This window comes from Dendronephthya gigantea, unplaced genomic scaffold (assembly GCF_004324835.1).
Source record: "Dendronephthya gigantea isolate DGI-Jeju-01 unplaced genomic scaffold, DenGig_1.0 000018F, whole genome shotgun sequence".
Classification (NCBI taxonomy): domain Eukaryota; kingdom Metazoa; phylum Cnidaria; class Anthozoa; order Malacalcyonacea; family Nephtheidae; genus Dendronephthya; species Dendronephthya gigantea.
The window spans coordinates 725001-782294 of record NW_021163028.1 but is presented as its reverse complement, the minus strand read 5'-3'; the positions used below and the strand labels follow the sequence as shown (position 1 = coordinate 782294).

At 36.0% G+C, this 57294-nt stretch overlaps 3 protein-coding genes across 4 annotated transcripts; all 3 read right to left on the bottom strand.

Moving 5' to 3' along the window:
• Positions 1–1085: 1085 nt before the first annotated feature.
• Positions 1086–19105, bottom strand: LOC114520844 (adhesion G-protein coupled receptor D1-like). The gene is made up of 19 exons (XM_028541188.1): positions 18198–19105; positions 11756–12272; positions 9504–10018; positions 8677–8741; positions 8126–8188; positions 7807–7924; positions 7535–7657; positions 6897–7057; positions 6647–6696; positions 6194–6323; positions 5814–5920; positions 5481–5583; positions 5242–5398; positions 4765–4831; positions 4283–4349; positions 3985–4064; positions 3241–3367; positions 2901–2942; positions 1086–2497 (listed from the first exon to the last, which is right to left on the bottom strand). The coding sequence occupies exons 1-19, from the start codon at positions 18292–18294 to the stop codon at positions 2198–2200; spliced, it is 2889 nt and encodes a 962-aa protein (XP_028396989.1). The 5' UTR covers positions 18295–19105; the 3' UTR covers positions 1086–2197.
• A 703-nt stretch (positions 19106–19808) lies between these two features.
• LOC114520845 (adhesion G-protein coupled receptor D1-like) lies at positions 19809–39302 on the bottom strand. 2 transcript variants are annotated; one of them, XM_028541189.1, is made up of 19 exons: positions 38849–39302; positions 36533–37043; positions 35564–35910; positions 34811–34875; positions 33932–33994; positions 33624–33741; positions 33153–33275; positions 32373–32533; positions 32127–32176; positions 31790–31919; positions 31406–31512; positions 31051–31153; positions 30811–30967; positions 29746–29812; positions 29276–29342; positions 28965–29044; positions 28228–28354; positions 21110–21151; positions 19809–20958 (listed from the first exon to the last, which is right to left on the bottom strand). In XM_028541189.1, exons 1-19 carry the CDS (start codon positions 38943–38945, stop codon positions 20647–20649), a joined length of 2727 nt encoding a protein of 908 aa, XP_028396990.1. In that variant the 5' UTR covers positions 38946–39302; the 3' UTR covers positions 19809–20646. The 2 variants fall into 2 exon arrangements, with proteins under 2 accessions (XP_028396990.1, XP_028396991.1); XM_028541190.1 differs by lacking the exons at positions 19809–20958; positions 21110–21151 and adding exons at positions 26369–27729; positions 27891–27932.
• Positions 39303–41349: 2047 nt separating this feature from the next.
• LOC114520848 (adhesion G-protein coupled receptor D1-like) lies at positions 41350–54707 on the bottom strand. The gene is made up of 20 exons (XM_028541192.1): positions 54636–54707; positions 53945–54521; positions 51071–51527; positions 50009–50376; positions 49031–49095; positions 48287–48349; positions 47814–47931; positions 47408–47530; positions 46927–47087; positions 46234–46283; positions 45953–46082; positions 45510–45616; positions 45317–45419; positions 45077–45233; positions 44454–44520; positions 44216–44282; positions 43911–43990; positions 43155–43281; positions 42789–42830; positions 41350–42637 (listed from the first exon to the last, which is right to left on the bottom strand). Exons 2-20 carry the CDS (start codon positions 54018–54020, stop codon positions 42326–42328), a joined length of 2673 nt encoding a protein of 890 aa, XP_028396993.1. The 5' UTR covers positions 54021–54521; positions 54636–54707; the 3' UTR covers positions 41350–42325.
• Between the last annotated feature and the right edge of the window lie 2587 nt (positions 54708–57294).

Here is a 57294-nt window from a genome sequence, read left to right as displayed (position 1 = left end):
TTTGGAGTTTTCAAAAAATTCTCATGTAAGTTCATGCAAACTTTGTTTACCGATTAACTTGCAGCAACTCGTTTGAGCAGGGCTTTAACATAATAAAAAGCGTCTTATGACACTGTTTGTCCTTTCACAATATAAGCAGTCTCTTATGACATTGTCATTAAATTTCAGCAGTATGTCCTGACAATGGGATCACGCGAACAGATCCCTTTAATCTTTAAGCATGCACGCACTTAAATCTTCAAATTATTTTTCCGAAAGATTTGACCTATATGATCACACTATACGAAACATTAAATTCTGTTGATTTATGCGAAAAACAGTAGGGAGCCTAAAGGCGGATTTCCACTTACAGCGAAATCGTTCGCCAGCGAAATGTTTGCATGTTTTCTTTTGAAGTTTAACAGCATAAATAAATTAGTTCGACTTGACTGTTCTCAATTCAAAAGAAAACATGAAAATATTTCGCTAGCGAACAATTTCGCTGTAAGTGGGAATCCGCCTTAAGCCTGTGGCCACGCGAAAGCAAGGCTGCATGGCAGTGGGGCCGTTGTTCAAAAGGCGTTTAGCTTAAACGGCGGATTAGTTCGAGAAAGAAAACAAAATCAGTTGTTGAACAACTGAACTGAAATATTTCGATTTATATGGTTTAATTTTCGGTGGAAGTACGTATTTAATGTATAAGATAAAGGTACAATCATTCACAAGATGCATGTTTGAGAGCATTTTTAATCTTTGGTTTATCCACCGTCTAACTGAAGCTAAACTAAAACGCCTTTCGAACAACTGGCCCCTGGTCAGAATCTCTCCTGCATGCCAATATCTTTAAATATATTTTTTGTGTTTTTGTTTTTATGGCTAGCTAGAACATTTTCCTAGACCATTCTTTTGCACAATCATGTAGGAACTGCTTATTATTACATTTTGAATTGCATACGGCCTAAAGGAAAAGTGATGCAAGCCTCGTTTACGCCTCGTTTACGCTAATTAAAGCCGTTTTGTGGTATATAACTTTGATTAAATCCAAAGCTGAAACTTTATCGCTTTTCAAGCATATCTAGAACGTTTGAAAAAATCACTATCCGGTTGCTAGCGCTATCTGGCTTTCATACAACTGGCCCCTGGTCGTTGGTTGTACTGCAACAAGGGATTTAAGCCCTGTTTACACTACGGGCGATATTTGGTACGGCACGGATAAAACTGGCACCCGTACCATTTTTATCCGTGCTTGGACTACCTATTTTGGTAGTCCAAGTACTTGTAAAAGTGGCACGGTCGGAACTTTTATCCGTGCCCTACCAAATATCGTGTGTAGTGAAAACGGGGCTTAAAGTGCAGTATGAGGAGTATTGCAAGGACGTAGTCGTAGTATATTCTAAACGATTTTCCGTTATTCTTTCAACAATTGAAAACTGATAATAGAATGATTTAGCTGATACAAAATTCCTCCTTCAATTATTGTCGACACAGTTACCAAAAGTTAATTCTTCATCGCACCGTGTCGAGGTCATGTTGTTGACAAAAATTTGCGAAATAAAAGTTTGCCCTAAATATGTTATGTCGTTAGATTTTTTTCGAGTTTTACGTATGCGCGAGTATGCATTGAACTTGTTTATGATTGAGACTATGATATTCACTAAATTATTCTCCTCTTCACAAGAAATAAGCCCTGCGGTCAAATTTGTTTTGGTAAGGAAACACGACCTGGCGATGACGGCGATTCAGTAATTTGGACATGTATTTTCTATTCACGTTTGAACAAATACGCCAATAATCTGAAATTTTAGATTAACCTGTCTTTACAAGTGAAACGGAGCGCTATCCGGCTAACTTTGCAACAATCGCCCCAGAATTCACAACTATATACGGACCGATAAATATTCTTCCACACATGCACGTAGCATGTTTGGATCCAGCGCTGGTGCACTAATTTGCATTACAAGTGCGCGCATGGTTATTTTTACCAGTTTTTTTTTGTCATGCAAATTAGTGCGCTATAGTGGTGGATACATCTCTGGCACATAGCATATGCTTCGCCTTTCCCCAGTTCTTCGACCAGTAAGGTTTCTGCTTCATCATTGTCACTTATCGGTTATTTCGTAATATTCCTACATCTCCGTATACTCTTGCCATTAAATTTAAAAACTACTATTCGTTCCCATGCATGCAAGTTTCCTTTCCTACCACCACTGGAATGCTTTCAACCTTCCTCGCCGCCGTTCTTTTCCTGCTTACCTAATACCAATTCCTTCTCTGATGTCGTACTACCATCTTCAAACGAGTACCTGCGTTCTACTTCCCCCTGCGATTTTTCGTCTTTAATTTCCACCATCGGACACCGGTAAAAGTCTGGGGTGGCCTGTACGGCAATCGTAGCACGATTTAAAGTCGTGTTCGAAGAGACCGAATATGGATACGTACGGCGGCTGCCTCCCGAAGATGAAGAGAACTCACGACGAGTCTGCCATATCGTTAGCTTTCGTCGAAGCTCGCTTCGCACCTATAATGAATGTGTGGAATGCGAGGGTTGTATAGCATGATAGCTATCTATTATACGTACCATGAATAATCCCGTATTAATAGTTACAAATTCGTCGAAGACGTTGTGAATGTCGCTGAATAGACGATTCTTAAGGCCGACACAGACCGGATGCGAAGCGGCAACGGGGCGCGAATTTTCAGTTTTCAGAAGCATATAAATTTAATTCTGTGATCAAAATTTGGAATCTATGGACGTTAGACCAATCAAAATTTATTATTTTAATGCAATCTACAAGAAAATTTTGATAAGTTAAAATTTATTTGCTTTTGAAAAATATAAAACGTTGAAAATTCGCGCCGCGTTGCCAATTTGCGTCCTGTCTGTGTGGGCCTTTATATAGGCAAAGTGATATATTTCTTACCTCGCTGTTAACCAAGCAGTAAAGAATAAATATTAAAGCGCCCTACATGAGAGAGAAATATAACGTTATAATGAATCAGTAAAATTCTTCGCCTATTTGATCAGTTATTAAATGTTATTTTAATCTTTAACGAATTTAGCAAATGCGAAATTATGAGAGGCAATTCATAACGATTCATAGTTAATTTTAATTTGTAATTTCAGACGTTTTCAAGGAAAAGTTTTAGCAGAAATTGCCTCGTGAAATGTTAAATGAAACGAAATAAAAGGAGACATTACAAAACTATATGACTAGCTAGTGCTTATATATATTTTTGTATGCACACAACTAACGTTCATACCTGTATGGAATTGGTGATAGCGAATATATACTGAAATACAATAGAAGATTCATTGAATGCCATTACACCAAAAACCCAGGTTATCCCTAAAATAGGAACGACTGCGCCAAATGTCTTCGTTGCCGACCTAAATTTTGTAAATAAGATCAAATTTACCTCGCAGAAATCTTTTAATATCCCAATCACGTACAACTTAAATGCGCTATATAACCTATACAAATATTTTCATTTCCTTAATTTATCTTCATGCAAACTTCGTTAAAATCAGTTTAAAAGCTACTTATGCATGTAATGACAATAATTGATAGTCAATATATAAATAAATCTTGTCTGGCATATAGGTATACACCTGTTTTAAGTGAATTGTTCATCCAACTGTACGAAAAAAAAAAATTGACATGCATGTACACGACGAGTGGGAATTTCATAAATCGCCATAATTTTTATTACTTCTTGTAAAAAAGTAATAATCTACCTTTTTACCAGAAGTAGTAAAAATTTATGCATGCTCATTGCGTTACTGATAATGAAAACAAACCTTCTGATTGGTCTAAAACGAAATATCCCCTAGTTCATGTACGCGTACTATCAAGACTTTAATCGGATATATATTTTTTTAGGACGGTGTTACATTCGGTTAATATAATTAGTATGAATCATATAGGCTCACGACCAAGTTATAATATAAGTTGAAATAATTCTTTGCATATGCAGGAGAAAATTATTATCAATTAAATATCTTACTTCAAGCCACTATATTCTTTGTCGCCAACAAACATTGCCCATGTTGTTCTCATGACAACCATCAGAATAATAAAATTTACCTGGAAAAATGAAAAAAAAAACTAACACAACAGCACCGAATTGGCTAAACGAGATCGATGAATAGCCAATGAAGAAAATAGAAAAAGATTAACCCTCATTCAGAAGGAAAAAAAAGAAAAATTTGATAAAACAAAATAATTAGGGCAATCAGATGGACGCGCGATGAAATGAGCTAGGCTAAAAACAGGAATGAAGGAAAAAAAACCAAGATTCTTACCAAAATAATCAACAATCCGGGACCCACAAATGCCCATATTGCTCCGGATTCAACCGATAACCAGCAACTACAGTAAATGAATACATTAGCTTTATTAGCATCACATGTGGTATAAGAATTAACTATATACCTAAAATACACAAAAGCACTTCTCGACGTTTCGACCTGAAGAAAGACTTGAGGGTACTAACTCTCCTGTCGAAGATCCCCAGGTCGAGAAGTGGTATTTTAAGCAGTTGTTATATCACATTTGATGCTAAGATTTTTTTAGTAGTCTACATAATTTAGTTGTGTTCCTGGATTCGATTAAACACTGCATTATAGGATTAAATTTGTCATACTGATCTTTATCTGGGGTTTTTTTATTTGAAGACGCTAGCTGCCACGCTGCTCCCCGGCTATATTAGTTTTACTAGTTTTATTATATATACATAATAACTTGCTCATTATTTAGCACTGAATTAAGAAACTTAAATGCTTACTGGTATTTTGACACGACATCATCTCTTAAAACAACCCAGGTGACAGTCGCGATAATCGCTGGACATCCTATAAGACACATTTTAATAAATTAAATCATATATAAACATATAGATTTCATTTCACCGCCCATATATATATATATATATATATATATATATATATATATATATATATATATATATATATATATATATATATATATATATATATATATATACATATTTAAATATATATATTATATATATTATATATAATATATATTAATATATATATATATATATTCTGGTGGCATAGCTGGGAAAACGTCCAATTAACTAATGTCTTAATAATTAATTAATTAACTAATCGACAAATGTATATTCGTTACTTTCTGTACGTATTTTGAACGAAACGGTTTGTTAGAACAAAGAAAAACAAAAGACAAAGCATCCTTGTTTAAGTATCTTGTCTTGACTTCTAGTTTTAAAAATACTTACCCCATCCCACAAGGTAAGCCATCCGCCGTCTCATAGCATCATTACCACGAAAAACTTTTATAACCATGAAATAAATATAAACACCTTCGTTCAACATCCAGAAAAACACAGCAAGATAAAAGAAAAAGGCCAACATCGCCAGAGTTAAACATGAATCCTGGAAAATGTAAAGGAAAATGTAACAATCTTAATAAATGTCACACAGTCGTGAAAGTACAACAGCGAAGAAGTATTCTTACTCCAACAGGTTTGACCACCACGGTAACCAAAAATATCACGTCAGCAACTCCAAGTGCCAGTACCAAATTTGTGTGGATTACTGCTCTGTCTGTTTTGATGTTTCTAAAATTTGTAAGCAGTTTACAGCCTCTAAAAAACTTCGTTTAACAATGTTTCCAATTACTTAAAATGTCAACCAGAGGTTGTATAAAACTCTTAACTACAGTTAAATCGTAGTTAACTGGAAAACACGTTATTCTGATTGGCCAATTCTGCCACACTGACTATAGGTAAATTAAGTACCTTTTTATACAACCGGCCCTAAAATTTATTATTCCTCTGTATGTACTTACGATAAAGTGACATAAATGACGAAAGTCAGAAAACATCCCAAAATAGATAGACTCAACCCAACATAAGTTATGATAACCAGACGGAACGAGTCCTCATCTGACACATCCTTTATAGAGAACAAAGATCTGTTGTATTTTATTCAGTGAGAATGTTTATAAGTATATCTTGTCGGGGACATGTGCATGCAACGTATTTGTGGTTGCGTTGTATTTCTTTCTAGCAATTAAACTCGGAACAGCTTTTCTCCTAAATAAGATTCTTGAAATTGAGGTGAACATGATAGAGTTTAGCACCCCCAAAATGCAAGAGACCTCTCAAAACACCAGAGACTCAATGCAAAAAAAAACTTCTTGGCATGAAAAATAAAAGAATGTGATACCTGATTATCCGAGACTTTGAATAAGACAGCAAAGTTAGTGAAATGATAGCATTGACATTGAACATGGCTGCGATTTTCAAATGTTTTTTCACATTGTTTCGTCGACCATCTACCATGTTCGCCTAAATGCCTGGAAAACATAATGTGAATTTCTTTATTAATTTATAACTTTAAATTTAATAATAACTTTATAATCCTAATTTCAAATTCATTTATAACTTCAAAAATGTACTCTGTTCGTCTATATGGAGATGTTCGATCACCATGAATGAATGTAGGAATATTGATACAGTTATTATCTATACAGTAACTGTAAACGTTCGTCCCCTTCTGTAGTAAGTATAAATCTATTTTGATTGCAAAAAAAAAGTTTGCTTGCTAAATATTCTGTCGAATTTAGTTACAGCTTATTCTATTTTTCGGCAATTGGACAGTTATTGCATGTGAACTTACGTGGCGTTTTCTATCCAAAATGAACAATCGGAAGCAATCGTTTCACCAATCTTTCAAAATATAGATGTGAAATGAAATTATATAGTAAAACTGCATTAAATAAAAAAGATTGGAAATTGTTGTCGATCAATAATTTCAAGCTCGGGAGGGTTGCATGCATGGCTAATAGCTATGTCACGCGTATGTCAGCTTATTTTTCTAAACTGTTAATTGATTTAAAGTATAATTTCCATTCAAAATAATGACTCACAATGTTTTTCTTAAATGTCATTTCAACAGGGTCAGCGAGTGTTTTGCGTGGTGGAGGCGAAACAACTGCATTTATAACTTTAGTTCCCATCCTGAAATTCCCCGTTTTGTTTCTCATTTCGCGATACGGCTTGAAGATAATGCCAACAAAATATGCTTTGCCTAAGAATAAGGAAAAAATCATGTCATTTCCTCTCATATGAAGTTCGGTAAAATTGCCTGTTGCTGTTGCTCTGCTGAAATCGCGTGTGTTACTTTCAACAATACTATACATTACGACAAAATTAACGGACCAGGTGGCTTTGGCAAATTTGGCAGGTTGTACTGCATGATGTTTCATAATAATTTATAGGCTTATATAGACGAATATTAACCTACAGCTACGAAGGTCGTTCTGCATTAATTCATGCTTTATGCATGCATGGGTAATAGTTTCATAATATTTCATTACTGTGAACCAAACAATAAAGCAGGCGCATCGGGTGTTAGGTATACTATGGTTACATGTTAGTTATAATATCAGCTATATATACGAGCTATATTCATCTCGTTATGGCTCATAAGGTTTGCCATCACTGTTTTTTCTCTCATTAAGCAAAGACTTTCTTCAAAGAGGTTCTAGCAACAGTTTTTCATTACCTGAATCTGAAACGAAAACAGAGCTTGGGATATTGATCTTTTCATCTCCGGTTGTTCTACTTTCATCGGTAGGAAATGAAAATCCTGGCGTTGTCGTTGCATTTACTACAGCCACACCGAACACTAAAAATAATTTCGAAACTATTAAATTTTTTTATAAAACATATTTTAATTAAATATTAAAATCCAAAAACTCGCCTACACTATGATATTGCATGTTTCCTCTGGGCCGAATGCCATCGCGAATATGAACGCAAATTAAATTTTCTTACCAAGATCGTCTGTTACTTCCTGAAAAATCACAGAACTCTCATTTTCGGGCAGAGCAAGTTGTTGAGAAATAGAATTTCCAAGATCTTCCAACACTTCAACTGCTTGCATTCCTGGGTCCTATAAAGTGCATTGTGGGAATCATTCAGTTCGGGTAACATGAACTCATATACCGGCTTTTAATAATTGTCATCAAGTTTGCTACAAAAATTTTATTAATATTACATACCTAATTTCATTTATAAGTATGGAATGTTATAATTGTGATCTTTCAGGCATCCTATTTCTTTTATTTTTCCACAAATGTTCAAGTATATTTACCTCGTTTTGATTCTCAGCTGTTAGGTTTGTGTTTATCAAATTCGCAGCAGCATCCAACACTCGCTGAGTAAAAAAAGAATAAATAATTCTTACGGGACCGTTATAAAACATCAATAAAATACCTAGAATACTTAGTTATTATAAAACCCGACTACCCGAGGGTCCTGTGGGTAGACCTTCAATCACTATACATGCATCACTTGCTGAGGAGTAAATTAAGTAACACAGGTCTTGTCAAAAACGTCGAGTTATGGCCAGACGTTTTCGGTTTAAACGGATAGCTTGCTTGGAAGGAACGAAAAAAAAATGATCGTCGTCGGTCGTAGGCACGTGCTGCGTATATACCATTTTCTCATTGTTTCTCAATTCATCCAGAAAGTCGCCCACGCGTATAGCTATATCCACGTAAGTTGTGTTTTAGTATCCACTTCCGTTTTCAGTTAGCGAAAACGCCGCGGGTACATTTAGACGCGACCTTTGTTTAGAGAAAGTAAAACTATCTGTATACAGGAATGGCGGAGTAATAACAGTATAGAGTATCATTTTTTTACCTCAATTGTCTTTTTGTCATTGATATTCACATTGGACGCATTAAAGTTGTTGACGAACTTGATATCTATGCATAGAAAAAAAACTCGGATTGTCTCCATGCACATATACTATATAGTTAGAATCTCGGATAAAATCTCTTGAGTTTGAATGTATAAAACATTAACTTTGGCTTAAACTCCCCAACGATCGTGTGTGTGACTCGTGTAAAAATTAACATTGTGATAGTGTTAGCCTACCCTGAGTGACGAACTAAGCAAACTGAAATTGAAATTAGCTTGACCACGGCATAGATAAAAGATAGACAGATGTCCATCTCAGTGGTATATAAAAGTGTCCCACAGAAGCCATCTTGCTAGCAAGTGTTTGCGTGATGTGATATATTCGTCATTTGTCATTACGTCATGCATTGTTTTTATGCTCTCGTTCCTGTGACCAATTTCACTATTTTTTTGGCATTTGCAGAGATATTAATTAAAAATTATTTAAAAATTAATTTAAAAATAAGTTTATTAATTTATACCAATTAAAACCCAACAAATTACTACAAAACGGTAGAAATAGTGAAAAATTCACTGCGACCATGTTTCCAGTGGCGTGTGCAAGACGTGTACATTTGGGGGAAATTTGAGGATACAGAAATAATCTCTAGTTATATACACTTCTTATAATACGTATTCTTTGACCAAGGTGGAAATGGGGGTTCGATCTCCACTTCAGTCAAACTAATTTTTCAGCTTCCCCGGTTGGTCACTCGTGGCGTATTATCATATCACATGCAATAGTACAAAAAAATTATTCTCAAATATGTATTGAAGTAGAGCCCTACCTTCTTTCAGTTTTTCCTTTTTTTCTTCATCAGAAGGCAATATAATGGTGGAAAGTGGGCTAGATGATGTACTTGGCGTAGCTTGTATCAAAAAGCTGGACGAAGTGCTTTGAATTGGGGAATCTTCCATTGAAATAGCAGAAGTAAATACTATTCCAGTGTTGGATGCGACCAAACTTTGCGAGAATTTTTGTTTCGCCCTGGTAGAAAGTACGCTAGATATACTTGGCGTAGCTCGTACCAAAAAGCTAGACGACATGCTTTGAATGGGGCTATTTTCCTTTGAAGTAGTAGAAGTAAATACTATTCCGGTGTTGGATGCGACCAAACTTCGCGAGAATTTTTGTCTCGCCCTGGTAGAAAGTACGCTAGATATACTTGGCGTAGCTTGTATCAAAAAGCTAGACGACATGCTTTGAATGGGGCTATTTTCCTTTGAAGTAGTAGAAGTAAATACTATTCCAGTGTTGGATGCGACCAAACTTTGCGAAAATTTTTGTTTCGCCACGGTGGACCTAAAATTGGAAAAATTGAATTTGAACAAGTTTCATAAATATTAAAGTGATTTAAGACTACATGCTTTCCATTTACACACGTACACGCACGTGAAAGCCTACATTTTACCGACAAATGTCATATTTAAAAAAACTTAAGTGAATAAATTGAAAGAACTTAGTTTCAGTCCTGCATATTTTAGTATGTGCATGAATTTGTGTTAATCAACCTTCTAACTTCTCGAAGTTTACATATGCCACGTTTGCAAAAATAATAAACCATTATACGCTTAAAAAGCTAATTAGCGACGTTCTTGAGACATATATGTCTTGCTCAGTTTATGTATCATAACTTTAAAGTGCAATAACAAACTATTAGCTATTTAGGTGATTATAAGTTTAAGGAGATATTTTGCAATTATATACCATCTACACGAGATCGAGTCATATATGATATAGCCAGCGGGAGACCGAGTCTGTATTTGCTGCAAGGATGTAGAAATATCCATGACCTCATTTTTTAAACAGGTCTGGCCAGCAAGCTTGTGCAGGCCAGAATTGTCTTTTTAATTGGTTTGAAATGGCGAGTGGTTGCTGCATGCATGCATTAATTCCAGTCATATGTATACCATAACGTTCCATGTACACTGGCGGTCAAAAGAAATTCATCCTATGGACAGTCTTTACAGCAAAACAAGTTAAAATGCTCTCAAATGAACGTAACTGTCCCTCTAACAATATATACGAGTAAATATAGACTAGATTACATGCTAAGCTATATGAAATATTAATATTTTGTTGGCCCTCCTTTGGCCTTATATTGATAACGGCCTTACACCGGCGTGGCATACTTTCTGTTAAGGTGGTAATCTAACGGTCAAAAGAAATTCATCCTATGGACAGTCTTTACAGCAACGCATAAATCATGCATGGACGCTTTATGAATGAATTCCTTTCTTGCACTATCCCTTTGACATGGTCCCACAGATTTTCAAAAGGGTTAAGGTCTTTTGACTGTGCAGGCCAATCTATTTCTGTCACTACCTCTTCCTGAAACCATTGTTTGACTATATCTTGGAAGTGTGGCAGGTTGCATTACATTATTGAAATATCGCTTGAAATAGGAGAATTATCTAAAATGCCTATGAAGCTCTCTCCTATATTCGCTTCTTTTTTATGAATTTGTATCTAAACAGTTCTTTTTGACTGCTAGTGTACAATAAAAGATTGATTGTTACGATTCCTGTTACATACGACAATAGCAACATTTGAGCAGTTCTTTTTGACCGCCAGTGTATATACCTTAATGTAAAAATCAAGGGCCCAAGACCTGGTGTTTTGTTGAAGACGTCCGTAGTTCTTCTACCTTTTTTATTGCGCATGGTTTGAAAGTTAACAATATACATATTCTTTTTCTATCCGGACCGACCAAAACGCTAAACAAAACCTCATTTATTTAATTTACTAAAATTCACTTCAATTTATCGTGATAATCATTTAATCCATATATTTTAAAATAAAAAAGTGAAAAGTTTGCAATAAATCTTTAGAAAAACAAAACAAATACGCTTTCGCTCGAGCATAAAATATAGGATTCCGGACCGTGGTTATATATCGTAATCAATCATCATGCATGTGATTAAGAAAACGACATAGTTGTTGTTCGGATTTTAATAGGGTGCATGCAAAGTTTATTCTATGCTGCTATATCTTGTACCAAGCTTCACTCCATCAGTACAATGAATACGTTTTACCTACCTTATTTGCCTTGAAATCGCCGACAATTTCCCAGTTGTGAATTGATTACTTATATCTGATGATCTACTACGCATCTGACCAAATACAGACGTAGTAAGAATACTTTTTGATACATCCAAATGCATAGCGGAGGAACGAGCAGACATTCCAGACAAAGAACTTGGCTCATAGAAACTGTTTTTTAGAACTATTTTGATTAGCTCTTCTTTGTGACCAGGATGATTTAAGAAAAATAAGAAATGGCAGGTTCTACTTTCAACGAGACGTTCTTTGACAGATATGTAGACGGTAAAATTGGAAAGCAAATTTTCCCTGCAGTGTAACCTGCTCATAAGTGTTTTAGAGCTGGTTTGCCCACATGCACATAGTGATCCATTTGTGTATCGAACTTCAAAAAATGTTTGTTTGGAACAGAAGATAATAAAATCTCGCAATACTTCTTTCCTTGAGTTTATTATATCTTTTTTCGCGTTGTTGAATCTTTTGTGTTTTACGCAGACATCGCCATTGTTGTTTCCTGTTTTTAAAAAAAAAGAAAACGATTAAGTTCACTTATTTGGGCCTGTTAAATTTTTGGCTTCGCGCAAAATAGTAACTATTCAGGTGGTATACTATAACCTGGACGATTGCTGACACTTATACATTTCACGAACACCGTACGATACCGCATGCGCATGCTACGTTTAATTTACTTCGTCGCATGCATGCAATCAATTATGTTTCCCTTTTTTGAAGAGGAATAATAATACTACCTTATATAGTCAATGTATACATTCATAATGACATTGTCTTGTGAAACGTGGCTCTCTTAATTAACAATTTTAATAGAATGAAAGAAACGCTTATTTATGAGGCGTATTTTCTTACTGTCCATGATCATTCCTTGTCGCTCCACGACATTGGAAAGAAGCTAATGTTATATAGTTTTAATATTATTTAATTAATTATTTATTGGGTATGAATACAAATTTAACAACATCAATTACAATATTAAAACAAAACGAACAAAAAAAAAAATCATCCCAAATGGACGAGGTGCGAACGAGATGTTTATAATAAAAAAACTACCCATGCGAGGCACCTCTCCGAAAATATACATGATAACAGAGTGAGAATATTCATACAAACAACAGAACAAGTTTAACAAAATACAAAACAATAAATCACAATACACATACAAAACGTAATACAGTTAATTTTTATGACATGGACATTCACGTGACATAGACCAGGTACATAACAAATTAACATCAAAAACGGAACATGTTAACTTAGAGTAATGATCATAAAGATAGTTTTTAAATGTCCTTAAACAAGAGAATGTATCTGGAGTAGATGAACGGCAAACACTGTTCCACAGTTTCACAATTCGATAGAAGTATGAAGCCTGGTAGGTGGATGTATTACAGCAGGGAGTCCTGAGAGTGAGGTTTGGATTGTTGCTGTGACGGGTTCGGTTGTGGGGAACAAAGGAAACATAATTGTGAACATCAAGGTCAGTGATACCATATAGGGCTTTGTAGAAAAAAATCAGATCTCTCATCTCTCGGTCATAACACAATGGCAATAATTTCAGCTTTGCTAAACGTTCACTGTAGCTGGAATCCCCTTTACGTTGCCTCAATATCCATCTGGTCGCTCGCCTCTGTACTTGTTCGAGCTTGATCTTTTGGGCATGGATGTGTGGTGACCAAACCTCGCTGGCATAACATAGCTGTGATTTAACGAGAGACAGATACAGGGTGCGACGAACTCGGACATTAGTTAAGAGGGGGCATGTTCTTCGAAGTAAGCCCAACAGCTTGTTGGCTTTTGATGTTATGGTGTGAACATGGGAATTCCATGACAGATTTCCAGTCATTATTACCCCAAGATCTTTTTCTTCTTGGACGTGATGGAGATTGGTTGAGCCAAGGTGGTAAGCAAAGGTAATGGGTTTCTTTTTGCGGGACACAGTCAACACTTTGCATTTAGATTCGTTGAATTTGATGTTATTGGTATTGCTCCAGGTGATTAGGTTTGTTAATATTAGTTGTAGATGTTGAGCATCGGCCTCTGATGTTATTTTTTGAAAAGTCTTCGCGTCGTCGGCATACAAGGCAGCGTCTGAGTTTTCGGGAATAATATTCGGCAAATCGTTTATAAATACGACGAACAACAGAGGGCCGAGTATGCTTTCTTGAGGCACGCCTGATGTAACAGAAGACCAACTTGAGGCAACACCATCAATGACGACTCTTTGTGTCCTGTCAGTTAAATAGTCTTTGAACCATTCAAGAATACGTCCACAGACACCATATTGCATGAGTTTTGCCAAAATTATACCATGGTCAACTGAGTCAAAGGCTTTTGCAAAATCTAAATAAATTATGTCAGTTTGTATGTTCTTATCAAGATTTTCTCCAATCTTGTGCAAAACCTGTAGCATTTGTGTTATACATGATCGGTTGCGTAGGAATCCGTGTTGAATGAGGGAAATATGGGTGATTACATGTCCGTAAAGTTGTTGGCATACAAAACGTTCCAGTACTTTAGCGATAATTGGTAAAAGGGATATTGGCCGGTAATTTTCTGCTGGTTCTTTCAAGCCTTTCTTGTGAACTGGTGTCAAGTTAGCTGCTTTCCACTCAATGGGCAGTCGTCCAACACGTAAAGATAAATTAAACAATTCACAAAGACTTGGTGCAATACTACGACTACATTCTTTAAGAATTCGTGCTGGTATTCCGTCCGGGCCGCAGGCTTTTGTCACATCTAAATTTCTGAGGTAGTACTCAACTTCCTCCACAGTCACTTGCATTTCACCAATGTTCGTAATATTTGTGATTTCGTCATATTCATCCTTATCAGCATTAATATCAATGTTGGGTTTTGTAAAAACGGAAGTAAAGTATTGATTAAGAAGATCAGCTTTCTGAGCCGGTGATTTTGCTGTAATGCCATTGTACGTGATATTGGTGCTCTGTTTCGATCGATGATGTAATATTGATTTATGGTAAGTCCAGAAAACTTTTGGATTTGTTGAGAAAGACTTCTCTATTTTAGATAGATATTCTTTGTGTTTTATTTTTACGATCGACTTGACGATCTTACTGAATTTTCTCAACTTTTGTTTTCTTGTTTCAGACTTGTTTTGACGGTACCTTTTCAACGCCAAGTATTTCTTGCGAATAAAGTTGCGAACTTCGTTGTCAATCCAGGGAGGGGAATTTGTATCTTTTACTGTTCTAATTGGAATATGATCCTTTACAGCTGCAAAGAATTCATCTTTCCAGGAGGACCACAGTTGATCAATATCACCAGTGCTTTCAACGTTAACTTCCAGACGCATTTCACCGAGACTTATGTTTAGACCTTCAAAATCAGCTTTCTTCGTGTCATACATCTTACGTCTTACAGGCTTAATCCTTTGAAAGTCCAGGTTGATGGTAAAATCGATTATGAAGTGATCTGTTGGGAAATCACATTCTTTTGGACTTCTAACATTTACATCATCGATAACATCAGGATAGTTACATAGAACTAGATCTAGTTTGTTCCCTGCTTTGTGTGTAGGGCCGTCTATGAACTGGTATAGAAAATTATCACCAACAAGATTACAAAAGATGTCACCAAATCTTTGGCCTCCATTGTCAATTGGCGATGCATTATCATATGACCAGTCTATATTTGGGAGATTAAAATCACCGACGACAATGCAGCAACTTGATTCACTGATACTCTGAAGAGATGTGTTAAGAAGTTGAAGAGGTTCTAGTGTTGAATCAGGAGGACGATAAAAAGTATAAAGTAATACTGGCTTGCTATTTGGCTTAATTAGTTCAATCACGACGAATTCAACTTCAGCGTCCTGTTTTTCAAGATCGTGGCGACGAATTGTTCGTATGTTTGGTTTTGAAGCAACCATGACCCCTCCCCCAACTCGATCTAATCTGTCCTTCCGAAAGATACAATAATCAGATAACACCTCGCTGTCTATCATGGAATCATTAAGCCATGTTTCACATACACAAATCACATCATATATACCACTATGTACCAGTTGTTGAAATAGAGTAACCTTGCACACTTTGGTGGCACCTCCATCAAGTGATACAAACGCTTTCAGACTTCGTGCATTTAAGTACAGTACCTTCATTCCTTTTGTCTTGGTCATGGATTGAGTGTTGCAGTTTGGCGCAGGGCCAGGATTTGAAGCGACATCCATGTAAATGGTAATATCAATAATAGGATGATAATCCGGTGGCGAAATTGACATAACCATGTTTTACCCATTTAAATCTTGGCGAGGCATAAGTACCAACAGAATGTATATTGACTTTAAAATGTTGCCGAATTGGTGGAATTACGAAAACCCTTGTACGTTTTAGTTCAAATATTTTGTCGCTGAAGGTAAGAGACACAGGTTTCGATCTTGTTAACAACCAAAGAAATACTGCGAGAAACACAAGGAATAATGACGCTGATCTGGTGAATAATGTTTGACGACTTTTAAGCATCTTTTATCTCGTTAGAAATAATCCAAACTCCAATTATAAAAGTTAATTAGCTTCCAAATTTCTAAATAAAGTTCTAATTTTAATTTGAGTGTTCTTGCACTGACGTACGTAGCTGTCGCGTGCGCCGTATGCTTGCGATATAACGGTTAACGGTTCCAACAGAAAAATTTCAAAACTTTCCGTTAACAGACAGCAGATATCCAACAATTTTGTCAACAAAAGCTTCAATTAATTTCCAGATTATCGTATATCTTTAGACTGGTTGACTTTAACCACAACTTTTTGATTCGTCAACAAGAAAAATGCAATTAAAAAGGTGCAAAATCCTTGGATTTTTACAGAGATCAGCCGCGCGTGCCCGACTTGCACGAGCGCGTGCGCGTGTTTTTGACAATATTCAGATGATCTGACTATAAAAATCAACCACTGATTAAAAACCAGTTCCGCAGCAAAACTGAATTATCATTTCCTCAATTTGATAAGATTTCGGCAATGGAAATAATTTTGTTGTTTTTATGCGGAAACACTTTTGATTTTCTCTCAACTGTAAATTAGAATTTCAATTTTACGCCCTTTATATACCATTAGTTGAAAGAACGAGGAGACATGACTACAGACGCATGCCAATAACTAAATTTTAGTGAGGCACCTCATATGACGTCATGATATCACATGATAAGCTGAGCAGCGTTTCAATCCACAGGGTGAGTAAAAAAAACCTGACACCTTTGAAATTCAAATTAACCGCCTAGCGGCTGTAATGTGACAGAAGTTGCCTAAAATATTTCATAGGTATACGAAGCATATCAAATAAGTGAATCATTAATTAACCTAAAACATAAAGTTTGTTCCCTTTGGGAGTTAAAATGCATTCTAAGATCTGTAAATAAAAAAGAACAGTTTTATCAAATTGTCTTTCTAGCACACGCGCCAAGTCGCCAATTGGTTGAAACACTTTCGCATTAATAAACCGCGTCCTGTTGATTGTACACATGGGAATTGTCAAATTCTAGCCATAAGTTCGCGGTTAAATTGACTTTTAAAGGTGTCAGTTTTTTTTACTCACCCTGTATATATCCCTGACATTCCCTGTGAGCATTAACTTCGCCAAGAATTATAAATATTGGCCCATTTCCATATCTTTGACAATCATCAAAATGATACTGGTGTCCTAGCGGATAGTGTCCCCCGCAGAAAGTGTCCCCCCGGACACTATCCGCTAGCGGATTATTATGGGACACTATCCGCGGGGGGACACTATCCGCTGTAACACCGGCCCAAATTCAATATTCACTGACGTAAATGACACAGCTTTCTTTTCCGAGAAGCCGTTCTGCCCACGCTTAATTTTTATCCAAATAGACAATAATACAAATAGACCTTATTATACATAGACATCCTGTCGAAAACACGCAATATTATCAATAAATAAAAAATTACCATCGCTTAATTTCTCAACCTTACCTAAAATTCAATAACTGACGCTATAAAAAGAAGTTTGATATACCTAAATGTAGGCCTAGGTGACCATTTCAACTGACACAGCGTCATTTCGAAATGCAAACGGTATATATTGCTGGCATGAGGGTTGATATTCTTTTATACTTTGAATATATGCATTAATTAAAAAACTTTCTTATTTAGTAGCTATACGTAGTTAACTTGATAAGATGAGATTTATTTCTTCTTATGGCTATATTAATTATTGTCTGAATCCTAATAATGCTTGAAAAATTATGGACAACTGTGCAGCTTATCTTAAGCATTGTTAAATCACATAAATTTATTGGAATTTTATGTCATATCTATTGGTCATGCATGCATATGCGACTAGGATCATAATTATAAACGTTCATATTACAATAATTCACAAATAAACCGGTTTTCGTTTGCCGTTGCTGTTTTCGATTTTGAGAACTCTTTACATTTAATTTATTACATACCTTTACGCGAAACTCTAGCACTGGTGAAATCGACAGTGATGTGGAGTGAAGCGACGATAAACAAGGCAGCGACAACAACACGTTTATCCAGACACATGCTTAGATAATTGAGAACTAATTGGATTCTTCAAGGTCTTCTTTCCTTCAGTCCTCTATATGTATACCTAAATAAAAACTACTCGCCAGTTGAATTCGCTTTCGGTCTCATACGAAAGAATGTTGATAACAAATGCATAGCAACTCCTTCCCATAACTCGAGGCAGGAAAATCGTAATCCGTCCTTCATCCGGTTATGAATACCAAGACAATATTTTGAATGCAAATTACCATGTGCAGCACGTATTTCAAAAAATATGATTGCCGGTAAAAATCTTGGGAATTTTACCAGCTTATTCAGTTAGAAATCCCAGAATGAAACTCTTCCTGAAACCTTAAAGCGGATTTTCAACTTGTAAAGAGAGCTTTAACTGCAGAAGTGATCGAATCACTGCACATTGCGTGCAAGTCGCCAGAAATGCCGGAACAGGCGAGCGAGCAGGGGCAGGCAAACGCTGTCCTTTCACACGAAAATAAATCTGTCTTCTGCGCCCTCAGATCGTCTCAGAGTTCCTGCAATTCGTGCGTCAACTCGCATCAAAGTTGAACTGTCTCAATTGCTGAAAGAAGTCGGCGAGAGTTTTTGCTCGTTTGTCACGAGAGTTACACGACAGTTGTTAGAAATTAGTAACAAGTTATATTATATAAATAGTGATTTATATGCGTGATTTAAAGTTTGAAACGTCTATTTATGTGATTCTATATACTTGCTGGGACGAAATTGTAGTCGGAAAATTTTGATGTATTGATCATATAATCTAGGACATATTACAAAAAAAAGACAAACAACGTCATGAGAGATATATTAAAGCCCGGCCTATGCAAAACGGTCTGAAACTTAGGAACATACATGCGCAAAACGGTCCGGAACTTAGGAACGAATCTGGAAGATGCACCGAATTCAATAGACCTTTTTCATAATGACGTCAAACGCAGAAAGTCTGATGTTACACGAGGTTTGATTGGCTCGATAGTTGTGTGGAGCCAATTAATGACGTCATAATTCTATTGAATTCGGTGCATTTTTCAAGTGCTATATTTCAGATAATATCTCTAATCTCTAGACGACAACGTAAAATCATGAATCTGTGAAAAAATGAATCTGACAATCCTTCGCCAAAAAAGAGCTATAATTATAAACGGAAATATATTAAATTCACTTAAAAACTCTTATCTCTTGTTTTTCCTGAAAGTAAGCTTAAAGCACCGGCACGTAATAGTGGTCTAAGCCTCTAAGAAATAGACGTGTACTCTAAATAAATTTTAAAATTATTTAAAAATTATTTGATACTAATAGATAAACACAGTTATTAAGTGTTAACCTTTATATATAATTTTAGTAAGATGCTTATGAGATTGCTCTATGAAATTGGCATACAACTCGAAGCTTTATAAAAGGGAATTTAAAATCTGTCATTAATTTTTACAATTTACGTATGTATAGTGCTTTTTTCAAATAGTTTTTTACACAAATCATTTGAGCCAATACAAATAAATGACCACACTATATAGCTGTAAGCAGCTGGCACAACTGAAATTCGTTGCTCTTTCATTAACAGTTGTCCTTATTGTTATTAAGAATTAACTCTTCATCACATAAAAAGTAAATTCGGCTTGCCATGCTGGTGTTGTAGAAAAATAAAAGCTGTTTGTACATGCGCGATTTAAAATCAATTGAACTAGTGCATGATGATACTGAAGCAAAATGTTTCACACTTTATCCCTCCGTCCAAGAAATAGGTTCCGTGGCTAAATTTGTTTGTGATCTGATGATACGACCAGATAAGACCGTCGGAATAACGTTTCAGACGTCGGACTTTTCATGTGCCGAACCTAATGTTAATGAGCTTTTAAAGTCTTTGTTTAAGTTTATAACCCATGCATTCGATTTGGCGCGGACATGAAAATTTGTTCGAGGTCTGAAATAGGCCTAAAACGAAGTCAGAATTAATAAAATGAACTCATCCTAAAATGAATTAATCGCTCTCCGAATTAGTTCTTGCCTCGATTTTTGGAGGTATGCTTTCTATATCCAGTGTATCAACCGATCAGCGATTTGAACATCATCCATTTTCTTCTCACCTTTCACATCTTCACGCCCGTTTTGCATCAATCGCCACAGAACCCACAACTAGGAACCGACGGACACCTTTATGAGCATGCATGCACGCAGCATTTTTCAAATTTGACCAACTCTTTGACCGGTAAGGTGCTTGCCTCATCATTGCCACTAACTGCATGTATAATATGCCTATATAGGTCCCTCCTCAAGTCATTGCAATTAAAGCTTATTATTCATTCCTATGCGTGTCCCTATCCCACCCCCACTGGAATGCTTAAGCTGCTGTCTCTTTCAATGTTTACCTTTCTCGCCGCCATTCTTTTCCTCCTTACCTAATTCTAGTTCAAAGTCTGTTTTTTTATTCCTATCTTCAAACGAGTACTTTCGTTCTACTTTTCCCTGAGATGTTCCATCTTTAATTTCCCCCATCGGATACCGGTAGAGATCTGGGGTGGCGTGTGCCGATGTCGTAGTGCGATTGAAAGTCGTGTTCTTTTCCGAAGATACCACATATGGATACGTACGGCGAGCACCCGCCGAGGATGAGGATAACTCACGACGGGTTTGCCATATCGCTAGCTTTTGTTGTAGCTCGTTTCGCACCTAACACGGTAAGGCAGAGTTGTTTAAGCTGTACCATGCACTGTGCAGCAATTATACGTGGTACTAAACAGCCCGGTACTTATAGCTATTTGCCGAAGGCGAGGTGAATATTGATGAATAAGGTCCGAGACAAAGTGATATAAATGCTTACCTCGTTATTAACCAAACAGTAAAGAATAAATATTAAAGCGCCCTACAGGAGAGAGAAATATTAGGTATATGGTGTATGATAAATCTTTGTCTGTTGGTCAGCTAACTAACATTGCGTGGAACAGGAGACCCTAAAACTTGTCAATTTCTTTTGTCCTGGGTTGATCATAGCTTTATTCGCGTTGTTCACGCGGTGGCCACGTTTGCAATTTCCTGTACCCAAAAGAATGGTAATTATTAAATTTATTGAATTGCCAGTTTATATAAATTATGTCCGGAGCTAGGGAATTGTGGGTAAGGTTTCAAATATCGCTTCGGTCATATTATCGTTTGTAATTGCATGTCTATTACTTTGCGAGTGCTCAGCATGAAGTCTCTCGCTGTGTATTAAAAAATCCATATTGTCGTCGACTGTTTTAAAATGAGGATTTTTTAAGTCCAGGACATATTTCTACTGCAACCACATGGCAACTTTCAATCTGTCGAAGCTTCAGTTGGTGGGTATTCATCCTGGTCCTTCTCAATACGGCACTATATATAAGCCTCTACAGAGTTTTAATTGTTCGTCTGTACGCCCAACACGTGTATTTGTCATAGAAAAATGTCAAAGTACAAATTTTTCAAACTTATCACATAATGTGAGCACTTGCATGCGGCAGGCCAGCGGACTATAGCATTTTGCAATGGCGCGCTCACGTTGTCCGCTGTACACCTGCACGATTACATCGCTGCATGGCTGCAAACTAAATTGTCAAAGTAAACTTGTTGACACGTTCACACGAGCAAATAAAACTTGTCAAAGAAAAACTTGGTCATAGAAATTTTGTTGTACATACACACATGCAATTGCCAATTAAAACTTGTCATATAAAAACTTGTCATATATATAGAAAACTTGGCAATAAAGCTCAATAATATTCCTCGGAATGCCAATAATAACATTTTTCAAACAAAATGAAAACTCTTTGAGAACAATTTCAATACATATGGTGATTGCATGCTTGTCACTACCACTTTCATTTTACCTCTCTGACACAAATGAACTTTGCCCTCGAACTTTGAATATTGGCGCGATTATTTTTTGGCATAGACGTTCGTGATCCTATAGCTTGCACTTTTTATTTCTCCAAGTTTCCCACATTAAATATGCAAAGCGCAACCCGCTCGACTTGAAAGTTTCAAGATCACCGTTGACCGTTTCCAGTCATGAAACACACTTTTAATTATAATCCGTTGTCGAAATCAAATTATATATCTTTTAAAACGAGACATCTTACTTTGTCGAGGGGCCATTCTGCCTTAGCCCTTATGTTACTAGTTATTTTAGTTACTTAAATATAAACCCCAGTGAACACAAACAAGACTTTATCCTTCAATCTTCATTCCGGAACTATAGATGGGATAAAATTTCCAAGGTTTAATTTCTCCACCTTATCTTAATGTCTTAAAAACTTGATTGAAAGGTATTTTAATTGTACATATATCATAATTATTATAACAAACCATTTAGTTAAACTGGTATTGCTTTTTCCCTTGCGACAACAGGCCAACTTTACTCAGTCATATCGCAATTATTTACCAATTTATTCTTTACAATAGCCGTGTTCTGTGTTTGAACAATCTACGTTAATAACATACCTTTATGGTTACCTTTGGCGCCAGTTAAACTAACAGTAATTTGGAGTAAACTGATGATTAACAATACAGAGACAATATCACATTTATCCACAGACATGTTTGACCAATTAAGAAATTTGATTTCCCTGGCTCTTCAGTACCCTTTAGTCCTTTGCAAACACTACTCGTCATTCAATTCACTCGATCCGGTCTCAACAATCAAATACGAATGTTAATAATACATCTGCCATTGCAACTGGCGTCTTACCCTCTCAACAAAGAAAAATAAGACTGATTTCTCTTTCATCCGGTAACCAATAACAAGGATTATTTAGAATGCAAATTACCATACTTTAAATCCATGTCTTTTAATCACGAATCCCAATGGATTATTTTTAAAACCGCAACCGGCTTATTCACTGATTAGTAAATTCAGGTAGGAAAATTTCTGCAAAACCTGAAAGTGAATTCTCACATGCATAGAAAAAGTCGCGCAGCAAACGGCATATTTTAATTCTTTTAAATTTAACAGCAAAAATAAATTAGTTCAACTTGACTGCTCACAGTTCAAAACAGAACCAATGCACATGCAAGTATTTCGCAACTGAACTTTAAATCTGTAACTATAAAGTGGAAATCCAGTCTCAATGGTCATGTAAGTTTACGAGATGTTTATATTCAAATCATAAATTGCAATGTGCAAGTTGATGCAGGTTGCAGAACGCGCTTGCGCTGAATCGACAAAAGTCCTGGCTTGTTTGTCCTGACAGTTTTTGAAAGATGTTGACAAATTTCGAACGACTTGATTTTTATCAATGCGGGAGAAGGAGAAGAGAGGGAAAATAACGTCAATGGTGATATGTATTATGAATTGTGGAACTATTTACAAAGCGACAAATGAGGCCTATCGAAAAGACACGAATTATAGTTAAGACTTAAGAGCTTTTAATCCCACTGTTAGCGCCAGCTGTGTCCTTTTGCAATAGGAAATATAGGACACCTTCATATTTTCATGCGAATCACGACGAACTTCACAGGCTGAGCTAAGCGGTTACACCCGGTTGATTTTGGTCATGCCAGCATTTTTGGTAAAATCCAATAGACTCACATGCAACTTGTTCTCGTTTAACAGAGCATTTAGAGTTTTCAAAAAATTCTCATGTAAGTTCATGCAAACTTTGTTTACCAATTAACTTGCAGCAACTCGTTTGAGCAGGGCCTTAACATAATGAAAAGCGTCTTATGACACTGTTTGTCTTTTCACAATATAAGCAGTCTCTTATGACATTGTCATTAAATTTCAGCAGTATGTCCTGACAATGGGATCACGCAAACAGATCCCTTTAATCTTTAAGCAAGCACTTAAATCTTCAAATTATTTTTCCGAAAGATTTGGCCTATATGATCACACTATACGGAACATTAAATTCTGTTGATTTATGCGAAAAACAGTAGGGAGCCTAGGCCTGTGGCGAGTCACGCGAAAGCAAGGCTGCAGTCATGGGCAGTGGGGCCGTTGTTCAAAAGACGTTTAGCTTAAACGGTGGATTAGTTCGAGAAAGAAAAATAATCAGTTCCTGAACAACTGACAGGAAATATTTCGACTTATATAGTTTAATTTTCGGTGGAAGTGCGTATTTGATGTATAAGATAAAGGTTCAACCATTCACAAGATGTATGAGAGCATTTTTAATCTTTGGTTTATCCACCGTCTAACTGAAGCTAAACTAAAACGCCTTTTAAACAACTTGCCCTTGGTCAGAATCTCTCCTGCCAATATCTTTAATTATATTTTTTGTATTTTTGTTTTTATGGCTAGCTAGAACATTTTCCTAGACCATTCTTTTGCACAATCATGTAGGAACTGCTTATTATTACATTTTGAATTGCATACGGCCCAAAGGAAAAGCGATGCAAGCCTCGTTTACGTATTTGAGGCCGGTGTCACGATCTCAGTCCTCCCCCGTTCTGAGTACTCCCCTTGTAACAAGTGCGCATGTGCAGTCTAGGGGGATAACTGAGCACGTAGCACGGCGGTCTCAGTTCTCCCCAATCTCAACAACCCCCCAAACAAGTACGATTTTACTATAGTGGACCAGGAACTGCGTAACCGAGTTTAATTTCTGAACTGCATTGTATTTATAACAATGGAGAGGACAATGTATTTCTAATCGTTTGCGTTTACTTATATATAGGCTGAATATTATATGATATGTATATGTTATTTGCTGCAAATATATCAAGAATTGCTGGTAATTTGCTTCAAAGGTCAAAAGTAAAAATTCGAACTCCGTCAATCAATGCAGAATACTGCTTAGAATAATTGTGCCATGTTTCATTCCGATCAAACAAGTAATGCTAAAGCCTTAGGGTATTTTTAAAGAGCGTCGCCCCCTAACAACAACAACAACAACAACAACAACAACAACAACAACAACAACAACAACAACAACAACAACAAAACAACAACAACAACAACAACAACAACAACAACAACAACAACAACAACAAGATTAGCAGCGGTTAGGGACCAGTTCCTGGTCCAAAACCTGGATGAATATTAAAGCAAAGAAAACTGTTTGGGTAACAGGTAGCCTTGTTAAAATGGCACGCAGATATTTCTTGTAATTGTGGTTAATTTTCTGTAGTATAAGATGAAATGAGCACAAATTTTCCTAATTCTAACAGTTTTTTGTGACTTGTGACTCCGCAGGAGGCCGAGCATGTTTGTTGATGATTAATCATTCAATTTTCAACCCGTCTTTCTCATTCATCCCCTTGATTAGCCTCAATCATTCATCCCCTTTATACAACATCAGTCAGTCTCACTCATCCCCTTATACAATATCAGACAGTCTCACTCATCCCCTTTGACCAATATCAGTCGATCTCACTCATCCCCTTCATACAACATCAGTCGAACTCACTCATTCCCTTCATACAACATCAGTAAGTCTCATCCATCCCCTTTGACCAATATCAGTCGATCTCACTCATCCTCTTCATACAACATCAGTCAGTCTCATCCATCCCCTTTGACCAATATCAGTCGATCTCACTCATCCCCTTCATACAACATCAGTCAGTCTAACTCATCCCCTTCATACAACATCAGTCGATCTCACGCATCCCCTTCATACAACATCAGTCGAACTCACGCATCCCCTTCATACAACATCAGTCGATCTCACGCATCCCCTTCATACAACATCAGTCGAACTCGGATAATGAAAGCCGAATAATGAAAGCCGTTTTGTGGTATAACTTTGATTAAATCTTAGTATTCCTATATCGGAGATACTCTTTAATAATTTTTCGTTCCAAAGCTGAAATTTTATCGCTTTTCAGGCATTTCTAGACTGGTATTTTATCGCTTTTCCAGAATTTCTAGAAAATCACTAGACCGGTGGATAGTGCTATCCGGTTTTCATACAACTGGCCCCTGGTCGTTGGTTGTACTGCAACAAGAGATTTACGCCCCGGTTACAATACGCGTGATATTTGCTACGGCGCGGATAAAACTGGCATTCGTATCATTTTTATCCGTGCTTGGACTACCTATTTTGGTAGTCCAAGTACTTGTAAAAGTGGCACGGCCGGAACATTTATCCGTGCCGTACCAAATATCGCGTGTAGTGTAAACGGGGCTTAAAGTGCAGTATGAGGAGTATTGCAAAGACGTAATCGTAATATATTCTAAACGATTTTCCGTTATTCTTTCAACATTTGAAAGCTGATAATAGAATGATTTAGCTGATACAAAATTCCTCCTTCAATTGTTGTCGACACAGTTATCAAAAGTTAATTCTTCATCGCACCGTGCCGGGGTCATGTTGTTGACAAAAATAAAAATATAAAGTATAGAATAAATAAAATAGAAATAAAAGTTTGCCCCCAATATGTCATGTATACGTAGATTTCTTACGTATACGACGTATACGACGAGTCTTACGTATGCGCAAGTATGCTTTGAACTTGTTTATGATTGAGACGAAAATATTCACCAGATTATTCTCCCCACCACAAAAAATAGGGGTAGTGTCGCAGCTCCTCGGAAGAATGATTTTCATTGGCTGAACTTTACAATACATTTCTGTTTCAACCAATAACATAGCTTCGTTTTTTTGAAATCATAGAAAAGCATTATCCAATGACATGTCCTAGAAATAGGCCCTGCAGCTAAATTTGTTTTGGTATGGAAACAACCGACCTGACGATGACGGCGATTCAGCGATTTGGACATATATTTTCTACTCACGTTTGAACAAATACGCCAATAATCCGAAATTTTAGAACCTGTCTTTACAATTGAAATGGAGCGCTACCCGGTTAACTTTGCGACAATCGCTCCTGAATTCACAACTACGTACGGACCGATAAACATCTTTCCAGACATGCATGCACGTAGCATGTGTGGATCCAGCGCTTAGTGCACTAATTTGCATTACAAGTGGTTATTTTTACCACGGTTTTCTTGTGTCACGCAAATTAGTGCGCTATAGTGCTGGTTGCACCTCAGGCTGTCAGGCACATAGCATGCTCTGCCTTTCCCCAGTTCTTTGACCGGTAAGGTTTCTGTTTCATTATTGTCACTTATCGGTTATTTCGTAATATTCCTACATCTCCGTATACTCTTGCCATTAAATTTAAAAACTACTATTCGTTCCCATGCAAGATTCCTTTCCCACCACCACTGGAATGCTTTCAACCTTCCTCGCCGCCATTCTTTTCCTGCTTACCTAATACCAATTCCTTCTCTGATGTCGTACTACCATCTTCAAACGAGTACCTGCGTTCTACTTTCCCCTGTGATTTTTCGTCTTTAATTTCCACCATCGGACACCGGTAAAAGTCTGGGGTGGCCTGTACGGCAATCGTAGCACGATTTAAAGTCGTGTTCGAAGAGACCGAATATGGATACGTACGGCGACTGCCTCCCGATGATGAAGAGAACTCACGACGAGTCTGCCATATCGTTAGCTTTCGTCGAAGCTCGCTTCGCACCTATATAATGAATTTGTGGAATGCGAGGGTTGTATAGCATTATAACTATCTATTATACGTACCATGAATAATCCCGTATTAATAGTTACAAATTCGTCGAAGACGTTGTGAATGTCGCTGAACAGACGATTCTTATATAGACAAAGTGATATACTTCTTACCTCGCTGTTAACCAAGCAGTAAAGAATAAATATTAAAGCGCCCTACATGAGAGAGAAATATAACGTTATAATGAATCAGTAAAATTCTTCGCCTAGTTGATCAGTTATGAAATGTTATTTTAATCTTTTAACGAATTTAGCAAATGCGAAATTATGAGAGGCAATTTATAACGATTCATAGTTAATTTTAATTTGTAATTTTAGACGTTTTCAAGGAAAATTTTTAGCAGAAATTGCCTCTTGAAATGTTAAATGAAACGAAATAAAAGAAGACATAGCAAAACTATATCACTAGCAGTGCTTAATTATATTTTTGTATGCGCATGCACGTTCATACCTGTATGGAATTGGTGATAGCGAATATATACTGAAATACAATAGAAGATTCATTGAATGCCATGACACCAAAAACCCAGGTTATCCCTAAAATAGGAACGACTGCGCCAAATGTCTTCGTTGCCGACCTAAATTTTGTAAATAAGATCAAATTTACCTCGCAGAAATCTTTTAATATCCCAATCACGTACAACTTAAATGCGCTATATAACCTATACAAATATTTTCATTTCCTTAATTTATCTTCATGCAAACTTCGTTAAAATCAGTTTAAAAGCTACTTATGCATGTAATGACAATAATTGATAGTCAATATATAAATAAATCTTGTCTGGCATATAGGTATACACCTGTTTTAAGTGGATTGTTCGTTGAACTGTACGGAAAAAAAATTTGACATGTACACGACGAGTTGGAATTTTATTAATCGCCATAATTTTTATTACTTCTTGTAAAATAGTAATAATCTACCTTTTTACCAGAAGTAGTAAAAATTTATGCGTGCTCATTGCGTTACTGATAATGTAAACAAACGTTCTGATTGGTCTAAAACGAAATATCCCCTAGTTCATGTACGCGTACTATCAAGACTTTAATCGGATATATATTTTTCTAGTACGGTGTTACATTCGGTTAATACAATTAGTATGAATCATATAGGCTCACGACCAAGTTATTATAAGTTGAAATAATTCTTTGCACATGCAGGAGAAAATTATTATCAATTAAATATCTTACTTCAAGCCACTATATTCTTTGTCGCCAACAAACATTGCCCATGTTGTTCTCATGACAACCATCAGAATAATAAAATTTACCTGGAAAAATGAAAAAAAAACTAACATAACAGCACCAAATTGGCTAAACGAGAAAAAAAGAGGAGCGATCGATGAATAGCCAATGAAGAAAATAGAAAAAGATTAACCCTCATGCAGAAGGAAAAAAAGAAAAATTTGATGAAACAAAATAATCAGGGTAATCAGATGGACGCGCGATGAAATGAGCTGGGCTAAAAACAGGAATGAAGGAAAAATAAACAAGATTTTTACCAAAATAATCAACAATCCAGGACCCACAAATGCCCATATTGCTCCGGATTCAACCGATAACCAGCAACTACAGTAAATGAATACATTAGTTTTATTAGCATCACATGTGGTATAAGAATTAACTATACCTAAAATAGACAAAAGCACTTCTCGACGTTTCGACCTGAGGAAAGACTTGAGGGCACTAACTCTCCTGTCGAAGGCCCCAGGTCGAGAAGTGGTATTTTAAGCGGTTGTTATATCACATTTGGTGCTAAGATTTTTTAGTAGTCTACATATTTTAGTTGTGTTCCTGAATTCGATTAAACACTGCATTATAGGAATAATTTTGTCATACTGATCTTTTTCAGTTTTTTATTTGAAGACGCTAGCTGCCACGCTGCTCCCCGGCTATATTAGTTTTATTAGTTTTATTATATATACATAATAACTTGCTCATTATTTAGCAATTAAGAAACTTAAATGCTTACTGGTATTTTGACACGACATCATCTCTTAAAACAACCCAGGTGATAATTGCGATAATCGCTGGACATCCTATAAGACACATTTTAATAAATTAAATCATATATAAACATATAGATTTCATTTCACCGTTCATTAAATCCCTACCCGCAATACACACATACGACAACTTTCACACCTTCGCCTGGACAAAAACTGAACTACTGGGACGAGCACGAACAAAACACGCACGTCAATTCAAAGAAGCTTGGTTTAGTACAGACGACAATACTATTAACAGACATATCGACATTCCTGCAGTCTATCTGCAACTTAAGACAAAACGTAAGGACTCTATCAATAATCGCATTAATATAACTAATAATAACTTAAATCCACCCGCATCTGATACACAACAATCTAATCACCACAGCGACCATCCCTGACAACGAAATGCAGTCAACCATGACAACGCATCCCTCAACTACCACTGATATCAGATCAACTTCAAAACAACCAATCAGACACTCTCAACGTATACAGAGTCTTAAAGAACAGCGCGAAACTTAAATATATAAAGCTAGAATAGATAGATAGATACTCGAAGTCTATATGTATAGGTTATCACATGAGGGGCGAGGTGATATCAGTTTTATCGCTTGAGGGACGATATCATAAATGTCACGAGTGAGCGCAGCGAACGAGAGACATTTATGATATCGTCCTGAAAGCGATAAAACTGATATCACCTCGTCCCGATTGTGATAACCTGTTTATCACATACTTCTTTTTGATCTATAAAGCAATCGACATTGACTGAAACAAACCTCGAACTGCTCGAGTCAGCCATCTTTGTTTTGACAGCGGCAAATGCAGCGGGACAAAAAGCGATATCAGTGACAAAAAGCGATATCAGTGACAAAAAGCGATATCAGTGACGATATCGTTTTTATGTCACCCTGTTATCGCCCTGATAAAGGCACAAGTATGTGATAAATATATATATATATATATATATATATATATATATATATATATATATATATATATATATATATATATATTTATATATAATGTATAAAAATACTTACCCCATCCCACAAGGTAAGCCATCCGCCGTCTCATAGCATCATTACCACGAAAAACCTTTATAACCATGAAATAAATATAAACACCTTCATCCAACATCCAGAAAAACACAGCAAGATAAAAGAAAAAGGCCAACATCGCCAGAGCTAAACATGAATCCTGGAAATGCAAAAGAAAATGAAACAATTTTAATACATATGTCACACAGTCGTGAAAGTACAACAACGAAGAAGTATTCTTACCCCAACAGGTTTGACAACCACGGTAACCAAAAATATCACGTCAGCAATTCCAAGTGCCAGTACCAAATTTGTGTGGATTACTGCTCTGTCTGTTTTGATGTTTCTAAAATTTGTAAGCAGTTTACATGCAGCCTCTAAAAAACTTCATTTAACAATGTTTCCAATTACTTAAAATGTCAACCAGAGGTTGTATAAAACTCTTAACTACAGTTAAATCGTAGTTAACTGGAAAATACATTATTCTGATTGGCCAATTCTGCCACTGACTATAGATAAATTAAGTACCTTTTTATACAACCGGCCCCAGTTTAGGAAATGATCCTCTAAAATTTATTATACCTTTGTGTGTACTTACGATAAAGTGACATAAATGACGAAAGTCAGAAAACATCCCAAAATAGATAGACTCAACCCAACATAAGTTATGATAACCAGACGGAACGAGTCCTCATCTGACACATCCTTTATAGAGAAACAAAGATCTGTTGTATTTTATACAGTGAGAATTTTATACGTATATATCTTGTCGGGGACATGTGCATGCAATGTATTTGTGGTTACGTTGTATATTTCTTTCTAGCAATTAAACTGGGAACAGCTTTTCTCCTAAATAAGATTCTTGAAATTGAGGTGAACATGATAGAGTTTAGCACCACAAAATGCAAGAGACCTCTCAAAACACCAGAGACTCAATGCAAAAAAAGAACTTCTTGGCATGGAAAATAAAAGGATGTGATACCTGATTATCCGAGACTTTGAATAAGACAGCAAAGTTAGTGAAATGATAGCATTGACATTGAATATGACTGCGATTTTCAAATGTTTTTTCACATTGTTTCGTCGACCATCTACCATGTTCGCCTAAATGCCTGGAGATGTTTCACCATGAATGAATGTAAGAATATTGATATATAGTTATTATCTATATATATAGTAACTGTAAAACATTGTTTCTGTAGTAAGTATAAATCTATTTTTATTGCAAAAAAATAGTTCGCTTCCTAAATATTCTGTCGAATTTAGTGACAGCTTATTCTATTTCTCGGCAATTGGACAGTTATTGCATGTGAACTTACGTGGCGTTTTCTATCCAAAATGAACATTCGGAAGCAATCGTTTCACCAATCTTTCAAAATATAAATGTGAAATAAAATTATATAGTAAAACTGCATTAAATAAAAATGATTGGAAATTGTTGTCGATCAATAAATTCAAGCCCGGGAGGGTTCCATGGGTAATAACTATGTCACGCGTATGTCAACTTATTTTTCTAAACTGTTAATTGATTTAAAGTATAATTTCCATTCAAAATAATGACTCACAATATTTTTCTTAAATGTCATTTCAACAGGGTCGGCGAGTGTTTTGCGTGGGGGAGGCGAAACAACTGCATTAATAACTTTAGTTCCCATCTTGAAATTCCCCGTTTTGTTTCTCATTTCACGATACGCCTTGAAGATAATGCCAACAAAATACGCCTTGCCTATGAATAAGGAAAAAATCATGTCATTTCCTCTCATATGAAGTTCGGTAAAGTTGCCTGCTGCTGTTGCTTTGGTCAGTTTGGTGAAGTTGCATGTGTTTCTTGCGCCAATATATACCACGTTAGACAAAATTAACGGACCAGGTGGCTTTGGCAGATTGACATGATTTTGACATGGAAAAACATGCATGCATAAAGGAATACATGCAGTCGAGCAATTTCCCAAGTGCAATCCTGCACGGAAAACCATTTAGTATTTTCTTTATAAAATAACTACAATGAAACGACGGTCAAATTTCCCGCGCAAACCGGCATTGTAAACTTTCCGTGCTGGATTGTCTCATACTGCACGCCTACGAACCGATCAAATTGCGTGTTTCTAGGGTCGCTCTGCATTAATTCATGCTTTATGCATGGTAATGGTAATTTTTTATAACTGTGAACCAAAACAATAAAGCAGGCGCATCGGGTGTTAGGTATACTATGGTTACATGCATATTAGATATACTATCAGCTATATATAGCTATATTCATCGCATTATGGCTCATAAGGTCTTACCATCACTGTTTCTTTTTCATTTAGCAAAGGCTTTAGGTTCTAGCAACCGTTTTTCATTACCTGAATCAGAAACGAAAACAGAGCTTGGGATATTGATCTTTTCATCTCCGGTTGTTCTACTTTCATCGGAAGGAAATGAAAATCCTGGCGTTGTCGTTGCATTTACTACAGCCACACCGAACACTAAAAATAATTACGAAACTATTAAATTTTTTTATAAAATATTTTTAAATTAAATATTAAGATCCAAAAACTCGCCTACACTATGATATTGCATGTTTCCTCTGGGCCGAATGCCATCGCGAATATGAACGTAAATTTAATAGACTGATATAAATAAGTGCTTTTCTGTTATCATGCAAACGTTATAGATTGATGCTAACATCCTATACTGTCTCTAGTGACTAGTACAATATTTGTCCATGTTTATTGTCCATTGTAATGAACACTATATATAGTATCACTTGTAGTGTTTCTACACACCTTATGCAAGCATATATACAGCTAAATATATAGAAACTATTTTCTTACCAAGATCGTCTGTCACTTCCTGAAAAATCACAGAACTCTCATTTTCGGGCAGAGCAAGTTGTTGAGAAATAGAATTTCCAAGATCTTCCAACACTTCAACTGCTTGCATTCCTGGGTCCTATAAAAGTGCATTGTGGGAATCATTCAGTTCGGGTACATCAAGTTTGCTACAAAAATTTTATTAATATTACATACCTAATTTCATTTATATGTGGCAACAAAATATATTTGAGCATGGAATGCTATAATTGTGATCTTTAAGGCATCCTATTTCTTTTATTTTTCCACAAATGTTCAATTATTTTTACCTCGTTTTGATCTTCAGCTGTTAGGTTTGTGTTTATCAAATTCGCAGCAGCATCCAACACTCGCTGTGTGAAAAAAGAATAATTAATTTTTACGGGAGTTCTCTACATCACATTGGTACACATTTGCACAAAGCTATTTACGGTATATATAGGCGAAGAGCCTAAGAACATCGGCGATTCAGCGTGACATATGAGACTATTCGACCAGTATAAAACATCAATAAAATACCTGAAATACGTATATTATAATACCCGAGGGTCCTGTGGGTAGACATTCAATCACTACTATACATGAATCGCTTGCTGAGCGAGTAAATTAAGTAACGCAGGTCTTGTCAAAAACGTCGAGTTTTGGCCTGACGTTTTCGTTTTAGGCGGATAACTGGCTTGGAAGCCGGCGAAAAAAAAACGTGATCGTCGTCTGTCGTATAAGCATGTGCTGCGTATACCATTTACTCATTGTTTCTCAATTCATTCAGAAAGTCGCCCACGCGTAGCTATATCCACTTAAATCAGTTGTGTTTTAGTATCCAGCTTCCGTTTTCAGTTAGCGAAAACGCTGGGTACATTTAGACGCGACCTTTGTTTATATACAGGGTGTCCCAAAAAAAAGTCCCCGCTATTGAAATGAAGCTTTTGTTGGAATTTGAATGCATGATCAACGCAGTAGTGTGTAAATAGCATAGTTATTAGGTTGAGGCATTCAAATAAAGCGTCTTGCTTTCAATTGGGTTTATCATAATATTAAGGCAATCAGATTCTAACAAAGGCTTGATTTCAATAGAGGGGACTTTTTTTTGGGACACCCTGTAGACAAAGTAAAACTATCTGTATACGGGGGTGGCGGAGTAATAACTGTATAGAGTATCATTTTTTTACCTCAATTGTCTTTTTGTCATTGATATTTACATTGGACGCGTTAAAGTTGTTGACGAACTTGATATCTATATGCATAGAAAAGAATCTCGGACTGTCTCTATATATACTATACAGTAATATAGTTAGAATCTCGGACAAAATCTCTTGAGTTTGAATCTATAAAACATTACGTTTGGTTTAAACTCCCCAACGATCGTGTGTCTGACTCTTGTAAAAATTAACATTGTGATGACTACTCTGAGTGACCAACTAAGCAAACTGAAATTGAAATTAGCTTGACCACGGCATAGATAAAAGATGGACAGGTGTCCATCTCAGTGGTGAAAAGTGTCCCACGGCAGCCATCTTGCTATATAGCAAGTGTTTATTGCGTGATATTATATACGTCATTGTTTTTATGCTCTCGTCCATGTGACTTATTTCACTACTTTTTTGGCATTTGCGGAGAAAAAATTTAATTTAACAATTAATTTATATATTTATACGGCTTAAAAGCCAACAAATTACTACAAAATGGTAGAAATAGTGAAAAATTCGCTGGCGACCATGTTTCCAGCAAGTGTCGTGGTGTGTGCATGACGTGTACATTTGGGGGAAATTTGAGGACACAAAAATAATCTCTAATTGCACTTGGGGGTTCGGTTTCCACTTCAGTCAAGCTAATTTTTGGCGACTCGCGGCGTAGCACCATATCACAATAGTACAAAAAAATATTCTCAGGTATATAAACTTAGTATTGAAGTGTAGTCCTACCTTCTTTCAGTTTTTTCTTTTCTTCCTCATCAGAAGGCAATATAATAGTGGAAAGTGGGCTAGATGATGTAGTCGGCGTAGCTTGTATCAAAAAGCTAGACGAAGTGCTTTGAATTGGGGAATCTACCATTGAAAGAGTAGAAGTAAGCACTATTCCGGTGTTGGATGAGATCAAACTTTGCGAGAATTTTTGTTTTGCCCTGGTAGAACTTGGCGTAGCTTCTATCAAAAAGCTAGACGACATGCTTTGAATGGGGCTATTTTCCTTTGGAGTAGTAGAAGTAAATACTATTCCAGTGTTGGACGCGACCAAACTTTGCGAGAATTTTTGTTTCGCCACGGTGGAGCTAAAATAGGAAAAATTGAATTTGAACAAGTTTCCTAAATATTAAAGTGGTTAAAGACTGCATGCTTTCCATTTACGCGTTTTTCATACAGCACGCGCGTATACACGAGCCTAAATCTTTACTGACAAATGTCCTACTTAAAAAAACCGGCTGAAGTGAGTAAATTGCAAGAACTAATTAGTTTTTCTGCATATTTTAGTATGTGCATTAATTTGTGTTAAATAAAAAAAAATTTAAATAGATATTTTGCTACTATATTCCATACACGCGAGATCGAGTCATATCTGATATAGCCAGCGGGAGACCGAGTCTGTATTTGCTGCAAGGATGTAGAAATATGCATGAGCTCATTTTTTAGCAGGTCTGGCCAGCGGTCCGCCCGCTGCTACAGTTGATCACTCAGGATTGCAGGAAAGCCTAGGATTCCGCCCGGTGCTGATTTGTAAAAAAATAAGTAAGAAATACGTTTAGAATTCTGTTCAAATTCGCTGAATGCATGCATGTAATTCAGAAAACGACATAGTTTTTGTTCGAATTTTAATAGGGTGCAAAGTGTATTCTATTGCTGCTATATCTTTGACCAACCTTCACTCCATCAGTACTATGAATACGTTTTACCTACCTTATTTGCCTTGAAATCGCCAACGATTTCCCAGTTACGAATTGTTTACTTATATCTGATGATCCACTACGCAACTGACCAAATACAGACGTAGTAAGAATACTTTTTGATACATCCAAATGCATAGCGGAGGAACGAGCAGGCATTCCAGACAAAGAACTTGGTTCATAGAAACTGTTTTTTGGAACTATTTTTAGCTCTTCTTTGTGACCAGGATGATTTAAGAGAAAAGAAAAACGGCAGATTCTACTTTCAACAAGACGTTCTTTGACAGATATGTAGACGGTAAAATTCGAAGGCAATTTTTTCTCGCAGTAGAACCTTCTAAGACTTCTAGAACTGACTTGCCCACATGCACATAGTGATCCATTTGTGTATCGAACTTCAAAAAATGCTTGTTTGGAGCAGTAGATATTAAAATATCGCAATACTTCATTCTTCGAGTTTATCGTATCTTTTTTCGCGTTGTTAAATCTTTTGTGTTTTACACAGACATCGTCATTGTTGTTTTCTGTTTTTAAAAAGAAAGAAAACAATTAAGTTCACTTATTTGGGCCTGTTAAATTTTTGGCTTCGCGCAAAATAGTAAGTATTCAGGTGGTATACTATAACCTGGACGATTACTGACACTTATGCAACATCCACGAACACCGTGCGATACTGCATGCGCATGCTACGTTTAATTACTTTACGTTTAATTTACTTTATCATGCTATCAATCAATTAAGTTTCTCGTTCGGAAAAGGAATAATAATACTACCTTATATAGTCAATGTATATACATTCATAATGACGTTGTCTTGTGAAACGTGGCTCTCTTAATTAACAATTTTAATAGAATGAAAGAAACGCGTATTTATGAGGCGTATTTTCTTACAGTCCATGATCATTGCTTGTCGTTCCACGACATTGGAAAGAAGCTGATGTTATATAAGCCCCGTTTACACTACACTCGATTTATTGGCACGGCACGGCACGGCTGAGATGGGTACCCGTGCCCATTTCATCTGTGCTCGGCCTTTGTTTTGGTAGCCTGAACACTAATAAAATTGGGCACGGGTACCAATTTTAGCCGTGCCGTGCCGATAAATTCAGTGTAGTGTAAACGGAGCTATAGTTTTAATATTCAGATGATCTGAGTATAAAAATCAACCAATTAATTAAAAAGTTCCAGTTCCGCAGCAAAACTTAATTATCATTTCCTCAATTTGATAAGACTTCGGCAATGGAAGTAATTCTGTTGTTTTTATGCGGAAACACTCGAATGTAAATTAGAATTTTAATTTTTCGCCCTTTATATACCATTAGTTGAAAGAACGAGGAGACATGACTCCAGATGCATGATAACTCAATTTTAGTGAGGCGCCTCATATGACGTCATGATATCACAGATAAGCTGAAATGCATTTCAATATATATCCCTGTGAACATTAACTTCGCCTAGAATTATAAATATTGCCCCATTCCTATTCAATATTCCATTTAGAATCACATCAAAATTAAATGATATCCGGCCAAATTCAATATCGCATTTTCTCCACCTGGTATAGTTCGTGCTCTATATCCTGTATTTTCGTTAAAACGGTTAAATCATAATATTCATTGACGTAAATGAGACGCCTTTCTTTTTCGAGAAGCTGTTCTGCCCACGCTCAATTTATATCCAAATAATACAAACAGACTTTATTATATGTATGCTTAGACATCCTGTCGAAAACACGCAATATTGTTCCAGAACAATCGAATCGTTAAATAAAAAATTATCATTACCATTTATCGCTTAATTTCTCAACCTTACCTAAAATTCAATAACTGACGCTATGAAAAGCAGTTTGATGTACCTAAATGCAGGCCTAGGTGACCATCTCAACTGACACAGCGTCATTTCGACATGCAAATGGTATATATTGCTGGCATCAGTGGCATGAGGGTTGATATTCTTTTATACTTTGAATATATGCATTAATTAAAGAACTTTCTTATGTAGTACTAAGCTATACGTAGTTAACTTGGTAAGATGAGGTGAGGTTTATTTCTTCTTATGGCTATATACATTAATACATTACAGTCTGAATCCTAATACTGCTTGAAAAAATATGGGCGATTATACAGCTTATCAGAAGCATTGTTAAATCACATAAATGAACTGAAATTTCATGTAATATGGTCATGCATTCATATGCGACTGGGATCATAATTATATAGCTAGTGCTCAATAAAAACGTTCATATTACAATAATTCACCAATAAACCTGTTTTCGTTTGTCGTTGCTCTTTTCGATTTTGAAAACTCTTTACATTTAATTTATTACATACCTTTACGCGAAACTCTAGCACTGGTGAAATCGACAGTGATGTGGAGTGAAGCGACGATAAACAAGGCAGCGACAACAACACATTTATCCAGACACATGCTTAGATAATTGAGAAATTAATTGGATTCTTCAGGTTCTTCTTTCCTTCAGTCCTCTATATGTATACCTAAATAAAAACTACTCGCCAGTGAATTCGCTTTAGGTCTCATACGAATGAATGTTGATAACAAATGCATTGCAACTACTTCCCCTCTCGTGGCAGGAAAATCTTAATCCGTCATTCATCCGGTTTTGAATACCAAGACATTATTTTGAATGCAAATTACCGTGCAGCACATATTTCAAACAACATGATTGCAAGACCTAAAATCTTGGGATTTTTAGCGGCTTATTCAGTTAGAAATCCCAGTACGCGAAACTCTTCCTGAAACCTTAAAGCGGATTTTCAACTTGTAGAGAGAGCTTAAACTGCAGAAGTGATCGAATCACTGCACATTGCGTGCAAGTCGAGCAAGGGCAGGCAAACGCTGTCCTTTAACACGAAAATAAAATCTGTCTCCTGCGCCCTCAAATCGTCTCAGCGTTCCTGCAAGTCGTGCGTCAACTCGCATCAAAGTTGAACTGTCTCAATTGCTGATAGAAGTCGGCGAGAGTTTTTGCTCGTTTGTTACGAGAGTTGCACGACATTTGTTAAAAATTAGTGACAAGTTATATTATATAAACAGTGATTTATATGCGTGATTTAAAGTTTGAAACGTCTATTTATGTGATTCTACATACTTGCTGGGACGAAATTGTATAGTCGGATAATTTTGATGTATTGATTATAATCTAGAACATATTACAACGAGAGGTACGCATAGCGTACATGTGGGTAGCCTCGAAAACATCAGCTGCGATTACAGTAAAGCAAAGCACTGCAATTTATCATAGTCTATTTTATATTATATAGAAAATTGTCGAGTTAATTAAAATATTACTGAAGATTTTTATTTTTCAGTATACTCGTCAGTACTGTACCTGCTAGTCAGCAAACAGTCAGCAGTGTTATTTTGTTTGAATATAGCAGCAGTTGCGGCTGTTAATTATTTTATATACCCGCACAATGGCTGGGTTCAAATTTCAATACCCGCACAGTGGTTGGGTTCACTTTCAATACCCGCACAATGGCTGGTTTCAATTTCAATACCTGCACAATGGCTAGGTTCATTTTTGGTACGTGGCCTTTCATGTAAATAGTACCCTGGTCTATGATGACGACCAGTGCGAGCAACAATGGCTCCGGTTTTTTTGAGTTTTTCGATACGTGCACTCTGACACGTGGAGCGCCTGACAAGATGATGTCAGTGCAGGCAAGATTGCCCCGTATACAATTAAATATACAATTAAATGTACGCTTGTAAAATCTGATTGTAGTCGAAATTGCTCGACCACAGTAGATAAATAAGCGATTGAAATAACAAAAACCCACAAAAAGCACTACACCTTAACTTTGCTAAAAATCTGAAACAACGCAGTCCACGCCTCCACGAAATCACAGTGGAAACTCGAAATCTTTAATCTTGGCAAAATAACAACTTACGAAATTTTCCGAACTTTTTACGATATTTTCCGGAAGTCATAACGAACGGTGTTATCGTCATCTGTTCGTTTATCCGACCATCGCCGAAGATCTGGATATTTACCTTGCTAAGACATTTTTCAACTCTCACATAGTGGTTAGCCGCGCATGCGCAGCGGCTACCCACAAAAAAAGACAAACAACGTCATGAGAGATATATTAAAGCCCTGCCTATGCAAAACGGTCCGGAACTTTAGGAACGAGTCTGGAAGAGCATGCAAAATGCACCGAATTCAATAGACCTTTTTCATAATGATGTCAACGCGGAAAGTCTGATGTTACACGAAGTTTGATACGCTTGATAGTTTTGCATGCGGAGGCAATTAAATTTCGTGTAACATCAGACTTTCGGCGTTTGATGCCATTGTAAGAAAGGTCTATTGAATTCGGTGTATTTTTCAAGTGCTATATTTCAGATAATGTCTCTAATTTCTAGACTACAACGTAAATCATAAATGAATATCTGATAAACCTTCACCAACAAAGAGCTACAATTATAAACAATACGGAAATATATTAAATTCACTTAAAAACTCTAATCCGAGTCTTGTTTTTCCTGAAAGTAAGCTTAAAGCACCAGCACTTAATAGTGGTTATTAAGTGTTAAAGTGGCAGTCAAGTTTGTTTTGCGCACACGCGTGTTTTGTTTACATCGTGAACTATTATATATATATTACATGAAGTTTGCCGCCTATTACTTCCGGTTTTCACGAAATTTTGAGAATGTTGAAAATTGAGCGCGTCTCTGTTATCAATTGTATGAAATTTGCATACTATACGGTGTCGATTTCATATCTTCTGATTTCTACACTGTTGGACCGCACTTTTATATATAATTTTAGTAAGATGCTTATGAGATTGCTCTATGAAATTGGCATACAACTCGAAGCTTTATAGAAGGGATTTTAAAATCTGTCATTAATTTTTACAATTTACGTATGTATAGTGCTTTTTTCAAATAGTCTTTTACACAAATCATTTGAGTCAATACAAATAAATGACCACACTATATAGCTGTATACAGCTGGCACAACGGAAATTCGTTGCTCTTTCAACATGCAGTTGTCCTTATTGTTATTAAGAATTAACTCTTTATCACATAAAAAGTAAATTCGGCTTACCAGGTTGGTGTTGTAGAAAAATAAAAACTGTTTGTACATGCGCGATTTAAAATCAATTCAACTAGTTCATGATGATAAGCAAAATGTTTCCCACTTTATCCCTCCGTCCAAGAAATAGGTTCCGCGGCGAAATTTGTTTGTGATCTGATGATACGCCAGATAAGGCCGTCGGAATAAAGTTTCAGACGTCGAACTTTTCACGTGCCGAACCTAATGTTAATGAGCTAAAGTCTTTGTCTAAGTTCATAACATTTGCATTCGATTCGGCGCGGACATGAAAATTTGTTCGACGTCTGAAATAGGCCTAAAACGAAGTCAGAATTAATAAAATGAACTCATCCTAAAATGAATTAATCGCTCTCCGAATTAATTCTTGCCTCGATTTTCGGAGGTATATGCTTTCTATATCCAGTGTATCAACCGATCAGCGATTTGGACATCATCCATTTTCTCCTCACCTTTCACATCTTCACGCCCGTTTTGCATCAATCGCCACAGAACCCACAACTAGGAACCGACGGACACCTTTATGAGCATGCATGCACGTAGCATGTTTCACATTTGACCAGTTCTTTGACTGGTAAGGTGCTTGCCTCATCATTGTCACTAACTGCATGTATAATATGCCTATATGTCCCTTCTCTTTTCATGGCAATTAATTGAATTAAAGCTTATTATTCATTCCTATGCATGTCTCTATCCCATCCCCACTGGAATGCTTAAGCTGCTGTCTCTTTCAATGTTTACCTTTCTCGCCGCCATTCTTTTCCTCCTTACCTAATTCCAGTTCAAAGTCTGGTTTTTTATTCCTATCTTCAAACGAGTACTTTCGTTCTACTTTTCCCTGAGATGTTCCATCTTTAATTTCCCCCATCGGATACCGGTAGAGATCTGGGGTGGCCTGTGCCGATGTCGTAGTGCGATTGAAAGTCGTGTTCTTTTCCGAAGATACCACATATGGATACGTACGGCGAGCACCCGCCGATGATGAGGATAACTCACGACGGGTTTGCCATATCGCTAGCTTTCGTTGTAGCTCGTTTCGCACCTAACACGATAAGGCAGAGTGGTTTACGCTGTACCATGCACTGTGCAGCAATTATACGTGGTACTAAACAGCCCGCGTCTTATAGCTATTTGCCGAAGGCGAGGTGAATATTGATGAATAAGGTCCGAGACAAAGTGATATAAATGCTTACCTCGTTGTTGACCAAACAGTAAAGAATAAATATTAAAGCGCCCTACAGGAGAGAGAAATATTAGGTACATGGTGTATGATAAATCTTTTGTCTGTTGGTCAGCTAACTAACATTGCTAACTGCTAACTTAAGCATTGGGAAAAAAAAAGATTGATTCACATTAAAGTTATTATTGCGAAATGCAATTCGTTAGGCATTTCATTTTTTTCGAAAAAAAAAAGCTAAATTAAAGTAAAGCTAAACGTAAAGCTAAATTATCTTTCCTAGCAGTTCGCAATGTGGGTGACGCAAATGTATAATATTTTTTGGGGCACAAAACTATTATCTGCTTACTAGATAAGGAAGAATATGGAGGAAGAGTCATACCTGTAAAGAATTAGTGATAGCAAAAATATACTGAAATACAATAGAAGATTCATTGAATGCCATGACACCAAAAATCCAGGTTATTCCTAAGATAGGAATAACTGCGCCAAATGTCTTCGTTGCCGACCTAAATTTTGTGATTAAGATTGAATTTAGCTCATAGAAATCGTTATCGCTTTAACCGCAATACTTCTTTGTGCTATACATGTATTTATATTCCCTTGATTCATTTTCAGTTTTGTCGTTATTATACTATTTATGGTATATTTGTCTGGCTAGAGTAAAGGCTGGCAAGGATGAATAGTAGATAAATAAATCTTTTCTGTTATATAGTCTTACACTTTTTGACTAAATTTTTCGTTCGATACGGATAAAAAATTGAACTGAATAAAAAGGCCTGTCTCTTATTTCAAATGTGGTATACTCTCTCTCCATCTCTCGTGTACCCACTACTTCCTGAATCCTGACGAAGGCCCTAAGGGTCAAAACGACAAGAAGAGTTTTGTCTATTTTAGCCAGTTGTTATACCACATTTGATGCGAAGTTGTCTTGAAGACCCTGCCACGCTGCTCCTTGGTTACATTGGAACGTATGTACACTCTCTTATATGTGCCCTGTCTATACGTATGCTCTTAAGACGTTTCCTACGGACTTCACATTCAGTTAATAACTATATTATGAATCCGGCCTATAACATCAAGTTATTACTAATTGGAATAGAGTCTTTAGACAATTATTATAAATTATAAATCTTACTTCAAACCGCCATATTCTTTGTCGTCAACAAACGTTGCCCATGTTGTTCTCATGACTATCATCAGAACAATAATATTTACCTAAAAAAATAAAATAAAATAGCTGACATACAACACTGAATTTGGCTAAACGAGAAAAAGAAAAGGATGATCAATTTTAGAAGAGAAGGCAGGAAATGAAGAAACAGGAAAAGGATTATCTAGAACTAGGGTAAGCAAATGGACGCGCAATGAAATGAGCCGAATGAAGAAGTAAAAATGAAGGGAGCAGCAATAATGAAGGGAAAAATAAACGTAGGTTCTCACTAAGATAATCAACAATCCAGGACCAACAAATGCCCATATTGCTCCGGACTCAACCGATAACCAGCAACTACAACAAAGTATAATGAATTAGCTATAATTTCTGTCACCTTTGTATTTACTGTATGTAGCTAACCCCGACTACAAAAAATGAATTGGTCCTATACTTTATTCAGCATTCAGCAAGAAACTAAATTCCTACTACCGCACTTCATGGATGACTACAATAGTTTGAACTTACTGGTATTTTGACACGACATCATCTCTCAAAACAACCCAGGTGATAATGGCGATTATCGCCGGACATCCTAAGACACAATTTAATAGGTTTAATCGCATACATCGATTTGATTTATGTATATCAAATTTATTGAACAATGTTCAAACGGAGAAAATGCAAACGGGACACGAGACCCCATGCGAGGCATTCCTCCGATTACATATTTACATATACAAAAACAAATAACACACAGAAGAAACATAAGTTATATAGCTACACGCATCGAAGAATAAGCATATGCCAAATTTAGGAGTTCACCGATTGTGAAATATTCATGAGAATAACTAATGAGTCTAATCTTCAATCATTACGCAGTATTTTGGTACAACGTATAGATCTGTAATTCTCCATAAAATTCTTATGAATTAGCAATTCACATATTAATTTTGATACAACTAATCTTTAGTATTCATAACTATAAGGCCCTAACATGCTATTTTAACTAGTACTAATCGATCTTGCACAATAAATATTAATAATGCAGTCGAGTTATATAAATATATCGTTATAAAACATCCTAATTGGCGGATCTTGACTATTTTATGCATTATTTGCGGATTGTTAACAGTTCAAAAAATGCTTACCCCATCCCACAAAGTAAGCCATCCTTCTTCTCATAGCATCGTTTCCACGAAAAACTTTAATAACCATCAAATAAATGTAAACGCCTTCATCCAACATCCAGAAAAACACAGCAAGGTAAAAGTAAAACGCTAACATCGCCAAAGCTAAACATGAATCCTGGAAATGCGAAATTAAATGTAACAATATTAATTTCCATAAATATCAGATAATTACGGAAATAAATAGCTAAGTATATTTACCCCAACAGGTTTGACAACCACGGTAACCAAAAATATCACGTCAGCAATTCCAAGTGCCAGTACCAAATTTGTGTGGATTACTGCTCTGTCTGTTTTGATGTTTCTGAAGTTTTGAAGCAGTTTATAACTAATCATGATTGAAAATGCAAAGCAGTAGAAAATTACGTCTCAAAATTCATCTGCATGTACTTACGATAAAGTGACATAAATTACGAAAGTCAGAAAACATCCCAAAATAGATAGACTCAACCCAACATAAGTTATGATAACCAGACGGAATGTATCTTCATCTGACACATCCTAAAAAATACCAAGATCATACCAAGATCTTAGCAAGATCATACTAAGATCTTAGCAAGATCACACCAAGATCTTAGCAAGATCATACCAAGATCTTAGCAAGATCATACCAAGATCTTAGCAAGATCATACCAAGATCTTAGCAAGATCATACCAAGATCTTAGCAAGATCATACCAAGATCTTAGCAAGATCACACCAAGATCTTAGCAAGATCATACCAAGATCTTAGCAAGATTCTTGGTTTTTTATTTACATAGAATGCTGTATTGTACTGTATTGTACTGTGTTCAACAAGTCGTGAGTTCTTGGCATAGAAACATAAAAAATGCGTTACCTGGTTATCCGAAATTTTAAATAACACAGCAAAGTTAGTGAAATGATAGCATTGACATCGAATATGACTGTGGTTTTCAAATGTTCTTTCACATTGTTTTGTTGACCATCCACCATGTTCACCTGCATACCTGGAAAGATAATTTGAAAATGTCTTGATCATTTTAAAACCATGAAATTATATATTGTTCTTGTATACAGATGTTTCAGTATGGTTGAGTATATAAGAGTATATCTTTCCGCAGTTTGAAGTCCATGTACATATAGTTTATGTAAACTTACGTGGCGTTTTCTATCCAAAACGAGCATTCTGAAGCAATCGTTTCACCAATCTTTCAAAAAATAGATGTGAAAGTCAAGTTTGAAACTGCATTGAATAGAAATTGTCGGAAAAATTGTTTCCCCAGTTGAAAAAATACATGGAATATTAGGAATTGATAAAGATTTTTAAAATTATCTACAAAAAATGCATGTTTACGGCTATCGTTAAGAAATACAAACTCAGGTTCTTTCAGGTCTCGAAGAATAGGCAAAAGATTGGCATGAAATTACACTGATTCTTTGTTGCATAAAAATTTCTCGTCTTTGGATTTTTTCTCAATTACCATGCATTTGAATTCATTTAGGCGTACGTCCTGCCAACTATCACGTTTTAGCATAAATTTCGATTTGACTATTGGTTTCATTCTCATTCTGATTGGTCACAATTCATTGTCTCTGAAGTGATAGTGACTATAGCTTTTTGATGCATTTTTTCAAATAAAAAATTTGAAGAATTATATAAATTTTTATGAGTTGTGTTAATTCTTGTTTTTAAACACCTCCAAATGTATACTAAAGCAATTAGTCGCCTAAGACTCGGTTATTACAAGCCTATATTCACTTCGCCTTAAGCTGAGTGAGTATAGACTTGTAATCACCTCTCCTTCGGCGACTAATTGTTAATTAGTTAGCTCCAAACAAATAGTAACTCACGATATTCTTCTTGAATGTCATTTCCACAGGGTCAGCAAGTGTTTTGCGTGGTGGAGGCGAAACCACTGCATTTATAACATTAGTTCCCACCGTAAAATCCCCTGTTTTGTTTCTCATTTCACGATACGGCTTGAAAATTATACCAACAAAATATGCTTTGCCTATACGGATTGAAAAGAGTTTAGACAGATTTCTTATCATAGCCTAAAATAACATTACAACACACTCAGCTAACTGCATAAAAGTAATTTTGTGGTTAATTGTGTATCACTATATTCAGGAGGTCTCAAGGTCTGGCGATTGAAGCCTAATTAAAGTTTCATCAGGTATGTAGTTTTTGATTTCATTTTACTTATGGTGTAAATGCGCAGGCTTTATATGCTATAGACATATTCTTAGACTTATAATTCTCATAATCGACTGATGTCCTCGTTTAGCAATGAAAGCCTTGTATCAAAAATGGACAAATTGTTTTCCTTACCTGATTCGGAGACAAAAACGGAGCTTGGAATATCAATCTTTTCACTCTCAATAACTTCACTTGCATCAGTGGGAAATGAAAATCCTTGGGATATCGTTGAATTTATTACTGCCACACCAAATACTAAAGGATAATTACAATACATGTAATTGGATTCTGAATAATCCCCCAGGCACGTCCCTTGCATGGATGAGCGACTTTAGTGCTTTTAGTTATAGGCCAAGCTTCTTCAGATAAAATTAACAATTTTGTTCGAAACATTCACTGAATTTCCGAACGTTCGCCTAGTTTTCCAATTCACTAACTTCCAGACAAAGTTCAAAAAGGTCCGGACAAAAGGGGAAAATTAAAGGGTTGATTATCTTATGGATATACACAGCACAGAATGTAAAAACTATTTTCTTACTAAGATCTTCTGTAACTTCCTGAAAAGTGACAGAACTCTCATTCTCAGGCAGGGCGAGCTGTTGAGAAATGGAATTTCCAAGATCTTCCAACACTTTAACTGCTTGCATACCTGGATCCTAAAAGTTAAGTAGACACATAAATACATATACTTTAGAACTGCATCGCATGCAATTATCGCTACTGCATGGTTTATACTTATTATTACCTACCCTGGTTATATACCTACATGGTTGCCGTGAACTTATTAACTTCAATACTTTAGAACTGTTCGGTTAACTTGACCTTATGCCCTTCGGCATTCAATGCTAATAATTTCATTATGATAGATAATAGGCAAAGAGATATTTAAAACGGCTCATGACAAACGCTTGCTAATATTAATATGTGTTAACAAATTTGATTGAAAGATTAAAAAATGTTTCATGTAGGAGTTTAATTCCTTTCACTTTTCACAAAGGTTCACTTATTTACCTCGTTTTGGTCTTCAGCTGTTCGGTTTGTGTTTATTAAATTTGCAGCAGCATCCAGCACTCGCTGAGTAGAAAAGATGATAGGAGAATTTTTACAGCGCAAATTTGGTAGTGCGCTAAAACATGTTGTGCTGGCCATATTGTTCACACTTGTCAACAACATTGAGCAATATTGCTGACCAGAAATATTTCATATATAAAATCGTTATGCGAAATTTATGCAAAGGGAAACTTAATCGGGTGGAACAAAATTGTTCGCTGTTGATGACAATTGTGAGCAATATGGGCAGCACAAGATGGTTCAACCCTGCTCATATCAATATTGCCACAACCTGATCGTCCTTACAGCCATCTTTTATATAGCTACGTTTCTAATGGGAACTTATTTACCCTATATGCGACCGCATGAAATAAAAATTGGACATAACAGATGAACAAGCCGTCGTGAATATGGATGAAATGCAGTTTGGTAAAACAGACGATGTTCAGGCCAGCCTCTAAGCTATATTAGTTTGTTATAAGCACTGGCTGGGAAAAGAATTAGAAAATGTATATATATGTTTTCCGAAAAATTCTAACACTTAGATTCCTAGAAGTACACCAAAATAACTCTAATTGGAAGTAACATTTCTGCATAATTGCTACAAATTTGAACTGCATCATGATGCTAAATTTGACGTAATGTTTTTATATAACGGTAATTCGTGGAGGGTATCTGGCACAGGAATTTTCATTTATCTAATACCTTAATTGTCCTCTTGTCATTGATTTTCACATTAGACGTGTTAAGGTTGTTGATGAAATCAATATCTATAAAAGAAGAGAATCAAGTATTATATAGATTGACTTATGTTTTCAGTTTATTCTTCCGAGACTCAGTGTAAATATATTTCGTGTTACATTTGGTGTAATAGACAATTTCGATAATTGCGTCTGAACATTATCGTTTTAAATTTAGAACCACCTTAAAATAAAATAGGATGGATTTCAAGTTTTACTTTCACGAACCACTCACAAAGATAAAAAAAACACATGCATGGTGAAAAATGATTTTTAATTAGGCTACGACCTTTAATTAGGTCTCGAATAAGGCTTATTTCCACGCTTATTTGTTAAAATGAAAAGTTCTTTTTCATGCATGTGTTGAAGAACGATGTTTTGCATCTTTGCACATAATTATCGAAATGTCTAATTGTGACGTAATTATTAAAAGGTCTATTATTTTTCAAAAGCACCAGTTTTAAAACGGTGGATATCAGATCGATCACGTTTACGGATTTACCAAAAAACTTAGGTATCAAAATTTCACTAGGAAAATGCGTTGGATATTTGTTATTCAGCCCATGAAGTTAAGAAATGCGTGAAGTTCCTACTAAATTTTTGCTTATCCCCTGGCTTTCAAACAATCGACCCTATAAATAAAAAAGTTTCTCTTTGAGGCATATCAAAGGCTGGTTTTCATATGATATAATTTGTGATAATTTGTCGTAATTCACATGTTATATAATTCGTTATAATTTGTTGATATACTGACTAATAAATGCATGTGGATTATAGCGATCGAATTTTGACGAATTGTGTTATATAAAAAACAATCTTTATAGCTTTGGAATCTGTACCCACGATTATTTGTTTGAAAGTTTTGCAATTTTTTAAATTATACACCTTTGATTTGAGAAATGCAGATCGCATGTTGCATCCCATAAATCAAACATTATTATACCTTCTTTAAATTTGTTGTTTCCCTCATCGATGTTTCCCCCATCGGGAGAAAGTGTGCTACTGGGAAAAAATGCAGAAGTTGGCGACCCTTTTATAAAGGCTGAGGAAGAGGCCTTCAGAACATCATTTTTTGATGACGTCGTCAAAGCTGGCTCAGCTACAAGACTGGGCGTCTTCGAAGCATTACTTCGTTTAATTGATGACGTCGTCGAAGTCGGTTCGGTTACGACGCTAGACGAACTCGTCGGAGCTGGTTCTGCTGCGAGGCTAGACGTTGTCGAAACAGAGTCTCCTGGTGCGATTATGATCGCAGTGTAGTGTGGGATTGATGTTTGAGTAAATTGAGGATTTATCACGGTAGAGGTAGTGCTAAAAATCAGTATACAGACAAAATGGTTGGTGATATATACTGCATTGGTTCTCTAAGACTAAGGGTCTTAATACATCGACATTGGATAGCATTAAATAATTAGTCATAATTCACATTTTTTATTGTCATTGAAATGCGAGATCCGACTTATAAAAACCGAATCGCCACAAATTAAAACAAATCACGACATGTGAATTGCGACGAATTATATGATAAATTACGTCATATGAGAACCGGCCTTAAAAAACTGTGCTATTTAAGAAACGTGTAAGTACTAAATATACTAAGAAACGTCAAATGCAAACCTGCCGTCCTAAAAACCATGACCAGCCGATAATTTAAAAAAGTAAAGTAAAACAGACACATGACTCTGATATTCATTAGCAATCCTTGCATTTTTCATATTCTGAGTAAAGTTACACTAAACTCGCAAGCGGAGCCGTAGCTAGACCTCCTAACCTAATGTTAACATAACATAGCCTCATAGGAACAATGGCGTACAAAAGAAATCATGCAGTTGGGCATAAGACAAATATATGAACAACAACCCCCCTCCCCTCCCAACCAATTAAGCTTCTCGTTATACGGCCCGGAACAGTATTAAAGGAATGTAGCCAACATATCCCCACGTCCGACCGTCAGCACATTTCCACGTGTTCCACTACGTGGTTTCATGCGCAAACATTTACCAACCTCATTTGAATTGATTCCGTCATAGAATTGCTTATCGCCGAACTGAGAACTGTACTTGCGACATAAGAAGTGAAAAACCGGGTGAATACGGACGATTTGGTGACAGCACGGGAGGTCACAATACGCCGAGGTAAAATTTTCATATCCAATTGCACTTGAGCACCATTTTTAAAGATAAAAAAAAATGTGCAATTTTCTCCCCACGGTTCTCTAAACTGTGGCACCGATATATTCACCATTACGTTTAAAGGCAGTGTTTTCCTACAGTCTTGATAAGAAATCACTCCGGAGTTTGTAATTCTACCGCAAAAACATAGTTGCCCATCAGTGAATCGTATCTCATAAACTGTCTGAGTACTACATTCGACATTGAAATTGGTCAAATTAGATTGTTGCGAGTTCTTTATAGTGTAGCTGAAGTGAAATTTTTCCTTTTTCCTGCAGCCATCAGAGCTCTCTGCAATTTTTGAAGAAATGCATAACAATTATTATAATTATGATCGTATATTGAGTTTTGTTTAGTCTATAATATTGTCTGCTATGTCACTATCAGTCAGTTCAATCATAAAAGTATATTTAGTTTTATATAATTTTGAGTATTAAAAAATAGGTTCGAGTAGTCTAATTGCTCACCAGTCAGTATGACCAGAAATACAGGCCGGTAAGCAGTGCATGAGGTATGTGGGCTCATGCGGTTCAGCTAGTTTTCAGTTAATCATTTAGATAATTTTTGCTCAATTCGAGAAAGACAATAAATTATGACGATTGTTTTTATTTTATCAACCAACTACACAATCTAATACAGATGCAGCCCGATTATAACAAACACAATTATTCGAACACTTATAAAATATTTAATATTGTTGAATATTTAATATATAAGTTTTGCATTTAATAGCAATAGCTAAAAGAAAATAATGGCAATCAAAAACCACTGTACGAAATTGATGAACTTCATCGCATATTTACGCCTGGTTTCCACGGACCATTTTTTCTGACAAATGCATGTAATGTGATAAATAAAATATTTTCTCCATGTGTAAAAAGGGAGGGTTACAGAAAAAAACGAATGTCAATTTTACGTACTAAAAATAAATGACAAAGAAAATTAGCTTGTGTACAGATAGCTAAAGGGGAGAAAAATTTTCAGCGTGTGAACGATGACGATTTTTAAATATTTCCGTGTTTGAAACCAAAAGTGCAAGCAAAGTTACGATGACATCTGTTTCCTTTTACGCCATCTGTCATCCTGAAAAATTGAAACTGTGCGGAACGATTCGTCTGCAAATTCAACGAGTTTGGCGTTTATTCATTACTCAAGGTTCGAGACGCCCTCGAAGGATCGTTTTGATTCTTTCAATTTTCGCTGGGGATACGAGCGAATTTTGTGAATAGTAAGGAAATTATTTTGCTCCCATGTAATCGGTCAGACGCCATTTACGGTAAATTACACGGCACTGATTCTACGAATCAACCCCAATTGGAGGAATTTCTATTTGCTTAGCGCAACAGCTCGCTCGCGGCTAAAAACACTCAAACACCCAACGGCTGTTGTCGAAGTAGACGAAAATATACTTATTACCAAAGCCAGCCCGTCATTTGTGAAAACAATCAATTCAGAAATGCAGAAATTTGGGACTTCTGTGAAAACAATCAATTCAGATATATATGCCAAAATATTATGGTGGAATACTGAAATGTTTTAGCGAAAATGCTACTCGGCTCCATGCGATACTACCTGCACGTACTACGATTGGCATTTGATGTATCTTTCATCAAAACCGCGTTATTTAAGAGCACGATTATTCACACGGTGACGGTGTAATTACAGGTCCGTGATAAATTTAGGCTTTTTACGAACATATAAATATTTAAAATTTTAGTGCACCTGCGTGTGTCGCGAGTAGGAATTATCAAAGCATATTGTATGCGAGGTAACTCAATTTTCGAAAGATATGGGAAGGCTACATTCATTTTTGCAACTATAATCACACATATACTTTGAAACATAGAACATACGCAACAAGATAAGATCGCGGGCGAAGATTACTATCATGCAATTAAAGCTATAATTATTAACTCCTGCTGATCTTTGAATGGATACTCGTGTTACTTCTAAAGTTGTTAAATTTGCATTCGGCAGATGCGATAATTATCCTGTACCAGTTACTATGACACTATGACATCTTTGAGACACTAACTTAAGTGTCTGGTATGACTATGAGGCTGTATATTACGTACACTGTGTTTTGCTATGAAAATGAAGTATGAATCTTGAATGTATATTACTGCCGCTCATTCGGTAACGTCTGTTTCTTACCAGACTGGTCTATGTGCTTAACTCCACAGGGCTACGATGGCTATCTTAATAAACCATCAGGACTATTGACAGTACTCTCAATTGAAAATTTATAAATCGTGGACAATTGCCCCAGCATAAATATAAACATCTCACAATTCCTGTCGAAATTTCAGATAATTCATAGTACGTGAATAATGTTCATCTCCAATGGCCTATAGACATCTCTCATCCATAATGAAACAATTTTCGCCGTCAGTGCTTACCGTCGCTTACCTAGTTCGAATTTATTTTGAGAGTACAGTGTACTTATTAAATAAATATAGGTGTCAAAACGTTCTCTCGTATTGTTATATTATGTAGCTTGTCACAAAGCAAAATAAACCCGTAAGCATATCTAGTTTAGTCTATAATATATTGTATAGCTAATTAAACATGTTCTAACTTGACAATACATGCATGGCTTTTTACCGATTATATTGCATAACAGAGTCAACAGAATATTACATATTGCAGTAGCTATACATATATCTATATATATATACTTCGGAAATTTACTCCTACGTAGTACGTACCTTGGGAATATGTGAAAGAAACCTGACTTTGAATGATGCAAATTATAACAATAATATACCAACTAAATCCAGACATCTTTAGACGTTTGTACCTTATTAAACGTACAATACTTCTTTGATTAGTATAAACGGTTCAAAACGTCCTGTTGATCCAAGTATAATGTCGGATTGAAACGTCGGTGGAGCTTTATTTACAATATCCGATTCGGATTTTTCTAGCTTCGTTCATTGATGTCATGTTCCTTTATTCCTCGTGCATATCAGACCTTTTCTTAGCAAACTTAGCGTGAATCGTATATGTTAATAGCTCTGTATAAACAGTAGGGGTCAGACCATATGTAGTCTTGAAAGAATCACGCCTGTTTTACATAAACATTCACGCCAACTGCTGATGATACAAAGGCGAAATTCATGAATGTGCCAGTAGTTTGACACCTACAACTTCGTAATATGATATTGCGTAGAAATAAGGAAGCTGAGCTTTCGAAAATTTAAATTCGAAAACACCATCAACGCTGGCCGACATAAATTTCCAAAGGAAATCCCCTTGACCCTTTTTCAATGCTTCTTTGAACGCCTACACGAACGCAATGATTGATATTAGTCAGCGAGAAAGCATGCTTGAATACATTAGAAAACTCTAGAGTATATAGAAAATAAATGACACAGATGGATGAACAGATGGTTATACCTTTTACATATTTTTAACATATGGCTTCAAATGGATATTTATTTCGAATTTTTCACTGATCTTCTTTTTATGAAAAAGCCCATATTCTAAAGGAAAGGAATTGATAGGCAAATACTTATGTCAAGTTGGTACATATATTTGTCTTTCTGTTTAAGAAAGATTGTTTTCATGCACAAAATGCTTTGCCAATATCAAAACATGATTATATTTTCACAAATGCTTTGCAATATCAAAAGATGTTTAAATCTGGCTACCACCGTCCAATTTAGAGCCCGATACATGTGTAAATATAATCGATCCAACGAGATTATTTGTCTATCCCTTACTTATCTCAGTCAATTATTACGTTTTGGAATCTGTGAACGTAGTGACGACGTACAGCACGTTACAAGAACTGGGTAACATTATACTCAATATCATGCATCTGTATACCTGAAACAAAAATACTCATTCGCTTAGCTTGAAGCTGCGAAATTTAGGTTATTTGTGGGGGTCGAACATAATGCTCAGCAATTGCATGTACAACTTTGTAATCTTACGCCAAACGCGGAAACGGTCAGTTAGTTAAATTAATCATAGGTCGGTTTATTTGCATGCTTGATAATATTCAAATATACGTTTTAATTTATATATGCAGAAATCATCAATCAACTCGATTAATTTCCTTGTATTCGATAAAACCCATATTTTGTTTGTGAGGCAGACTGTTCCGATGGGGATCAAGATTTTTTTGCCTTCTTCTTTGCCTTCTTTTGAGTATATATTCTCAAAAACTGCAAAAATTTTCATTGAAATTATCCTTGGAGTTGTGACATCGAATACCCGACACATTGCAGGATATATGCATACTTACCTTATGTCAAAACCCGGGTATGTTTAATGTAAACATTTTCAATATCAGAACTCGGAAATTATTCCTATATGCAGGCTATGTTATTGACTATAAAATAGGACTGTTATTGAACACTGCGGTACGGACTACGGATAGCAAACATCTTATTCTTGAAATTTAAGAGAGGTTTTAAAATTTTGCAAAAGGACTTTGTAAGAAATATCAAAGTTCGTTTTTCCATGACACAATAAAAGCTTTAAGCTTTCATTTTAATCTTATTTTGTAATAACAACTGTCCACGGCTAACTGGAAATATGAGCTTAAAACAAAATTTCAGTCGCTAGTGTAAACAATTTTCTCGGCGCCCGTCTGCTGTGGCGTTTTGAGCGCTAATTCATCTTTATCGGCGCCGAATGTGCGAGCTTATGTAAATGTACAATTTGCTCAAATAGCTCCAGCGTTTAACTTTTAATAGTCGAAACAGAAAGATTACATTTATCTTGACGTCGTTTATATGATAAGATTGATTAATGTGCTGGTCTAACTGATTCATGCTCGCAAGAGACCCCTTTAGTTTTTACGTATATGTATAATTATAGCTATATCATACATGCATAAAACAGGGTGTATATATATTAATATAAAAAGGAGACAATTCAAATTTGCGCTCAACTCAAATCTTTTCGTAAATGTAATTTTTGGACACGAATCCAGTGGCGTATATAGCCAACCGGACGATTTAGTCCTGCTATTTAGTCCTGATATTTCGACTTCGTAGCTAAATGAAACGTTTCGTAATGATGTTTTATAAAAGAATACATAATAATGAAGTTAAGCCACATGCACTTACACGAGTAAATTTCCTTCGGCAAAATTTCTTTTGGTTTAAAAACCCAGCATGCAATAGATCTTTCTTTTGCCGTATAAACGTCAAAGAAATTTTCCTCGTGATGGGCTTATAGGAATATACTACCGGTTTAGATATGATATGGTCAAATTCGCAGTATACCGACTAGTATGTGGAACTTTCTATAGCTCTAACTAACGTTTTATATTCAAAACAATAAATTAATCCTAAAAAAAACAACACAACGTGTATGGGCGTTACATGTCGCGTTAAAATACTGTTTAACGCTTCGAGAATAAGGTTTGAGAATACGTCTTAAAACGTTTATCAACAAAATTGGTAGGGTAAGCCTTTAGAAATGAATACTGAATATTAAGACAAAGAAGACAACCATGCATGTATTATACATATGAGAATAATTGGAAATTTTTTTCGCCATGCGTGTCCAATCACGCAGCAAAAACCTATACCGCAGAAATAATGTGTTGTCAGCTTAGCTATCAACACGCTTGCTCATTCGGTTTATTAATTGCTTATGCGCGCGGCAGGCTGAGTGCGCTTGTCACATCCATGAGAGGAACACGGTCACCCGGCTCAAATTCAACTCTATTGATCCATTTTAAGTCGCGTAATCCGATTATTTTTCAAAAATGTTAATTCGAAAACGTTAGTCCTATGCCTGTAGAAAAGCCGTTTAAGCCTGGCTCTCGTATATCACTCTAGTCAGCGATGGCTATTGTCAGCAATCACCGAAGAATGAACTGCTTTGTTATTTCGAATTTTTTTTGCCTTTGGACATTAATTAACAATACATCATCGACTGTCGGTAACATATGAGAACCAGGTCTACAAACTATAGCATAGTAGTTAATTTTCACCGTAGCACGACAACGGACGAATATATGTAGCTTCATTATTATCGCTAACGCGACGAAAAGTCTCGTGAAATCCTCGTTCCGTAAAGTCTAAAGATTGTTCCA

What these genes read in the sequence shown, in the direction of transcription:
- LOC114520845 (XM_028541189.1), bottom strand. Translation starts at nt 38,945, where the DNA reads ATGTGTCTGGATAAATGTGTTGTTGTCGCTGCCTTGTTTATCGTCGCT. An exon ending in GGAAGTGACAGACGATCTTG is followed by an intron (nt 33,276 to 33,623) that starts GTAAGAAAATAG and finishes AATTATTTTTAG; the next exon opens with TGTTCGGTGTGGCTGTAGTA. An exon ending in TCAAAGTCTCGGATAATCAG is followed by an intron (nt 31,513 to 31,789) that starts GTATCACATCCT and finishes TTCTCTATAAAG; the next exon opens with GATGTGTCAGATGAGGACTC.
- LOC114520848 (XM_028541192.1), bottom strand. Translation starts at nt 54,020, where the DNA reads ATGTCTGGATTTAGTTGGTATATTATTGTTATAATTTGCATCATTCAA. An exon ending in TTCTTTCACATATTCCCAAG is followed by an intron (nt 51,528 to 53,944) that starts GTACGTACTACG and finishes CAAAAATTGCAG; the next exon opens with AGAGCTCTGATGGCTGCAGG. An exon ending in CTATCACTAATTCTTTACAG is followed by an intron (nt 42,831 to 43,154) that starts GTATGACTCTTC and finishes TCTCTCCTGTAG; the next exon opens with GGCGCTTTAATATTTATTCT.
- LOC114520844 (XM_028541188.1), bottom strand. Translation starts at nt 18,294, where the DNA reads ATGTGTCTGGATAAACGTGTTGTTGTCGCTGCCTTGTTTATCGTCGCT. An exon ending in GCGATTTCAAGGCAAATAAG is followed by an intron (nt 10,019 to 11,755) that starts GTAGGTAAAACG and finishes TTCCAATTTTAG; the next exon opens with GTCCACCGTGGCGAAACAAA. An exon ending in ACTGCTTGGTTAACAGCGAG is followed by an intron (nt 2,498 to 2,900) that starts GTAAGAAATATA and finishes CATTCATTATAG; the next exon opens with GTGCGAAGCGAGCTTCGACG.